The following is a 54,700-nucleotide window of genomic DNA, read 5'->3' as shown; positions in this document are numbered from 1 at the left end:
TATACCAGTATATACTGGTAAAGCATTATTGTTGGTGAGACATAATTGATATTAAATAAATTGTGCTAACCCAACAACTGTTTGATCTTGTGCATTACAGCCCCTAAGCTTCAACAGATAGGAGCAACGAATGAGATTTGCTTAATTGTTCATACATGTGTGTGTGTGTATGAACATGGGACTTGTGTAAACTTTTTACAAGAAAGTCCAATCACTCCACTTTTGACCAAAAAATGCTTGTGATTGGTCTGCTTCACCTTTGAATTCACCTCTGATTCCGGGGATTTCGCTGGAGTTCTACTTTAATGTATTTTGTATATACAACAGTTCGCTGTGGTGATGTTTTGCTCGCACAGGCAGTTTCCTGGTGGCTCATTGGTGGTTCCCATGTGGCTCCTTGGTGGCTGTACACTTGCCAAATGTTTATCAGCTGCCATCACAGTTACCTGCCTAGCATTGGTATGGATGGTTGAAAAGTGTTCATCTAATAACCCCAACTTCCCTGTGATGCCTCCTTGCAGAACAGTAAACTAATCTTACTGAATGATGATTGAATAAAAAAAATAGTTATACAGGTAGTCCCCGAGTTGAGGACATTCGACATACGAATGACTACTAGATACGAACGGGGCTTCCCTGCTCGTTCGTGTGCTGGACAGAGGCTTGATGGTGGGGAGGGGTGATTTGCATGACTTGCAGAAGAAATCCTTTGCTGTTCTGCAATCTCTTGTAACTCTTTATTGACCAAGACACACTCTGCAGTTGTTTCTTTTTGCATATCAAAGCACAGCTTGCTACAGAAATTAATAATAAATGTCTAGGCTCCATAAAGTTTTTTTTTTTTGCTTTGTGATTAACTCACAGTGAGGATTTTTAACTGACACCTCACTGTCTAATAATATATTGAAACACATCTGTCCTAATTGCATTTATTAAAATAATGTACCTGTTCCGACTTACATACAAATTCAACTTAAGAACAAAGTCCCTATTTCGTATGTAATTCAGGAACCACCTGTACATTAATTTTATACAGAATTGCAGTTACATTCAGGCCTGTGTAAAATATACTGTATCTTATAATTGTGTTTCCAGACAGGTACCAAGTTTAAAAGTGAAAATAGCTGGAAAATCCCTTCCCACCGAGAAGTTTGCCATTCGGAAATCTCGTAGGTATCAGCCGCAGAACCACAATCCTCTGCCTGTCCCACCATTGGTACGACTCTTATGTTTACTCATTGTATTCATGTCATTCAAAGGGTCAATTAGTGACTTGAATTATTCAGGCTCTAGGCCAGTGTTTATCTATCTTTTTAACATGGGGGAACCCTTTAAAGAACTTTCAGGTCTTCAGGGATCCCTTGCTATATTTAATATATCCACAGCTCACAGTACATTGGTGTGGTGGTCACTGGGATGAATGCCTCCTTCATTGCTGGTCAGTGGGATGAATGTCACTTAAATAAACTGACTTGATTCTCTAGAAATTATAAGATCCCCCTATACCAGCCATGGTAGGATTGTGAATGTGGTGGCAAATGTCATCTCATCACAGGAGTCCCTAAAAGATATATAATGACGGTGAGAATAGCTACAATCTTTTGTATATTAGGTTAAAATTATCTAGGCACCATCAACAAAGTCTAGGAACGATCAGTGAAAGTAGGTGACAACACAAAAAACCCAAATCTTCCAGGAATTGGTATTAATGAAGACAAGGTTGGGTTAAGACACAGCTGTAGGTAATGCAAAAGTTTTCCTGGTGATTTAATATCTGTATGATTGTAACCAGCCTAGATACCAGAAATGCATTTGTTCAGCTGAAGTGCTTCCCCTTACAGGAGATGATGTATATCTGGAATGGCTATGCTATCATCGGGAAGCAGAGGGATCTCACCGAGGACATGCTTGACACGTTGAACCAATCAGAGGAAGCTCTGGAAGGAGCTGCAGGTAGCAAGTCATGTAATTTAAGGCAAGCACTCATTTTTCGGGTGTTTTTGCATGTGGGGGCCAGTGGCCGAAACATTTAGATGTCTGCTGGAATCACTTGCCATGTTCTTGTATATTCAAATCTTCATTATATTGGCCAGAACACTATCTAATCTAAAGCTGGAATTGGCTTTGGACACTTCAATGACACTCAAGGGTTGGTAATGCCTGACTGCCATAGGAGAGCCAGACTCCCCAGTACAAATGACACTTGTTTTATTTATATACAGGACTCTTGTTCTTCTAATTCTCCAATATGCTGTGACCGCCTTAGAGGGAACATATGGTCAAGTTACAAAATGTCCTGAGTAGCCGTCTTGTATGAAATCAGTAGATATGGTAGTAGGGACTTATAGTAGTTAGCTTCTGCTGCATTGCATTGTCTAAGCTCATCCACAGCATCCAAAGTTGCTATATTCCATTTATAATCCAGAATGATTACCATTAAAGTGAAATCACAAAATGCAGCCAATGCACCCACACCTTTCTTAATTTTAGGAAGGATATCCCACTATAGCAGACCAATGTTAGGAATGGCAGCCGATGCCGTTTCCCCCCATTTAGGTTCTTGGAGACTGAATGCAGCTGCCGGAATGTAGCACACGCAGTAAGAACCAATGTGCAGGCTCAAAGAATGTCCAGATTGTTTATATGAGAGCAAACGTTGCCAAAAAATAGTTTAGAATATTTTAGAAGCTTGATCGTTTTATCAATATCTGATGTTTCTTAATGAGGAAAAATGTCTGTATTTTTCTATTGCTTGTTCTGAATAAATGTAATTTTATCTATGAATTTCTCTCTCTCATTCTTCATAGCACACTGCGGTTGTTTTAACACGGCATTTTGTAATTCTTTAAAGGAAACAATGAAATGTTCATTTACTTAGTAAGCAATATATAGCTTTAGCAACCTAGCTTCCTTCCAGTTTTAAATAGGTAAATGAGATCTAACACTTTTATAATGGTGTATTATTGGCATTTAAAAGATAATAATGGCAAATGTATATATATTTACTTTCTGATGAAACAAATGTACCGTATTTTTCGCCCTATAAGAGGCTCCGGAATATAAGACGCAACCAATTTTAAAGGAGGAAAATCTAGAAAAAAAAGAATTCTGAAAGATTATTCCCCTTCTGATCACTCATGTGCCATTCAAATTCCCTTTCTGATCACTCTATGCCTTTCAAATTCCCTTTCGATCACTCTGTGTCATTCAAACTCCCCTTCTGATCACTCTATGCTTTTTTCCACTGTACGGCAGTTAGGACAGGGAACAGCAGGTGGCGCTGTGCCGGCTTCTTTCGCTCTGCTTTACAGACAGGAGAAGACACGTGCTGCTGCCAGAGAGAAGAGGAGACAGACGCTGCTGCAGCCAGAGACACACGCAGGATCGGGTGAGTATATTATTTTAGTTATTTTATCACACCTTTGTCGTATAGGACGCACTAACTTTCCCCCCCAGTTTTGGGGAAGAAAAAGTGCGTCTTATACTGCAAAAAATACGGTAACTCTTCTTTAGTTCTGCAAAACGACAGAAACTAAAAGCAGGACTTTAAAGGCATTACATAAACAATTCATACATAACTAGACTTAAAAACAATTTATTTATGCAAAATACTTAAAACACTTTATGTTCTTATAGAACAAATTAAGTTATAATTATTTCCATGACTACATATAGTTTGACGCGTTTTGTGGAAATATATACAACATGATATGTGTACTATAAGTAATACATACCATGTTTTACTCTATAGATTTTTTGAATCACGTTCCTGATGAAGCGGTTTATAGTTCCGCGAAACGCGTCGAACTATATGTAGTCATGGAAATAGAACAAAATCATATGTAATCATGGAAATATTTAAAACTTGTACAAATATTCTTCCTCCTGCTTTTGTCGTTTTGCTGTATTTTATGGGATGTGGCTTTGTCTAAACAGTGGATGGGTATTTTATGTCCATCTTTAATTCACTTATGTTACCTTAAATACAGTGCTAATGCCATGTCTCCTCTCCTAAAACATTCTTCATTAACATCTTCCAATCTTTGCTATTGGTTGGAGCACATCTGCAGTGTTCACAGGCTCTTGATGTACAGGTAGCCATAGATATATACATAGCTCATTGGTGGATTGTCTTGTACTTCAGCTTGTAGTTCAGACCTTACTATTCACTATTTCAATGCAAATGATCCTCACTGGAACCCAGCAAACTCCCAAACCTCTCCCTGTATATTCTTCACTCTATCCTACTTATATCTCATCTCATCAGTCTCTTACATAGCCACGTCTCCTCTAACACCATCAGTAGTTCTCCATCACTTTCCCAAATTTCTCTCCACTGAGACCACACTATTCTAATGAAGCTTTGTAAGTACATGGATAAAAGACTATTGTATAGAGTTGATTGCTGACTACACATACACTTCAACAAGAAAGTAAAGTAAGATCATCCAAGTACGCTATTTGCAATGGTCTTCATAACATACATGTGATCAGGCTATGGTGAGAGCAGCTATCCCCTATCAATTCCCATTTACTAGGTAAAAAAAAAAAGCCTAATCACATAGGGGATTTGTGTGTGCTTTTACACAGAATACAAAACATGGCAATATGTTGGCACTATATAAATCCTGTTTAATATTATTATTAATAATGTAAAGTTTTTAAATATGATTGCCTTAATAGTATTTTTCTAAACAACCATAGAGAGAGTTGGCAGTAAATCTGAGCTGCTAGTGGTTGATTTTTAGTTTTGGGTAAAATGATCCAAGGCTTGCCAGTAATTGTAGCACTTAGTAAATTGACCCATTACAAATAGTTAATTGCAGTGGTAAGACATGATGTCACAAAGGTGTTTTGCTCATAATTAAAATGGGAAGAGATGCAATTTCCATTTGAAAATAAAAATGATTAACAGCGAGAGGAATGAATTAAAATCTGGAGATGTGATCTAAGGGTTTTGTGAGCATATAGATGTGATAGGTTTTAAAAGAATTGATAAGAAAGAATGTGCACTACTTTTGATCTTAATTTAATGTGCAGCCTTCATGGAGAGACAGATGTGCCCATTGGAAAGCATCGGTTATTGAACTTTTTATTTATTTTGACTGTATGAAACTTTTTTTAATTTTTTTTTTGCCTGCAAAGAGATGTGTATTACTTTATACACAGCAAACAGAGATATACACAGGCCTGACACATAGTCCCATCCTGTGCAGCAAGTAAGGGGACATTGTCTTTTTCCGGTGCAGTTTATCTTTCATAATCTGAATGGCCAGTGAAAGGAGGAAACCAATGAGTTCAGATCTCTGCATTCTCCAACTGTCAGAATGCTCCTTGATACTACTAAAGGGCCCCTGATTTGCTCCTTGTGCTTCTGGATCCCCCCTTGCTCTGATCTCTGCTGCACATGGATTGCAAGAGGCTCATACAAAGTCACATGAACTTTATAACACTGCTATATACTGATATAATGACTACAGAACTTAATTTGTGAATGTTAAAATTGGATTGTATAAATCAGTGGTGCCCAACCTTTTTTCATCTAGGGGCCGCTGTAGACATTGGGATAAAACTTGCGTGCCACAATGCAAACAAACATTAAAGATTTATGCTTAAAACTAGAATAGTTTTAATTAAAACTGAATTAAAAATTAAATTAAATGTTTCTAGTTACCATAACATACATGCACGTATTAAAAGGGATTACAAATCGAGAATCTCTGCACTGGATACTTCCAGAGAAATGCAATTCATGTGTCTGATAGCCAAGGGGTACATGTTCTTACTACTCCATTTTCAGGACCAGTTGCCAATATCCCTCTGTTCCAAAGACATTGAGGGTGACGGAATTAAGTGGTCAGCTATGTTTAACAGGCAGCTCACCAGCCTCAGTCCCTTGCACCACAGCATCTGCAGATTTGACTGCAGGCGGCAGTGAGCAATACTGAACATCTCTCCCATGCAGGGTTCCATGGCATGAGGTCTTTGTGAACGTTAAGGGGCCCCATAGCACACAGACAATTGGCAGTACCCTAATGTTCATAACCATGAGAGTGGACCCCAGGGGTACATGCAAACTCAATTTAGAGACCCTGGTCTTAATTTAATGTGAAAATATCACTGATGTTGTTAGGATTTTATGCTTGTGACCCTGTATCTGGCAACTTATGTTTATGGGGCTTAAATTTGGTTTAGGGGGCCCCTGAAAATGTCACATTTCTATGAAAATCAGTGAAGGAGATATGAGGATTGGGCACCCCTGGAATAAAATGAATGACAGTTTGATCAAAACATGAAGACAGACACCAAACCCAGGCATTCTCAGCTGGATCATCTCTGCAGGCCCGGTGTTTGTCGGCTGCTGTTGGAAGCAAAAAAATTTGTAATTTTCTTAATACCTGTTTTTCCAATAAACCTGCACTGAATGTCTTCCCTGCTCATTCACTCTCCCTTGAGCCTGAAAGCTTGCAAACAGCTTGTTTGGAACATAGTTGGTAGGATTTGCTTCTTTTAAGCCACAAGAGCATTAGTGAGCCTGGTACTGATGTTAGGTGATCAGACTTGGCACACAGCTGACATTCTAATTCAACCAAGGATCTTTAGTTAAATCGGAGCTCTGCGCTTGCACCCATCTCATCAAACTGCAAAAGAAAGTTCTGATTTAGCAGAAAATTTAAACTGACTTAGAAAGTCAACATAACTGCTTCACGCAGACAGAGGTACCTGTCTTCCCATTTTCTATAATTATTTTTGGGAGACTGATTGTGTGATTATTAGACCTGTGTTAATCTACAAAAGGGTTTCTTAAATGTGTACGTCTTCAAAGCACAGTATACAGACTTTGCTTACAGTTTATGATTTAAAGCTGAACTAACCCATGACACTCACCTGCCATTGTCCTGCCATCTTTTTTTCTTGTGATCTTCACCATCTTGATTGGTCAGTCTGAGATGACGTAATGACTTTGCATGTGCACGGGAGTTCATTTGGTGCTGGCAACAACAGCGGAACCCAGGAGGTAACGGGGATCCTGGCAACCAACACATGCCAAGTTCAATGATATTCACAGCTCCACAAAGTCATCAAGAATGCTTATTGCAGAAAGGACATCACCTGTCTCTGGAACCGTGCACCAAGCCAGCGCCATAGAACACATAGCTGGAAGAGTTTAGTGTGGATAGTCAAATGTCCACAAACTTGTAAATCTATATTTGTATAGTAGATCTAAATTCTTTTTTTCAAAGCACTTTATACATCTTCTAGTGATCCCCAGACCCTTTTATCCAGATTCTACACCTGGACATTTTCAGTAGTTACATGGCTGTTTTTGGGTGGTTATTTAAAAGTTGGGTCACAATACAGGGGCCACCACCCACCTATACCTCCTTCCCACCCAGCTCACCAAAACTTCTGGGGAGAGCACTGCATACCCATACCTTTAGTGTATTGGGGCTATAGGGTATTTTTCACCCCAGTTTCTATTGACTTCAATCACCTTTTTAGGACATAGTCCCCCCCCCCATTTCAGCTTTTACAAAATGAGATCTTGTGTCCATTGCCAGTTAAACCATAAGCAGGGAATCTTACCGGACTAGTATTATTGTACTGTAACAAATGTATCCGCATGAGTTGCAGATCTGGGAGCTGAAATGCTGAGAACAGGGGCTCTTCAGTCCTGGGTATTAAGCTTTTTGAAGCACAGCCAAATCAGGGGTTTAAACTTTCAGAATACACAGCTTTAATCTGATGCTGAGCTAGCAACACCACTTTCAAAGGCTGATGATGAAAATACAGTTTGAATTTAGACAAAATAAAAAACAAAAAAACAAAACATATACGGTAGTGATTACATAAACATAAATGTAACACAAATGATGTTTAATCCCTTCGGAGTCAGCAAGCAGCCACCTTTTGTGGTGAGCTCCTGAATCTCAGAGGGGGTTATTCTACACAAAACAAAGGATCTCCAATTTGTGTATCTGCTTGGAATACACAGTAAAATAAAAATATATATATATATAATCAGGTTTGGTTAATGGATCATGTTCATATGCTTTATGATTCCAAATTGTGATTACAGTCACCTGTCCCTAGGCTAAGCATGGGCAAGCTACATTTCTCCAGCTGCTGAAGTACTGCAGGGCATGCTGGGGTTTGTAGCTCCTCAGCAGATGCTGCTTTAAAACAGCGTTGTTTGGGTGAGGAGCCCATCCTGCGATTGCAAATTCATGTTACAGAGACCTAAGGCTGTGGATTTTCCATTTCCAGTGGAAAGAAATAATAATATAATATAATTAATTATAATAATAATAAAAGGTGCAAATAATTCCTCCGCTCAAGGAGGAGTCAGAAGCCTGGAACAGGCCATTCTGGGAGCCAAATGGTTAAAACTAATTGTGTGCCAGTCCTTTTAAAATCGGAATCATCCTCCGGAGTCTATCCTTCAACAGATCACTTTGAGCACCGATGTGCTCTGACCTAGATGGCCTTATGTCTGTTTAAAGAGGGAATCCCTCCTATTTCTTCTGCAATCTATTTTTCCAAGAGGTGAAGCACGGGAGGATGACAGCGGACATTACTGTATGCATATATCAGCAGAGTCCCATCCAAAAAGGTCCACACACAGAGTAACAAACACATTAGTGCCAAGTATGTCCATCCGACGCCAGGCCTTATATTCAGGACATGTCCAGAACGATGCAAGTCTTTAACTCCAAACAATGACAGACACAAACCCTCACAAATTCACTTGGAACAACATAACAGGCTACTGGAGGAGATTTGGAAGGTGCAGAATAATGACAAGGCAAGAGACAGAATCAATAGAATTAACATACATAACAGGCCTTGTATTCAATGACCGGAACACAGAAGTAAACAAAGCATTGTTTTTAAGCACGGAAGGATCCAAGAGGGGTAGGTAATCATCCATTAAACAGGAGCCGCGGCTTTAAACCCCAACTGGAGGTCTGTGATAAAAATAGTTTCCCACTGACGTGATTCGGTATATATTCAAGGATGCAGACAGGTAAATCATTCTGTTTTTGTGTGCAATCTCCTAATCTGTTTTATCGTGGCTCTTTGGGTTCAGACGATGGGAACCCTGGGCAGCCAAAGTCTTGTTGTGCAAGGTCCGGGAGAGGCTCAGTTAGTCTCGTAAGATGACAGCAGTGCTGCATCCACTGGTTCCATGCAGGAAGGGCAAGTGAAGGATCGCATTAGCCAGTCGTCTATACAGTCCATGTGATAAATGTGCATGCAGGGCAGGAATCGTATGGGGTCTCCATACACAAAGTCCATCATACAGATCACACACCTGTGGAAAGACGAGAACATTTAGTATAATGGTGACAGAGGTTACACCAGGAGGTACACCTTAAAAAAAAATAAAATAAAAACTTAGCTGCAGGATTGTACCACACATGCCAAGTGATTAACAATTCTTTCTTTACAGTGTATAGTATATATGTCCAAATGGGAATCTCATACAATGCTTCTTATGGAAGCAACCGATCTCCGGTTCCTAGGAAGCCAGCATATTCCCAGGCAGTAATCAAGAACCTAAATCATGTCTACTTCACTGCTCTGAGAGTAGTTTCCAGCTTGTGAATCTGGGAAAATTAATTCATGAGACCACCTGAAGTGACAGCAAATTGATCCTTAAACATCAGACCTTGGTTAGCCATACCCCAAGCAATGTTTTTGAACGATTAGATAACGTTGAATTGGATCTAAACAGTTTTATTTGCATTGAGCAGTGATAACACAGATACAGAAGAGTAAAGGGGTACACAAATATGCACAAAAGTGGGGACGCATCATTGGATTAGTCTGGATATTTTAGGTGAGCACAATATTTATTGGCTGCCAAAACATCGATTTTGCTACCAATACTCTAATAGTCTGTTTCATTTCTATTTATTTGTATATTGGAAGGGTGAGGAGTGGATGAAGGCAGCCTTTGAAGGGTTTTTGATTGCGGTTTGTTGAGGACTACTGATCCCCCAACTAAGGATATGGACTGTAGATGCAAGGGAACTTTCACACTGTTCATGGTAAATCACGAATAGGCTGTCAGCTCACTAAAATATCAGTTAAATGTTTGTCCTAAAACATATTCTGAATAGCAGAGCCCCATCTGGATACAAATCAGGGGTGGACAAAATACTGAAACATCCAGAAGTTTCTAGGCAAGTTTAACTAAATTAGGAGAATGGCAGTTGTCTTTTAAAAGACAAGAAAATTCAGATAAGTTTACCATGATCTGCCATTTTCCCTTATTTTATCCTACATAGGAGACATTTATAACAATTCCTTTTTCATTTCTTAGCTGCTTGACTCCTGGCCTTTGCAAAGCTCAGAAACACATAACAGTTCTACATTCTCTTTTGAAGAGTCAGTGTCCCCATGAGAACACCTGTACTGTACAGAATCCCTCTGGGTTGGAGCGGAGGATCCTGAAAAAAATACTTGTTTGTGTTCACAGCTATTCCCCTGTGAAAGTCAGAGCATCGGTGTATCGGGAACCATGGTGAAATCAGGGGTGGTCAACCCTCCTGATTTTTTTTCCACAGCCTCCACCACTGCAATCTGCTAGGGCCCAAACGTATATGTAATAGGCCTAAATTAAACTGGGAAAGTAATACAGAACGAAGGTGTGTGATCATAGACCAATTGTAATCTACCCTGCACTTTCTATAGCACGGCAGTCGCCAACCAGTGGTCCCCAAGAAAATTTTGGTGGTCCGCGGATCTGGCTGGTGCACCCCCCAGCTGTGTCCCTCTCCTGACGCACCAGCCAGAGCCGCAGACCATGTCCCCCATATGGATCGCAGGGTCAGGGCAGAGGGCAGGTTCTGGCATCATGACATCAGTTTTTTTGGGGGGGTTCCCCCTTTGAGTGACACAAGTCTCCCTGCAAATGGGCAGTTCGGAGTCCATCAGCTTAGTGGTCCTTGAGGTGCAAAAGGTTGGCGACCACTGCTATAGCACACATAAAAGCAGCAGCATTGATTTAGAAGTGTCATCCCAGGCACTTACTCTCTAATCTTCTTTTCTGATCCATCTCGTCCAGGATCATACACTCCTTTAGGAAGGTGCTGAATGAGTCCTATTCGTTGCGCTATTCTGATTTGCTCCTCTTCTGTGAGCTGTGTGGCTAATCGGGTCTGGCTTGGGGTTGGATGATACACCGGAACTGGAGCCTGCTCCTGTAAGACAAATAGATTTTTTATGAAGAAGATAAAGAGCAATAAGCCACATGTTTACTGAATAACTGATCAAAAATGTTCCAAGTACAGCAAATGTATCTATTTTCTGCAGCTTCTTGGAAGCTAAGCAGATCTTAAAGACACACAATTTAAAGTCTGCAATTAATAATAAATCATTACATTATTTAAAATAAAAAATGCATTGTAAGTTACTGGACATGACTTCCACAGCAGAAATCAGACTGGGAGAAAGATAGCACAAGCAGCCAATCGGAAGTGCTGCAGTACTCACAATGCTGATAGTGACAGGAAATGAGGTTATCAATACAAGAAATAAAAATCAGGTCTCATGTACTGTATTGTGTGGAGGAGCTGTGTAAACCTCAGAACTGGACAGACATAAATCTCATGTATTATATCTGTGTATTTAGTGTGTATGGAGTATGGCCAATTGGCAGATGTGCCAGTGGAGAACAGCGGTAGTGATGCTGAAACAAAACCGCCCACCTTCTGCCGACTGGGCAGTTGCCATACAATAGGTGACACAAATACAGCATATAGGATGTTTAATATACCAGGCAGCTCGTGCTACACTTGATATAAAAAATGTAATTTACTGAGTAGGTTTATCATTGGCTAATTTACTTTACATAATTTACTGATTAGGTTATCATTCAATATACCAAGCAAATGCAAATGGCAAAAAAAAAAAAAAAAAAGACTGTGGGAGGAAAATGATACTTTGTGTTAAGGCCACACAATAAAAAAAGTCATACTGGAGTCGCTTTCAATTTAATTATTTTGCAAAAAGAAAGCTACAAGTGCTTGTTGACTGAATTTGGATTAGAGCGTAGCGTGGAGATAAGTACGCATAAATATAGTTAGCCATAGTTTAGCTCCGAAATCTGGAATATTGTAAGCTTGAAAATAATAAAGGCAAAACTTTAACATCCTTTCTATTTTTAGGCTGCAAACACTAAGTTGCTGCTTGCCTCCATAAAGCCACAAATTCAATGAATTTCACTGCTACAATGGAGAGTAGTTTGGGTCCGACGGCCTCGGCAAAGCAAACATCCATTACACGTATGCGTCCGTGTCCTAAGAATTGCGCTATTCTGATCTGCTCCTTCTCGGTCAGATGTATGGCTAGACGGGTCTGGCTTGGGCTTGGATGGCACAATGGAACCGGTAAGTTTTACAAAAACTCAAAATAACTTCTGGACATTTTTGCACAGTCCCCAATTATTTTTTTAGGAGGAATCACAAGTGTCTTCCAGCCTGTTCTGTAGTGGGAGTACAGCGCCTGATACATACAATTATCCATGGAGTCTGGCTGACCGGTCTGAGGATGAATGAAGCAGACAGCAGTCTCTTCCATGGCCAGCTGTCTCCAGAGGCCATGCCAGTTGCTGCTGTCTTACACCATTAAACCACCAGACTGCTGACACACTTGCAATAAAAGAGGCTTCTACTCCTATATCCCCCCCAGCATTCCATGATCTGCAGCATGCAGCAGGATCGCTGGACTGGAAAACAGTTGTGTAATTGTAAAGCCTGCAGGAACTTCTCAGAACACTTGAAAGGATCTCTTTTATGACTGGTAAGTTATATGATATGTCTACAAAACATTACCATGAGCAGAAAAAGCAGATTATGAAATTTGTACATCCACAGCATTAGAAAAACTGAATTAGATCTCGATATCCCAGTCAGACATTTCCAAAATGTTCACCTTTTTACAGAATTTAAAGGAAACTTGTCCTGAGAAGGCATAGACTCCCCCAGATATCAAAATGAATGCCAAATCACTCTGTTCCCGATTTATTTCCCAATAGCAACAAACAGCCAATGTTACAGCAATTTGGTTTGGCACTCCTTCCTATATCTGTTTGTTGGAGTGTGGCCTAGGACCCTATATTGGGGTGATTATGACATGAGCTACCTCATCATTGTGGCTTCAACACAACGTTTGAGATTAAGACTCCATTTTCTGCCTTTTAGCTGACTGCCCCTGCCGGCCCGATGCAGCGACCTGCCGGCACCATGCAGCGACCTGCCGGCACCATGCAGCGACCTGCCGGCACCATGCAGCGACCTGCCGACTGTTTTTAAGGGGTTACTGAAAAATTGGGTTACTATTATACAGGGGCTACCACCTGCCTACATGTTCTTCCCATCCAACTTAAAGAAAAATCTGGAGATAAAATCTATGGTAAAGATCCAGCTTCTCCTACAATTCTGTGTTCCTGAAGGAGGTTGCCATTGTTGACAACAACTTCTGAAAATGCTGGTCCAGTGGTTCTGAGTTTTCCTTATCACTGGCTGAGAGTTACATTGGTGTAAAATGTATACCGTGCTGTAAATTTCTATTAATGTGATGTAAACTCTGATATCCTAAAAGGAATTGTGTATTTGTACTAAAAAGAGTAGAAAAGAATTTGTGTTTTTTATAACAATGGGTAGGTGATAATTACAGAAACACCACAGCAAAGAGGACAGAGTGCAAAACGTGAGATGGCTAATATGAATCAATACATTTGCAAACAACAACAAAAACATGGCAAAAAAAAAATCTTGATAGTCGAGTAAAAGTAAACTTTAGCCATTCCCAGCAGGGTTTTGAAATAAAATGCAGCTCAGGCTGCAACACTCTTCTCCTTTTCGATGCTGTACCCCACAATACCTCTTCTACTTCCTAAAAGGTAAGTATGAGCAAGTGTCCTTTGCAAACATATCCCTAAAAGTAAAAGTCAATGTCTTCCCATAAGGTCCCATGACCAGAAGCCTCGGATTCACAATCCCCGGTTTATCAAGCCAACAGAAAGGCTTTTCAACTTTTGGAAACCACAAGTGTTCCTCACTGATGCTTTACTATTATTCTGACATTATTATTTGCAAAATATAGCTTTTTTTTTAATAATTAAGAAACCAAACACTAGTAATAGTCATTTAGAAACCTTGGTAACAAGAACACAAGATTAGATAACCAAAATAAGGAACAAAAACACATAAGGAGTTGTTATAAAAACAGATACTCCTACAACCCAAAACACACTCCGATAGTTAAACCTAAATCACCATCTTTGAGAAGCCACAAAATATGTGACAGCCGCATTACGTAAACTGGGGAAAACCAGAAATACCTGGCACTGGATTTACTGTACAGCAATGTCCAACATGCTGGGCTTCATCCAGAACTACTCTGTGTAAAGACATCGCAGGGCTCAGTATAATCATAATAGGTCAATGTGAGACTGTGGGCCCCGATCCTTTCTATTCTTCGTACTGGATTTTTTAATTTAGGAGTGTTTAATTACAAAGGTGTCAATGATCTGGGTCCATTTGCTGTTCTGCATTGTCACCCTGTTCATCAAGCAGAAGTTATGTCGATGTTTATTGCACCGGTTTTCCACCAACACACATATATATATATATATCCAATCTCCAATTCCCTCTAAAAGGGGCTAACATCTATTTTACTTGTTCACCCCAGCTAGAAATGACAAAGCTTGAAGAAATTTGAAGTATGGGTCCACTTTAAATGAAGCAAAACTAAACTTAAAGGAGAGACCAATCGATAATAACCTAAACCCATTGCTGGAGCCGCCATCTTCTTCCTTCTCTTCCACATTCTGATCTTGATTGGCATGACGCAGCTCCCTCACCAGGATTATCAGGTATCCCTGGCAACAATTGCAGTTTATCGAAATTTGACAGCTGGGTGGTGATCAGGCAAAAATAGTTATTGCAGGAAGGACATGGCCTGTCCCTTTCTGCAATAAACACCTGCCTAATCGCCAATTTTCAAAGCGATCATCACCTTGGAAAATAAAAACCGAGCAGGTAGGTTCTGCTGTTGCAGAAACATGTCCCTTGTGTAATAAAATAAACTTACCTTCCTATTCACATTTAAGCGTCTCTCCTCGCTCCTTTGCCAGTGTACATTATACAGATGGTTACAATCAGCAGGTAAGTTTGAATAACTGTAGAAGAGACAGCCTGCCGATTCTGCAACAAAACACCCCGCCTGATCATAATTTTTACTTTTTTATTGGTGTTTTCATGTATAAACACAATTTTTACATTTTAAGCTTAGCTCTAGTTTAACCTGCAATGATGCACTCAAGGCAACCAATCACAAATGTCCTTTCATCCCGTTAGCCGGGGTGGTCTAATAAAAGCCGACTTTTAATACGTTGCTATGGCTGCAGGACAAATCTCACCATATTGTCAGTTAAGCCAGAAACATTCAGAGGCACCCAGGCTGTATATACAAAGAGTGGAAAAAGAGGTCAGCCAGCACAGGAGGCCAGTTATCTGTGGTAATCCCAGAGATAAAGATTAGAGGAAGATTACAAAGCTAAGCACCACTAAAAAAAAAAATAAAATCAACTAAATAAAATCTCAGAGCAGACAGCGCCAACGTTGCTTGTCAGGCTTTCTAGCAGCGTATGAGCGAGGGAAAGGGTTCTGCTGTTAAAATGATAGATTATCACCGTCTGCCTGAAAGGAAGCGGACAATGGGAAGGACACGAAGAATCCCAACCTAGACTGTAGGGAGTGCTCTGGGCCTGAAGCTGCCACCGACGTGTAGCTGGTACAATGCCCTTCAGAGCAATCATTGTGTCTGCCTCTCTAGCTAGTAAAACCTAAGGCTACGTACACACATGCAATAAATATCGTTTGAAAACGAACAATCAATGATTCTTCCCGATTATTTTGAACGATCGTATTGTGCACAATTCTGTACATGCTGTAACGATACGATTGTTCAAATATAATCCACCAATAATGTACACACACTAGATACGATCGTTCGAATGATGCAGGGAGTGATATGTACAGGAGAAAGTGTATTACAGAACAATCCACCATCACTGAACGACCGTACGCACAATAGATACCGAACAATCGTCCCCCAATCAGATCCTCCGGGGCGGTCGTTCGTGCGTTTCCAGCGAGATTCCTCGTTCATCGGCGTCATTGACAAGTTGGTGTGCACTTATTTTGTTAAATATCAAACGATCTGTCGTGGATCGTTAGTTTCCAACGACAATTATTGCACATGTGTACGCAGCCTAGGACAGACGCAAAATAATTGTCACTGGAAACAATTGTCAGTAATCTTTTCCAGTAACAAGAGGAACAAATGAGTGCTATACAGACAGCCCTCTTCTATGGAGAGGGGAGGATGAGATGGAGGAAGCCCGCTGCGTCCTCCCAACAATAAACAAGAGCAGTAGTTAGTCTTTGGTTTACAGTTCTACCGTGATCATCAGCGTAGTACTTCATGGGAAACCTGTACACAGTTAGCTGATAAATTATCATCTTAGAGGACAAAAAAAGCACTAGTATCTGTAAAATACAGACAAAAGGGACAGACCACCCACAAATGTGCCAGTATATAGAAAGAGTTCAATAGAAACGTAACCAGTGATACGCATCTGTCCCTGCTCTGTTGCAGTATGCCACAATCTTCTTGCTGACCAGTGGGAAGAATGTCAATCTTACAGATAGCCAAAAAGATCATTGGTATCTGTTAAACTGACCTGAGAGGAACAAAGGAACCCCCACCAACCGCTGGAGGAACTGCTAAAACTATAACACTGTCATTCCTCATGCTTCACAGTTGGTATAGGGGTTTTTCTCATGACATTTTCTGTTTTGCCCTGAACATATCTATAGTTGTTGTAGCCTAACTATCTTCGATTATCTTCAGTCCACAGCAATTGTTCCTGAAGGCTAAATCATTGCCTATGTTCAATGGTAAAGTGTAATTTTAGGATGCTTTTCTTTTTTAGATTTTATTCTGGCACACCTGGCATGCAAGTCAAATTGGTGACATTTCTTTTTGTATAAGCATGAATCTTTGGGTTCAAGGAGACTGTTTGCATGACAAAGACAGCTTTTGGACTAGATTTGTGAGGCAATTCTGAAATTTGTGAGGCATTTGAAATATACAACAAACTTTTGGATGATTTTCCCCACAGTGGAAACATGTTAAATCCTCTGCCTCTCCTAGGCACCCATTACCTTTTTTCCAAAGGCCTCTTCTGATCTGGTTTACAGAATACATATTTCACCTGCACTTATTATTCAAAAAAAATTGTCAACACCTTATTCTAATTTAGATTATTGTTCATATTATTAAACAGGATTTACATTGCCCCAACATATTAGGCAGCGCTGTACATTAAATAGGGGTTGCAAATGACAGACAGATACAGACAGTGATACAGGGGGAGAGGACCCTGCCCTGAAGAGCTTACAATTCAGGAAAATAAATACATCATGTCAGTGTTATGGGTCATGTGCGTATCACCGTACCCGTAGGCACTGTGCAAATAAAGATCTTTTGTTTGCTTGTTCTGAAAAAGTCAACAAACTCCATGGGATGTACTAACAATTTCACATGACTAATGACATATAAAACAGAACTCCTGATTTAAAGACCCGAGAAAAAATTAAAGAGAAATAAGGATTTTATACCACAGGCTCTATTAGAAATTAATGTATTTCCTCAGGAAAGTACACACAATGAATAATGAAGTAGTAAAAAGAGAAGTAAAAAAAAATGTATTTGGCCTGGTGAATATTAAAGACACAGACATTCACCTGTACAGTTGCATAATTGTACTCCGGTATTATTACTGCTCTGTATTTGCATAAACTGGCAGACCTATGAAGCAGGAAGAGATAACACCTGATCTTGCTGAAGGCGAGCCGGGTAATGTGAGCTGGCACAATGACATCACACGGTGACTGTGCACACACACATGTACAATCACACGCTGTCCTCTACAAGCATGATCAAACACAGCCGAAGGTCCTTTATACATGCAAGGCAATAATCCTAAGAAATGCAGGCAAGTGGGGAAATTCTGAGGTTTCATATAGAGCCTTGTGTGTAAAGTGAGTATTGTGTAAATTAAAGTGATAATCTGATACTTCGGCTGTGCATGCTTTGTGGCAAGTTAAATTACAGATAGGTAATTATCTAATTGGAAAGACAATTGCCCAGGAGTAAATAAAAAATGAAGGAATCAAGCTGCAATATGGTAACACCAATAAGTCCTGTAGGACAAATGTCTGCAATAGTGTCAAAAGTAGCCGGCACATAACATGGAGTGGTGTGTGTGTGTGTATACATACGGTAACACACACAATTTGGCTATTCAGAAATAAAAGGTAATTAAAATACACAATACTGGTAATAAGGGTGGGCCCTAAACCACAAAAGGCTATTGTTGAGAGCCAGGCTGCTTGGGTTATTATAATAAAAAAGGGGAGAACAGCAGGGGATTTCATGTGGCCCAAACTGACTTGATCTTAAAGGCTGGTATAATATACTGGCTGGACTGGATCCCAAGTCCAGAAATGTTTTGCTGGTTTCTGTATGTTTTTTTACTTTTGTTAGTATTGTCACTGGTTTCCCACTAATCCCGAGGAAGCCTAAACCGGTGAAATGCGTCGGGACTCGGGAAACATTTCCGCCAGTAAAACGTAACAACCTTTAAGATCAAGTCAGTTGTACTTTGTATAGTATAGGCCTTGTCACCCTCGAAATTATTGGGGGTTATGAACATGGTCTCTGACTAGATATAAGTAATTAATCTTTGTTTTACCACTGTATATACCTTGTACAATCACATAAAAACATTTGAGCCACATACAATCCCCTGCTGTTCTCTCCTTTCTGTTTATTAAATAAAGGGGCACTTAAAAGAGATTTGGCTTCTCCAGTATGCAAGTTGCCTGGTTGTCCAAAGTCAAGAATGCAGTTCAACGATCACTGTGAGAAGGAAAGGGTAACACCAACTTCATCTAAAGTTTGCTTTGTTGGTAAAATAAATCCATGTTTTGGAAATAAACAAAACAGTGTCAACACATAACACAAAGTACTATAAAGTACCCTAATGCAAACTAAGCAACCAAAAGCCCTAAAGAATAAATTTAAAGTACCAACTTCTATTCTAGTAGAACTTTAGCTTCCCTGACGTGGTAATGTCAATACAGAAACAAAAACATTGACATTTGATTAAAAGGTCACAAGTGCACTCTTTCCCCCTTCTTCCACTGGGATTTCTCAGTGTTTCGTAAGCACCTTAAGTCACACTACCTCTGCAGGTAACAATGCACCCAGCAAAGGATCTAAAAGAAAAATGTGACTTCACAGACCAGATCATCCCTTCTTTTGATTCATGGTCCAGTTCTGCTGCTCAGGTGCCCATCATAAGGGATTCTGACAGGGGACAAAAGTCAAGAATGAGCATTCTAACCACTATGCAACTATTTTTGAAAAAGGAACTCTTATAATGAATCAGCCTGACAGGTCAGCTTCCTCCCCTCCAAGGTATTCTGTAAACTATGGACCCCATAATCCTGTCGCCAGTTCACTAGTAGCAGAGTACTAACCATTGCATACCAAGAACACCCTGCTTATGCGTGTCCATTTTTTCTGCTTCCAACACATCACCTTCAAGAGCAGACATTCACTTACTGCTAATATGCTATCCTGTGTCAGGTGCCATTGTATTGAGATACCACGGATAGAGGATGTGAATATCATGGTTATCATTGGCTCATCAATGCATGTTAGCAACTGTTTTTGGGTTGACTTTAATATTTTTACGAAGAGTTAGTAAGTATAAAAGTGAGTCGATGGCAGATATATAGAAAAAGTAAAAGAAAAATTTTAAAAAATCATGATTACAGAAAGTGACATTCTCTAGAAAATGCAGCTTCTATAGGGTAATCAGAAGTCGTAAACTAATAGGATCAAGCATGCAAGAACATAGACATGCATGTACGTATCACAGCCATGAAAGTCAGGGGTTGACCTACGTGTGTCATCAGACCAGGCACAGAAATAACATTTAACAATGACTGTTACAGTTTTCCACCTCCATGTCCTAACACATGCCATGGCAATTTACATAGAAGGAAATGGAAGCTCAATAAAAAGAGGATATATCTTGTGAAATATATAGGTCATAGCAACTACAGATTTCAATTCAGCGTTGGCTCCAGCTGTAGGATTACTAGAAGATGCTTCGGTCTGACGTGATAGGTCTGCTTTAAATATCCTTGTTACCAGGTACTCCTAGTATGAAATAGCATGGAACTGCATGCAATGTACAGAGGAGGGTCATACTCTGGTTATATGGCCATAAACCAAGCTTTTATGTAATTGCCATTTTAGCTGGCTGTGCAGAAACTGAAGGTTATATCAAGAACACAGTTATGATCTTGGCACCATTTACTTAGCAGAAAAACATACCAGTCGTATTTATATCTTCAGCATGTCAAGATCCCATCAAGATTAACATTTAAGCTTTGTTCCAAGTCACCACCCTATGGTCAATCAATAAATGTACAAAGATTTATACATTAACCACAATGAATATGTATGTGAATTAAAAGAAAACGGGCTGGATAGCACTTTGAATGCAATAATATGCCATCTCCTTATAGTTTCCAGTATTATACAAAAATAAAAGATGATACCAGAAATGCATTTGATTGCTTTGGAGGAAGTAAAACATATATATATATATATATATATATATATATATATATATATATATATATATATATATATATATATATATATTTACTTCTGCTTCCTGATGGTGAGTTTATAGCTTTACGTTGGGATTTCAGACAACCAAGAACATTCCATATACATGATGCCTATTAGCATCATACTAAAGAGCTCCCAAGGATGAGTACACAAATAGTTGTCGACTGTTCATATCGGGCAAATGCCTGACGTGTACAGCAGTCCCATGACGTATTGATGGATGAGTGATCTGGACTGACTGTGGTGTCTTGCAATGGAGGAGATTCACCCTCTCCATAAAACAGAATGGCACTGTGTGTACACCGCTCGTTCACTCATCTGTCCTTGGAAACGATCATGAACAATACAACATGCCTACATAACCTAAGGTTTGAGACACACCTGAGATGTCCTAACGTGTTAGGATAAAGTACACAGTCATGTGACAGTATAAGCAAGTACTAAGTTCATTCCCTGCACAATCAACCCCTTTAGACAGTGGGAGAGTTTCAGGAACAGAGGCAGAGATGCCAAACCAGAAAACATTGGGCTGGACAAGGTGTGACTGGTTAAAGTGGAAATAAAGCTCGCTATTCTCACCTTTCTGTTCCACCGAAGGCAATACCACCTTCAGCCACCTCGACTAGCTGGGTCAGGTTGACGTAACTCCAGTACAGGTGCATGGGAATTCATTCCATCTTGGTGGGGGAAGCTGGGATTGCCCGGTATTCTGGCAACCAAAGTTGAGCTACGCATGCACAGTTTTTTTGGACAGTTCCACAGAGCAATCGGGAAGGTAGGAGTCGCCTTTCTGCAATAATTTTTTTTAAAATGGAACTTTAGTTTTGCTTTATAAGGCTGTAGGTTTGTGAAGGAGAAGTGACAAAGCCCTGCAAATTTTTTTTTTGCTCATTTAGTAGACAAGATAACAAAGCCTACGTTAGAGCATCAATTCAGCCCCAAATTTAAGGACGGTCCTTTTTTTTTTTTTTTTTGTCCCTTGTTCTAGGTCACATGTTCCTTCCTACCTTATGGTAGGGACATTAGATTGTGAGCTCCTTTGAGGGACAGCTAGTGACATGACTATGGACTTTGTAAAGCGCTGCATAATATGATGGTGCTGTATAAATACTGTATAATAATAATACCTGGAATTAATAGGCAATTTAATTTGCTCTAAGCAGCTAAATGGAGAATTGGGGTTGTGAAAGAAAGGTGATCATACGCTGTTTGGATTGTGAGCAATCAAAGCAAACCTGCTGTCTGGTCCTAAATGGCCTAAGCACAAATGTGCTTTAACAGCTGTTGAGAAAAGATATCAGACACAGGGAGTGCATTGTTTTCAATAGGTTTGCTGACTCAGCCCTGCATTGTGAGAAGCAGCAGTAAAGTACTGCGAAACAGAAGCCTGCGTATGCAATAAACTACATGTATACACAATCCCTTTATGTGTCATCATAGCTGAATGTAAATCAATGTGTGTTTAACCTATAAATATACAAATACATTCCAAACAGGTTAGTAACAAGACACAGCTAGACAATGGTTTGCACACAACACACTTCTCATCACAGGAAATTATTTAATAGTCCTTAGAAGACCGTGCAGGGAAAACACAAACATGCAGAAGGCTCAAGTAGCAGAAGCTTCACATTCTACAAGGGCAGACCTATTTCAGCTGTTCTTGGCAAGAGTTAAAGTCTTCCTCCCCAGGAACATTTACCAAGGCGTCTGTCAGAGAAAAGGCTGATTATTTGTTTTATACAAAAAAATTTCTGAGCCCTTTGCTGAAATAATGATAGTCGTAGGGATGCAAGTCCCACCAGATGTGTTCAATATGAGCTCACAGAGATGAAGTTCTTTTTATTTAAACAAAGATCCAAGTCAGTCTCCTGTGTGAACCACACACATGGAAGAACAAGATCAACTTGTCAAAACTGCTTTCACATTCCAAAAGGTCAAAGTACAGAAAGAAGGAACAAGACACGGAGCTCTGCTTTAGCCTGTTCACGAGGATAGAAAGGTGAGGCCAGCAATGAGATCAAGGATCCAATCCGATCAAGCATTCAAGGTCATTAAAAATTATCTAAAACCAAAATAAGTCTACGTACACACGTTTAATAATTGTCCTTAGAAAAGATCCTTCACAATACTTTCCAACGACAAAAAACTGAAGGAGTGCTGTACATACAGCGCCATTGTGCTCTATAGAGAGGGGAGAATGATGGAGCGGGACCCCGCTGCACTCTCTCTCCTTCACTACCATTATGGTCATTCATCGTTCGTGGATACGCCAAGACAGATCCATGAACAACAAACGCTATATACACGCCAGATTCTTGTCCAATATCAGCCCTGAGGTGAATATTGGACGAGAATCATCTGGTGTGTGTGTACGTAGCCCTAGGGTAGGTACACACGCTAGATTTTAATGACTAAAAGATAAATAAACGAGAGCTGTACATAGAGTGCTGTTCTGTTCTATGGAGCTGCGTTGCACGGAGGTCGTTCATGGATCCGCCAGGACGTCCTCTGTACAAGAGTCATCTGACCTAAACATAGTCCAGGTTTTGATAGAGTAAGGTTTTACACTTGTAAATATGCGGACAATTTTTAACCTAATAGGCGATCCAACTGAAAAATTTGGTCTGTAATGGATCAGTAGGAACACCCAAAACATTGCAAGCGCCTAAAAAATTTACTTCCAATTGTTTTTCTGGGGCAGAAACGGAAAAACTTGTGTACTTTTATGCAACCTCAACCAACTGGAAACAATACAAATGGTTGAAGGTATATTATCTCTAGACTAACTTAAGTTCTGGCCATTTTGACGCACTAAAAGTAAAAACTAGCATAATAGATTAAGAAACAAGTGCTATTTTGCAATTGGGGGGATTGTCCTAAAGTTTGTCCTGGAGATGAGACAGTAAGGGAGTATGAATCCATTCTATAACACTAGCAATCAGAACAAATGTCTATTGTTGGAAGACTTCGTCAGCTTCTGTTTCAGAGAAAACTATGATTTTGGAATTCCCATGAAGGTCCGTCCTTGCCACAATGGATAAGCTGGTGAACACTCTCAGTGAATCTGAACCTTCTCAGCAACAACAACAAAAATAATGCTTTAGCTCAAGATCCAGCACATAGAAGTCCTTTTTCTTCTGGTGTTTATACTAAATCTGTCATTTGCATGCATACTGGTATTCCTGTGACTGGAACTAGACAGAGCAAGTTAAAGTATATGAGGACCTTTGTGTACAGATCATGCAATAGAAGATACCAGGCACAAAGGTGAACACAGAGGAGTAGAAAGTTTGGGTGAAGCCATTATTCCCTAGGAGTATACGTCAAATACCAGCGCTATTCCTCAGCCTGAAGAATAATTTTCTTTTTATACAAACACTTTGACATTGCAACTTAACCCAGTTCATACAAGCACACTAGCAAACCTGTGCTAGTCTTGGTTTATCCTATTATCTTGCAATGCCACCTTTTCTTTACAGTCTCCAAGAAGTACAATATTGTAACGTCAACTTTTTTTTCTTTTACATCCCATCATGTTTGGGGCTGGCTGTTTATGACAAAGCCCAGCATCATTTGGGATAAATACAATCTTCTTTACTACCATAGGGGATTAGCAGAGACACAGTCACTCCAAACGAGCTAGGTGACTGCAACGTTTTGGTAAATATTAGTATAACTAGTATGAAAATGGGACAGGTGAGTGTGTGTTGCCTAATCTTGAAGAACATCAATATTGACAATCTTTCCAAACCAAATAACTCACACAAGAAAGCTGCCAAAACAAGGTTTTCACAACAGGCTCAGCACTCACATAGGAACTCATGATGGGTACAAAAACTCAGACCAGTGAAATTGGATAAAGTGGGTAGGTGTATATCTTCAAATGTAGCAACATGAAGCAATTCTGTATTAAACATATGCGGGTGTTAGTGGTATGCGTGCGTAAATATTCATTGCTTATTCTTCATAACAGTGACACAATGTGTGTTCTCCTTAATATAACACAAAAATAGCAAGCAATGTGTCCACGTACAAGATTTGAAAACAGGAAGTAATAACAATAGGAGGCTTATCAGCACATGACATACCGTTCTACAATACCCACACCTATAAACTCAAGCTATAAGGACGCCTAACACTAACGCCAGACATACTTGGCTGTCTGGAACACTATACCAAGCTGGGTTTCTGGGAACTTTAGCTACCTGGATATTTACAAAATGAAACTAAATAAAAAGATGCAAGCAGGCAGTTTGGTTATTGTAGAAGGGACAGGTAATGTCTCTTCTGTAATAAAACATACCTTCTTCCTGTTCAGTTTTCTTTTTCGAAAAGTTTTTTTTTGAGGTGGCTGTGTATAGCTCAGTTTATGATTGCTGGGTACTCCCGAATATTTTGGGCCGCTGGGAATTACCTCCCATGCATTACATCATTGCAGCCGAGCCAATCAGGCTCAATAGGTAGCTCTTGATGGGCATTTTTTAATTTTTTTCCTTACAGGGTTGTTTTGAGCAAATGGAGCAAAGAGATACAAATTATATCACAAGGGATCCAATTATTGTTTTTTTTCCTTCCATCCCTGCACATGAGCCCCTGTACAGTGGTAAGTCATTGTAACGTATCTGGCAACAGATATTTATGACCTGGCTTAATAAGATCTAACACCACCACTGTGGTGCAAACATGCATGCTTCATGTAACATTGCCCGCCTGTGTCTATATAGCAGAAAAAGGGGGAACTCTGCAGGCATTGCCAGCCTCAATGGGAAACACAACAACAATTGTTGGTTAGCAAACTGGGAGATCAACTCTGGCCTCAACCTCAAAGTCTTCTTCTACAGTCATGGATGGCCAACTGACAGACCAACATTCCTTTATGTGCAGACGGCCAGTGAACATTTTCTGAACGTCTTGGTGCAAGAGAACAATCAGTGATGTATTTCTGCTTATGGCTTAAGCTACGTACACGTCCAATGGGTCTCGCCTGATAATCAGCTCAGGGCCGATATCGGGTGAGAATCTGGTGTGTGTACAGCGCCAGTCATCCATCGTCCAAACGACCGTCCTGGCGGATCCATGGATGTCTAACGATCCTAATACAAGGGAAGGGAGTGCAGCAGGGTGCTGCTCCGTCGCTCTCCCCCTCCCCTCTGCATAGGGAAAAACAGTGATGTATGTACAGCGCTCGTTCATGCATCGTGCAGAGCTAGTGGTTGGAAAGGATCGTGAAAGATCCTTTCCAACGACTATTATCGCACATGTGTATGCGGCATTATACTTAAGTTGCCCAACTAAAATCCAGGAAGGGTGATCTATAGGCCATGACGATATGTGAAATACTGCATAGATTGGGAACACTATATTGCAATAATTAGGATTATATTAGAATTGTTTTAAGACTGCAAAATCACAATCACACAGAGTATTCCAAATGATGACCTTATACTTTTATATGCAAAAGGTTTTACCATACTGTGAGGCCTGTCTGTATTTAATTCCTGGAGTTTTCTAAACCAGACAGACAAAAAACCACAACAAGGGAAGGGGCATATAACAGCGATATGAATCAGGGTGACTAATGAAATGCTGCTACGTTCTGATCAATCAGGACAGCCCTGTTCAGAAACCATGAGATTCAATTACTTCCACTGCTGTAAAGAACATAAAAGTCATCCAGTTACTGATTTATGGATTAGTCATGGGGATGAGGTAAAAGATCGGAATTATAGTTTCCCAATTCAGAAAATTGAGAACCCGGGTCCCGTCCTGGCTTGCGGGCAAACATGTCATCAAACACCCGAAGCATCACAATCTGCTGTGTCATGGCAGAAAGTTAAGTGGTCTCTTCTCGGTGTAATGCTTAGGCATACACTACGCAAAATTCCCTCAATGTCATTTTCAAAGTTATCATCAATTGAAATCAAACCAGATTTTTATTTTGATAAACATTCTGGTTTGAGCTTCCGGCCAACAGCTACCTCTCATTAAACATAGTTTTTTGCCATAAGACTCAAAGCGGAGACCAAGGGGCTTCGGAACCAAGTGCAATGGGCTCGATTTATTAAAGCTCTCCAAGGCTGGAAAAAAAAACACTTTGAACAGTGAAGCTGGGTGATCCAGCAAACCTGAAATGGATCTGGTCCAGGACTCAAAACATTTGCTAGCAAATGGAAAATGACTTTTGAAGAAATCAATTCCAGGTTTACTGGATCACCCAGGCTTACTGATGAAAGTGTATCTTCTCCAGCCTTAAAGAGCTTTTTTAAATCAGGCTTCATGTCTTTGTGCACCTCCAGCAACAAGATCCTGCCTAGTAAAGTTCACATTCACTTTGGAGTTCCACACTTTCCCCAGCATTCATGTTCTAGTTCTTCCTGCTTCTATTATACATTACAAAAATACAAATCCTACCAGGTGTGCAACCAACTCTATAGCCATGGCTGACTGGCAAGCCTAGGAGATCTGTAGGGTTTGCATGGAAAGAGCTCTATTTCTTGTTTTGCTATTGCACTTATTACTTGATTTGTTTTGCTTTAGGACTTTACTTGTCTTTAAAAATCCCTTGTATTTGTATTACTGACCTCAATATGTAATATTTTGCACCTCAACATGGGAAAAAAACATATATAAATCATTAATGCCTTCACAGTCAAACTCAGGAATATTGCGTTTCCAGAACCTGATAATGATTTAAAAGGGATTTAAAGGGTGAAATCTGACTTGTATATGGAGGCCGGGGGAAGGGTTGCTCTACTCTATGAAGACTTGAATCTTATACGTAACTCTATATCTGTACTGGCGATGTGAATATATCACCATACAATGCAGGAACTGTGTTGGCTCTGCCAGTTCCGAAGTGAAGTTTACAAGGACGTTTAGTGATAATTCCAGCACTATCTCAGCCAAGCATAAGAACACATTTAAACTTCAGTATATAAAGAAGTGAAGGGTGAACGGCAGACAAAACAAAATGTGGTAATGATGCAAGGTAAATAGCCAATCTGTTTGGAAGTAATGATCCGCAAAGTCATGGGCTTGTCTAACGTACTGCTTCCTGCTGACAAAATGTCTCCTAAATGCAGAGTATTATATATATAAAAAAACCCTATCACCGGACTATTTCAACAATCTTCCCATATGGTTATATGGGCACTGAATGCATCATTTTGTTCATGTTTATTATCTGTAAAAGCCCCTGGTGTGTAGGCATCTAAAAGGCCTGAGACTGGGTGCAGCCATCTGGGATGAGATTTCAGCAGCCATTCTTAGCCAGGGCTCCATGGAACCCTCTGGTTTCTCCAGAGGTGGTTAGTGGTTACTTAGGATTTGGATGATTGGCTTCCCATGTGGTTTTGAACTCAAGGTTTTGTGGCAAGTGCCACATGGCAGAGTCAGCAGCTTGACACCAAAGCTTTTTAGCCATCTTTCTTCCCAAGGACCACCAATGGAAGGTGTAGAATTCCAATGAACGCCTATGGTTTTATTAGGGGACCCTCAAGATCTGAAAATTTCAAGGGCTCCTCAGGGGTACAACTATAGTACTCTATCTTCTCCCCTAAGGGCTACACAGACAGGAATGAAAGGAAAGCTATGATGCAGTTAAGTAGTTTTATTTCCTAGACACTTTTTCATTTATGTGAACAATATTAATTTATAATGTGCAGGTAAGCATTTAAAAGAATACCTTCATTTTCCAAAGCTTCACCTGCAGTTTTTTTTTCTGAAAATCTCTAACTGTCCATAATTTGAATAAAAGAAGGAACTCTCTCTTTATAAAATATAATATTTGATACATTAAACAAAGTTATGCTATAATTTGACTCGCCAGAAAAGTTTCAGTGGAGTTTGCCTTTTAAAGGTCCAATTGACCCCAATTGCTATATATTAATGGTGCAAAGTACTGGACGATTTAGCCACCTGAACTAAATATTCTTCAGTGACCACTGACAATAATTCTGCAATTACAACTTGGATTCCAGCCCCAGCAATGGCCATTATAAAATACGAAGCGTCTTATAATTTGTTGGATTTCTTTGAAATTATAAAAGGGTGTGAACAGAAGGTGCGTAGAGGGAGCTACATGACTGCACGTTGCCAGATACCCCTAACCCTGGAAGTACACAAGTCAGCATTCTTGGCAGAGACGCCAATGCTGCCATTTCTATTATTATTATTACTACTACTAGCAGGTCCCATATATTGTGAGAACATCCCAGGACACCAGATCTGACATTCTCCCACTGGCCTTGGATTACTGTGAGCTACACCTTCCATGAGCATGCTGGACTTTCTGCATGTAATTAATATAAACAATGATTTTATTAAAGGTAATATAAGTCATTGCATTAGGCGGTGCACGCTTCTGTCTATTGCTATTATTATAAATACAAGTAATGATGTATTGTACAAAATGTGGACACTTCTGGGTATGAAGGCATAGCAGACTTTCAGGGGTTAATGGGACCATTGGTAAATATAAATGTGATGACAGTAACCAGAATGACAGGTATTCTATTCCTTTGTTCAGCTTCCAGAGCTGGTCACAAAGAAAGCTCTTGGAAACATTTATCTCCTCCCACAAAATACAGACCAAGATTGTTCAGGAGAGGAACAATTCACAAAGGAAAGCTGCTGATCCAGCACTGCATTCCCATATTTACACCAACTCCCTCAGAGGTTTATTAGAAATCCGTTACATGCTATGGCGACGATGACGCCAGTGCAGCCAGAAACTATCAAGTCAAAAATAAATATCATGAAATAAAACGATAAGACCGGCACGATAAAAGAGGGTGGATAGACAAAGGCATTCCCAGACCAGGATATGCCTTTCTTCTCCCTGGAATCAGAGGTCAGCAGCTGAGCGGCTTAGGTTAAGGAAAAGTTATGTGTGTTTATAAGTGGAAACGGAGACTCAGACAGTGAGATCACCATTGTGAACATAACAAAGGAAGCGAGCTACACATGGAGCTAGGCCCCAGCCCTGTACACAAACACTGGAGACATGCTGACCTAAATGTCACCTCCCCAGCTGATAATGGTCATATCAGTCAACTATTCCTAATCAATCTATCTAGTGGGAAAAAAAAAGGACATCAATAAAAGATTTAGGGCCGTTAAGATGTTAAGCAGATCCCAGGAGCATTGCAATCTGTTGCCATGCATCCAGGAGCAGCAACTGCACCGCAGGGCGACGCATTTCCATTCACCGCCTTGTGTATGCGGTGGTAGTGCTGGCGCTTCCGGGAAACTTGTGGCAATGCACACTTGTACAAAGTTGTTCCCAAATGCTCCCATAGAGATGAATAAGAGTGGTTTGGAGATTTTACCATTGTAATTTTGATTAAGATTTGAGCAGAGTTGAAAGGGAAAGGCTGTTTTTTTTTTTTTTTCCAGCCGATTTGTTAACCATTGTATTAAAAGGATTAATTAATTAAAAACACAAAGAAAATCACTCTGTGTATGACTAGCATGGATAGATCTTCAGAAGGTTTAAAGTGCTATATCAATATATATGTTCTTTTCCCATGTGAGAAAAAGCAGCATGTTCCCTTTATTGCCGGCCTCATATATTTGTCTTCTCATCATTTTCCTGCTGCTGAAGCGGTAAGATCAGTCAGCAGCAAAGTGAAAGCTCTGGAGAAGGTCGGCTACACTGGCCTGAGATAAAATATTAAAAATGAATCATTATTATTAATATAAAACTGTAATTATATACCACCAACATATAATGCAGCGCTGTATAAGGGTTACACATGACAGAAAGATGGGACCCTATAATCAGCCAGCTGCTGAAATAGTTTCAGATCATTCTATCGGATTATAGATCAGAAAGGAAAGTTGGCCTGAGAGTAATAAAGCCCATTTATATTATATCTGTTCAGATGCATTGTTTAAAGCAGGCACAAAGCAGCTGCATTTAAATTGCTCCTAATAACCTCAGTTCCCATCAGTAAGTGCCTTACAGTAAGTGCCTCTAATCCTTTTTATGTACATAGAAACAGCAGCAAGTCACACAAGTTATTGGTCAATACTGTACACTATATTTACATTACACAACAAAACTGCAACACTGTTCAGCTATACCAGGGCTGACCTTGGAACTGGGAAATAAGTTTATACATGGTGACATTGAAATGTTATTGTCAGTGTGTGTGTGTAATGATATATATATATATATATACACACACACACATATGTACATTCACACATCTAATGTTTTGCTACCACCCTGAACTCTTAGCTGTCATTCTAACATCTGGGCCATGCCCGTGTAGCGATGTGCCATCGCAGTTCATTGAAGTCCATTTCACAGCTCCGTTTAATGGGAATGATGGTGTTCTCCCCGGCCACTCTTAGTTGAGCGCAATCCCCAGCACTTTTCATTTACCAGCCAGTTGTTTTTGTGTGGGTACAGAAATGTTGGGTCAAAATACAATACTGCATAGTTGGGGCATAATACAAAGAAGATGGTAAAATAGGACATAACGGGATGGGCATTTAAAAGATAGAACGAAGTATAGGGGAAGCAGTAGAAAGCTGACAGAATTAAAGTGGTTACTAGATTCCTACAGCAACTGGGAACATTAAAATTGTCATGTGTTGCCCAACCACTTATTGACCACCCAGCTTCCTGACACATGGCAAAAATGAAGCAGTGGTGCCCATACATATTATTTTGGAGCCCATGGAAGAAAGCGCTGCAGTCCATTTGTATTGGGGGGTGGCTAGGATGGCCATGAGAGCATGAAAACCAAGTTCTTTATGTTTTTTTAAATTTCATTTATAGAGCACAGGTTAATTTTAATTTCTTTTATACAAAACCAGTGTTGTATGTTATAGTGTTTGGCTACTACAGGAATAGTTTATTCTGGAATATTATGTGTTACTGCAAAGCGGTATTTATGTAGTGGCTGATTGATGTACCCACAACTACAATTAGTGGATGAAAATGGAAGAAACGGGTAGCAGGAAAGACAACTATCACCTCCAAAACCTAAACTACCGAGACCGAGGTCACCACTGCAATAATAACCAAACATATCCACCTAATGAAAAACAATACTTTCTCTTTACGATTCTAAATTCCCCATTAGCCTCTTTGGTGGAATTCCTGCCCCAAATTCCTGACAGATAACAGTGCTACAGATACAACATTCAGCGTATTCACCGATCAAAGTGCCGTACATTGGCACATTGATATTTTACTTGTGAATCTGCTGAGCTGGCGTATTTCACGTCATCAATAATAGTCATATGAAGAATTAGAACAATGAAAGGCGCATTCAGTTACAGAGTAAATATAGAGCAGCATAAATATATACACAACCTGGCCTAGTCAATTATTTCATTACAGACAACACTTCCATGTTATTAGGAGATTTAACAATATAATAGGTAGGGTGATGTATATTTTATATGTCACAGATATTTTATTTACACAATGGCAACTGGATAATGACATTTATTAAGCCTTCTTTATTTTGTTAGGGTTTATTTGTGCAGAATATGGACTCCTGGCACCAGCAGCCTCAAGGGACGTTCTCTCATCCGTCAAATTTTCTACGCTTCAAGATTCCCTGAAAAACTCGTACCAATAAATCTGTTGACTGGGCATACAGTGCACAATATTTCTATATATCACATAAAAAGTACCGTCATCTCAAGCCCGACGCGTTTCGATTGGCTTCCTCAGGGTATTCTTAGAGACGTAATTTTAGTATTTGATCACTTGGTCGTATGAGTTGTGGGAGGAGCAATACTTTTTGCATATAATAATCCTATCCAAACGTCAGAAGAAGATAGCAGGATTCCTGGCCATTGCTACCCTCAGAAATACCTAAAGAACAAAAATCAGTATACTTCCTTTCATCTCCTTACTACTCTCCTTGAAAAATTGTGAACCCCCAGAAATAATCGTATATGTAAAAATACTCCAATCAGTGAAACGCGTTGGGTTTGCGATGACGGTACCTTTTATGTGATCACCAAATATGAGATTTGGCTCTAACGTTCATGGCTCTATCTGTATACCAAAAACTGTTTTTAACCTAGCCCTAATGGCATATCGTTTTACAATAAAACATCAATTTATTGCATGTTATGCCTTGACATTTATTTATCATACCAATTTTATGTAATGGATTTATTTACACGCCATAAAAGGCCCCTCTATCTTTTTTTGTATACAATATTTATAGTAACGGGGCTGGCTCAAAACTAGAGGAAAGAATATAAAAGTGAAAAGCTCAACCTTCTCTAATTCCTAATATATACATTGAACAGGACTGGTCAATAGGTGAATGGTAGTATTCAGTATACCAATCTCTAAATATTCAATCAATTACCTGGTCTTGCACCAAAATATACAATAAACAGGACTGGTCGATCATTTATCTGGTTACCACCACGTACCCGTATTTATCAATGCATGACCAGGTAACTGTTTATTATTTCTCAGTTAGTGATAGTTTAACTGATTACTACCATTTACCTATTGACCAGTCCTGTTCAATGTACATATCAGTGCATGGCTAGGTAATTGATTGATATTTCCCAGATAAAGATGTACCTACCTGAGAAATATTGATCACTCTGACCATTACAATATCCTATGCTACAGAAAGTTCCCTGTAGGAAAGGATTGGTGCTGCTGGGTATTATAACAAAACATTGTGTCCCTCTGTATATCCCTGACCCCCAGCAGCTTCCGTATAACATATCCTGTACACACGTGTTACCTGGTTTAGGCTGTGTACACATGTGCAATAATTGTCATTGGAAAGGATCTTTTACGAACCTTTCCAACGATTGCACGATGCATGAACGAGTGCTGTACGTACACCACCATTCTGCTCCATAGAGAGGGGAGAATGATGGAGCGGCACCCCGCTGCGTTCTCTCTCCTTCACTTCCATTACGTTAGTCCATCGTCCGTGGATCCGCCAGGAAGGTCGTTCGGACAATGAGCGCTGTACACACACAAAATTCTCATCCGATATCAGCCCTGAGACGATTATTGGATGAGAACCATCACACACGTGTACCTAGCCTTAGCCAACCATTATGGAAATCTCTGCCAAGTGTTGGCTTTATATTTACAATACATTATATACAGGAAATGCTTCAGGATCATCCTTCATGCTCCTTGATTATTCTAAAAAGTACAAGTTTTATAAAACACTGCTGGAAAATCTATTACTTGGGGTGCCAACCAGAAGTTTAAAGTTTGTATTTTAAATAAACTATATTAATGTCACACAGGGCAAGGTACAGAGATCTCCAATAACAAATGACGCCAATGTCACAGCATGTATTATCTCATATACAGCACATAAAGGTAATGTGCAGATTACACAAGCCATAAGTAACCCTGACAGCGGATACAAATGATAAACTAGCTGAGAACAGATGTAATTTATACTGTAGGTGGATTACAAATTGTGTGCGTGTCATATGCCTAACAATAGACATATATATGCAATTTGTACAACACATCATACAAAGGTATGGGCACCCAGACAGAAATAATAACAATGAACAATAATGTGTGATATAAAGAGAACACAGCTATTGTCAGTATTATAGGGGAATAATGTGTCCTATCCCCCACCTCTTAGATTGTAAGCTCTTCTGGGCACAGTCCCCTCCCCCCCCCGTGTCACTGTCTGTCATATTTAATGTCAACCCCTATTTAATGTACAGCGCTGCGTGATATGTTGGTGCTATATAAACCCTGTGTCATAATAATAATATTAAACATTCTCCTAAAATGTAAGCTCTTTGGGGCAGGGCCCTCTCCTCCTGTATTTGTCTGTCATTTGCAACCCCAGCGCCGCATAATATGTTGGCGCTATATAAATATTAGTAATAATAACGCCATACAGAAGAGCTATAATAAATAAGATGCTCAGCAAATCTCTGGTATATAGATAACACAACACACAGGGGGTATATAGAATACATAGAATACAAGAATGTGTCACAGCCACATGACCACACACCGATGGCCGTCAGGAAGCTCAGATCAGCGGCGGAGATGAAGCATGCAGGAAATTCTGCAATAAGGCGAGAGCTAGTTTACAAGTTTGTATTAAAAACACCTACACGGGTATTTACATGCCAAGTTCTATGGGCACAGCTGGCTGTTGTATTGGCCCCTATAGGAAAACGTGCTGATAATACCCCACCTCCTAGAGTGTAAGCTCTTCTGGGCAGAGTCCTCCTCCTGTGTCACTGTCTGTATCTGTCTGTCATTAGCAATCCCCCATTTAATGTACAGTGCTGCATAATATGTTGGCGCTATATAAATCCTGTTTATTAATATTATAGTTCAGAGCCCATGCCAGGGGCCATACTTTTAATCTTAGCTGCTGCAGGATGGTCCCGATATTTCCCTGATATAAAGATGTGACAAGTTCATGCAGAGCTGAGTATAGAGGAGGGCCGGATAGCTGGGTATTACACGGATATTATTGGGGTACAGGTCCCCCTATATAAAGTATTGGTGAGGGTATTCCTAGTCTATAGGGGCCACACACACAGCCTATAGATATACAGAGAATATACATCAAGCTGGAGGGGTCATCCTCCCCGTAATCCCACAATCTATGGGCATTGATCAGACTGGGCTGTACTACAATACCTATAGGGACGGGTATTATACCCAGCGTATGGTGCCAACCATCATCACCCAGCCTGGAGGTATTATGATAAACTCTACACCATGTGATCACACACAGCCAAGGGGGAGGGGGTACAAGGGGGTACGATCACACAGTCTTTATGATAGAGGGTACAGTAACAAAGTCTATGGGGGGGGGGGGGTACGATCACACAGTCTTTATGATAGAGGGTACAGTAACAAAGTCTATGGGGGAGGGGGGGTACGATCACACAGTCTATGGGGGAGGGGTACGATATCGGTGTACGATCACACAGTCTATGGGGGAGGGGTACGATATCGGTGTACGATCACACAGTCTATGGGGGAGGGGTACGATATCAGTGTACGATCACACAGTCTATAGGGGAGGGGTACGATAGCGGTGTACGATCAGACGGTCCAGGAGTCGCCCCGGTGTCGGATGCCGCAGCCCGGTTACCTGGTATGGGGGTGGGGGCTCCTGGTCCCCGTCGGTGCCGTCCCCGTAGCTGGCCCGGTCGGACTGAGATTCGTGCAGCAGGGAGATGTCATCTGAGGTGGGAGACTTCAGGCAGTTCCCCATGTCTCCGCACACCTGGATTCCTCGTCTCACACAGAACCTCCTGGCTTCCCTCCCGCTTCACCTGGGACCCGTACAGCGGCCAATCCTGCTCCTCCCCAGCCCCGTCACCCACTCTCTCCGGTGTGATCCGCCACCGCTCCGGCCGCCATTACTGAGCCCTGCGTTTACAGACACGGCGTGACGTCAGCGCCAGCCGGCAGGCCACGCCCCTTAGTTTGTGTCTGGGAGGAGGACGGTCACGTGCTGTGGCACACCCTTTCCCCGCTGGAAACCTCTGTCCCCGAGCAGGACACTGGGATGACGTCAGCGCTGAGAACGTATCATCCAATCGTCTGCGGGGCCTTTGTACTGGGGGGCTCAAGCCCCGCCCACCTCTTATACCCTACTATAAAAGGGGTCTCGCTTCTCTTGTTGGATTCTTTTTATTCCTTTTTTATGTACAGAGACACAGAGGATAGGGGATGTGGGTTGGGATCCATGAAATATATATTCATACTTTTGGGCCTTTCATCAATGCGCAATGTGCTATATCAGTGGCACAATGGTGACAACAGTGCGCAAACCTAGCCAATACTAGACTCCAGCAAGGTTTGTGGGATACGGTGACAACGCCTGAAGGTTGTCACCTAATAGAAGCGAAAAGCCTGAACAAATAGTGTCATGGCAGGATCACCAGTTCCAAAACCCAACACTCTGTTGGTGCCCAGAATCTGCCCACCATGTACAGTATACACAACACATTTCACGCATTATGGCCAACCTACCCACCAAACCTCCTCACAGCAAAAGATGTCTGTCGCTGACATCTTCTCCTGCTCTTTGCTGTTTTTGGCCATCACCCTGCTCAGATCTGGAAGCCACAACTCCGGCACACGCCCATGGAAGGCATTGAACTGTGCCAAGACCGGGCACTGAGCTGGGTATGCCAGTCCAGCAGAGACATCAAAGAAGAAACTTTACAGTCTCACCCAGCCCGGCCATCAGCACATGTTACTAATCAGACTTTATTATTAAACTGTATTTATATAGCACCAACATATTACGCAGCGCTGTACAATAAATAAGGGTTGCAGATAACAGACAGGAGGCCCTGCCTTGAAGAGCTTACAACTTCACTTTCATTTTATAGTCCGAGCCCCAGGGAAGGTGTTTTATAGGAAAGTAAAACCAGGGAACATCAGAATCATTCACTTACCGGAGTCTGATCCTCCATGTCATATTGTGATCCCTGCAGGAGGGGATCTTCATCCATATCACCAGAAGTGCAGCACCCGGAGCAACAGGTGCCCATGGTGCCCCTCAGAAGTCCGTGGGGGCACTCGGAGACTCCTCAGTCCTTGGCGGCACTAGGAGACTCTTCAGTCCTTGGTGGCGCTCGGAGACTACTCAATCTTGGTGGCTCTCTGGGACTCCTCAGTCCTTGGCGGTACTTTGAGACTCCTCAGTCCTTGGTGGCACTCGGAGACTCCTCAGTCCTTGGTGGCACTCGGAGACTCCTCTGTCCTTGGTGGCACTAGGTGACACCTCAATCCTTGGTGGCACTCGGAGACTGCTCAGTCCATGGCGGCACTAAGTGACACCTCAGTCCTTGGCAGCAGTCGGAGACTCCTCAGTCCTTGGTGGCACTCGGAGACTCCTCAGTCCTTGGTGGGGCTCGGAGACTACTCAGTCCTTGGTCGCACTCGGAGACTCCTCAGTCCGTGGTGGCACTTGGAGACTCCTCAGTCCTTGGTGGCGCTCGGAGACTATTCAGTCCTTGGTGGCACTCGGAGACTCCTCAGTCCTTGGTGGCACTCGGAGATTCCTCAGTCCTTGGTGGCACTCGGAGATTCCTCAGTCCTTGGTGGCGCTTGGAGACTACGCAGTCCTTGGTGGCACTCAGGGACTCCTCAGTCTTTGGTGGCTCTTGGAGATGTCTCAATCTTGGTGGCTCCCTGAAACTCCTCTGTCCTTGGCGGCACTCCGAGACTCCTCAGTCCTTGGCCGCACTCGGAGACTCCTCAGTCCTTGGCGGCACTCAGAGACTCCTCAGTCCTTGACGGCACCCTGGGACTCCTCGGTGGCTTTTTTCTTGACAAGAAGCAGCACAAAACACTTCAGTATCTTCACTTCTTCTCCTCTCAATGATCTTGCACTGCAGCAAACTGTTAACAAGCAGCTGGAATGTTGCTGTTATGACCACACATTCTGTTGGAACATTTTCATGGTGCTCCACAATGAATGCTTTGCATTCTCTCTGATTTCTATAGCTGGGGAACATTTAAAGGCTTGTCCCCGGAAAAGGATTACCTTTATATTATCAGAATGGACTTTGGAAGACCAGGTGTTGTCTGTGTAGGGAAAGAAGGCATTGATTGAGCATTCTATAAATGAATAAATCCTTCAGAGTTCATCATTATCCCAAAATCTTATCTTTGCTCTCTGTTGCAATAAATGGAACTTCAGAAAAAAATATAAACTTCCCTTGCAGTGGCCCTGTATTAAATTTAATTAAATGCTTTTATTTGGGAGGGTTACTTACTGTATTTCTTTGCTCCCCCTCCCCTGTATCCGGCCCCCTGCACCCTCCTCTGTAAGTTGCTTCTGGCTGCAGTCTCAGGTGCTGATGTCACAATGCTGGTCCAGTAGTCCTGCATTGTAAAGGGAGGATGCTGGGAGCCTAACCCTACAGCCTAGAGTATTGCAACCAGGAAGAGGTGCACTGGCCACCAGGGGGTGCCTGGGATAAGCTATGCAAGTCTCCTCATTTTGCCCCCCAAGCTATAAAAAGCATTTGTTTTTTGTACTTTTGGGTTTTCAGTTTTAAAGCATGAATTCACATGTAAAGCTAAAATGTGCCAGCAAGTAGGGCAGTCCCCAACCCCTGGGCGCCTGGCAGGTGGGCCACAACTCTGGCCTATGCACCCCCCAGCGGAGTCCTTCTCTTGACCAGAGAGATGCGCCGACCAAAGCAGCGGCCCATGTTTCCCATACGCATCACAGGTTCAGACCTGCGATGGGAGAGTGGGTGGGTTCCGGCATCATGACCTCACTCTGGGGGAAGTTTCTCCCCATGAAATTAGTAGTCTTCGAACTCCAAAAGGTTGGGGACCACTGAAGTAGGGTCTTTGCTAGAAGAGATAAAGGTCCACTTGCTGGTAGTATTAGCCCATAAAGTTTGTAGCAAGCATATTCACACTTGGTACTTGTTAAGTGTTATTATCCGACTCATTTCGCACAGACATAGGCTTCCTCAGGGCTACTTTTATGCTCCCTTTATTATCTGGTGGATAGGTTAGAGGCTGTCTAGTGCCACCTAGTGGCTTGAAACATGTTATCGTTATCATCATTATTGTTTAATTTGTTGTTTATTGCAACAATATTCAGTAAATAAGAATTATCTGCATTCCAAAAAACCCTCTGTTTTCTAATTCTCTCTTACCAATTATATGTGCTCAGGTTGGCTTGACATTTTTTATATGCTACAGTATCATTGTAAAGGACTCTCAGTACCTTAGTACTAGACTATTTTGCTGAAGAAAGAAGATGCCAGAGAAGGACATGGCAGCATTAGGGATGGAGCAGATGCCAGGATTCATTCCCAGAGGTAAGTGTTTGTAATATGCCATCCTGCTGTTCATACTGATCCATTTTGGCAAATGCTGGCATCCCATGCAGCAGTTTATTTCTAGTTTAATACTGTTTTAGTAGGGTACATCTCCCAAACGTCTAGGATGGGAAAGAGAAGAAACTTTTAGCATAGAATTTCTGAGCCATGCCCTTGGCACACTTATCATGGGAACCATAATAAATTGAAGCATTTCTAAACCTTGCAACAAAAATAAAATATTTTTTAGCACATTAGTCTTTAGGTGATTTTTCTGGTGATTCTTCATATAACTGTTTCTGTCTTAGGGCTCTATATATGAAACAGGGAATCTGACATTTATTATTACTATTATTATTATTATTATTATTAATAATAATAAAGAGAATATAGCACCAACATATTACACAGCGCTGTACATTAAATAGGGGTTGCTAATGACAGATACAGACAGTGACACAGGAGGAGGAGAGGCCCTGCCCCGAAGAGCTTACAATCCAGAAGGTGGGGGAGTATCATATAATAGGAGGGGGATCTGGAATGGTGGGAAGTAGTGAGGGTTCAGGAGACAGAAGAAGACGAGTAGACAAGTTTGAAAGGATGGGTTCTGAATTCTTTTTTAAATGAGCAGAAAGTAGGAGCAAGCCGAATAGGACAAGGAAGACCAATCCAGAGAGTTAGGGCAGCTCTAGAGAAGTCTTGTATCCATGTATGTGATGAGGTTATGAGTGAGGAAGTCATTCGAAGGTCATTGCAAGAGCAGAGAGAGTGGCGGGGGAATATTTTTCTATCAGGTCAGAAATGTAAGTGGGACAAGAACTGTGGAGGGATTTGAAGGCAAAGCACAAGATTTGATTCTAAGGTGAAAAGAAATTATTCCCTGGTGGGAATGATTTATTGTCATTGAATAAGATGACCTGGAAGATTCCCAGCAGGGAATGTGTGAGTGAAAGGCTGATTCCATGCTTTATAAATTAAACCCTTAGAGTGACAACACTCACAATATTTTACCTATGGATAAATAATGTTGTCACCTTATGACATTACTACACAACAGCCCTTCATAACATGGAATAGGTGTTTTGCAGTCCACATCGATAACATTGCATTTTTCAGGTATTCATGATATTCTCTAAATAAAAGCTGCAGATTTGAAGCGATTGAAAGCAACTTTTTAAATTACATTAAAGGGTATATGAGATTTTATTATTTGGTTTTGGATCTGCTTTAATTTATCTACCAGCCTGCTCCAGCATTTCCTTCCCATTAACACAAACACTTAGTATAATGTCTGTACTTGCAGCTTCTGGGTAATTTTGCATAATGCAATCTCAGTTCTCCATCACTGTGCAAACCACATGCGGTGTCAGTATAGGTGGTATAAAAAACTCTGTTCAAAAAATGAGTACATATTTCTAATGCTGGTGAAGAAATGACACTGGTATCAACAGGAAAGACAAAATCTATATTTTATAAAATTATATGGAAATTATATCCTTAAGGTATTTTTTTATGGGAATTTTACTTTTAGTAAGTTCTTTTCTAAATTGTCTCTGACACCCCTCCTCAGGTGTAGGTGGTAATGTTAAATAATATTATTAAATATTATTATTATTATTATTATTATTATTAATAATAAACAGGATTTATATAGCGCCAACATATAACATAGCGCTGTACATTAAATAAGGGTTACAACTGAAATACAGATACAGACAGTAGTTCAATATCTAACTTTATCTCGGCTCTTCTTAATGTGATTATCTCCAGCTCTGTACAATCTCTGCATCCAAAACAGGTTAGGCCGCTCCTCTGCCTAGCACCCCATAGCCCTAATAATTCATGTGGATGGTCCATCTCACCCAGGTGTATGACCAGGGCCCCCATTGGCAAAGAAATGAATAGGATGTGTAAAATAAATGCAGGATCGAATAAACCATTCTACAATGGGAGCACTACTTTGTAAATTGTAGTGATCGATTGCAGGAGGAGGAAGCACGCCTTTACATTACTGGTTATTGGAAGGGAAGAAATGGAGGAAGCATAACCCTTGCATTGGTGAATATCAGGAGGAATAATGCTATTTACATTAATACTCAGCAGGTAGAAACATGCCCCTTACCCTGGTGGTCATTTAGAGGAATCGTACCTTTTACAACGATGGCCAAAATAAAAAAAGCTTGCTCCCTAGACAAAATATTCTGCCCCAGGTGTCAAATATGTTAGGTATACTAATGGTATATATACTTATGTAGTATTATAAAATAGTCATAAACAATTATTATTATTTAAATGTTTATAAGTCAATAAATACTGTATTGTTTTTTAGTTAAAATAGAAAAAGTAAATATTTTGCTTTTGCTTTTTAAAATGATCCTGAGAAATCATTATTCACCCTGAAATCAGCACTATTAACAGCTGTATAACAGCGCACTCTGCTGGACAAACGTGGAACTTACAGGTCATTGCAATGCATGAAAAGGTATTTGGCATTGCAATGCTTTTTTCTTACAAAAACTGCACTAAAGGATACAGAACTTCCCTTAACAACCAAGCATGAGTTTTTCTTGTGTTATCTTTCTTGTACTAATAAAACAGAAGCTGGTATGTGGTTGCTATACACAACATCCAGAGGGTTATATGGAAAAAAAATCACAAAACTGTTAACTTTCCATTGCTATCTGCATGTCCTTATGTTTATGTAGATTCCCTTTTGGATACTCCTTTGCAGCCTATAACTCTGCTGAACTGACACATCTGACTTTTCCTTGTTTCTTATTTTCTCTTATCAGAATGCTGAAATAAATCTTCCTGTTTTTATTACATTTCCTATTATAGATTCAGTTACATCATCACTAGGTATCTGTGCTTTTTTTATGCAATGCATGTAGACCATGGCTGGAGGGAGGGAGGCAGGGTGCTGTACATAGCATCCTAGAAATATCATAGCACTTTGCCAAACTCCTTCACACTTGGAGTAAGCAGTGAGTTGGGCCACAGGAGCAATAAAGCATGCCATAGGTCTTAGGTCTATAGGTCATAGAGTCTTCATGATTGAAATAACAGGCCAGGGACAGTTAGGATGAGGACTAAAAGACTAAAATGGTCAGGGATGAGGCAGGTTCTGCCTTACTTGCTGGACTTTGCACATTTTGGGAAGCTCTGATTGTACTGTAAAATAAATTTCAGTATGTAAGAGTAACTGTACAACTGTGCAAGACTAAAGGAAAGTCTGGAGGTCAGCTTTAAATTTGCCTTCCCAGTGGAACCAATGCATTTATTCAAAATGGTTAAATTTGCTGAACTGCTCCAATTTTACAAAGTAGCCATCACTCCATGCATGCAAAACCTCTCATCCCAATCCAGTTTAGCACAGACTGGGTTATACACCACACATACACATTGTGCAACAAAAAAAATTTCCCCTAGGCAGAAGGTTGATCAAAAAAATGTTCAACAATAGCATAGCAGGAATCATACCCTTGGGTAGATGGAAGACCAAGAAGCTTAGAAGTACAGAAGTGGCTGCACCTGCTTTAAAAAACAAACAAACAGGTGCACTCATACATTATACTTCAATGCAGCACAGCTCTGTGCTTTACAGGAATTCACTGCACTTCACCAGGACTCAGATAATGGTAGAGAACACCGAGCTGAGTGACAGTTCTTTAAATAATAGGAATAATAAAGCAATTCCTAGGGAGGAGAGCCAATCATGCATGGCTCCTGAATGTGACTGATTTACAAGAACTGTCCTTCTTCTACCCTCCCTTGTCCTTTTTATGAGTGCTTATACACTTCCATTAAAATTTAATATATGAAATAAAAAAAATGTTATTCCTCACTAAACCTTCACCCAGCTTTTAAAGCAATTAATTTGCTTTTCATTGTTAACGTTTTTTTGTGGATGTGGCGGTGGTATGTCATCTGCCTACATGCTTAAAGCTATAAAGTAGGGGCACCCCGTTTTATTGTAATCTCTAAAAGCTAGGTAGTAAAAGATATGTGAGCATTCAAAATCACGTGACCTGCTCTCATACTTTTTGTTCAATGGGGAACTCTGTGGCCCTTTACTGTCTACACAGTGCAGCCGCATTTTATGAAATGAATTGGTATGAGTAGTACAGCAGTGCATTATGGAGAGCAGATATCCCTCTCCAGTGGTGACAGTGGGCCCCTATGCAGAACTGACTTGAAGCCTTCCTGCCAAACTGACTTGGAACTCCTAAGGGAGCCCCTGTTGGCTGGGGAGGGTTTGGTGCCCTCATGCCATGGCAGACTTTGCACTCCCATGCCCTCCCTTTTACTCTGTCCTTTTCTATTAGAAAAGAATTACTAAGAAGAAAAGTGTGAATGGATGGAGAAACCACAAAACAAATAAAAAGTTCTGATCATTTTAACTTTGCTTAACTTTGTTTTAACGTTAACCTTTACTACCGTTGCTGATCTCCACTTGAAAATGCTAATTGCTATGCTCGGGATATGGTGATCCTGTCTGAGACACTAACCTGTAATAAAAATGCACATTAGGAAAAGCATAATCAAGCCTGAGGTCCTTTTTAGGACAACAAGGCTCCCAACTGCCCCTCATTTAGAAGGAGTGTTCCTTTTTTGGAACAGAGATCCTCTTTTATCCTCATTTGTTCCTTTTTTAGTCTGATGTATATGTAAAGATAAAAGTATTATCAATGGCCCACAGCTCAGGGCTGCCCCAGTGCTCACACGTATAATTAACCTCTATGGTTAGGAGAGACTAATCCATGTTCCAAGGTATTTACCATGAGACCCAAATGTATAGAACTGACTGTGGTTTACCAATATGGATGCCAATCCCTGTAAAACATCAAAGTCAATCAAATGTGTTGATAGCTCACATTGGGATTTTAATATTCATTAGCTATCAGCACTTTGTATCTGTAATGTATACTAATAATTCATTCATTCCTCTAGATTTATTATCGTGTTTAATTAATTTCTTATTTCCCTGTTTAAATAATAAAGTATGATTTATTGTTTCACAGATAACATGTGCGCGAAACGCATTGAGACTAACCTCTCCTACTACTTTGCTGCATTGTGGATCACTTTTGCCCTACTACAGCATTGTTAATGGGATGCAATAAGTACATGTTTTACCTTTTATGTATAATTTTGTATTTTTGTTTTTATTATTGATGTAATATTTTATATCTTTATAAGCAATATTTTGAGATGCCTATAAAATTCCTAATGGGAGCTATGAACACATTTAATGATTGTGAGACACAAAATTGTCACTTTTATTTATAAACATCAGTTTAGGAATGATTGCTTGTTAAGTCCCAATCGCCACATTTATTAATAAGGGATCAGACCCCACTGCCCCTTCATAAGGGCTGGAAGATTGGCACTTTGATAGCGATGATCCCCATAGAAATAAAAGACATCAGAGGTAGTATTTTTCAAACACCTTTTTCGCTATAGCCAATTTTATATACCCGATAACTATGAAAGCGAATGTGCTGGATGTTCTACTTCCTGGTGATCCATTATTAGAGTTTCTGATAACTACTATTATGATAATTGTGTTCTCTGCTTTCAGAAGCCTAATTGTTAGAAAAAAATGTGTTCCTGCTTTTATAAATATTGCATTATAAAAGTAATCAGGTTTCAAAAAGTGGAGAAGAAAAACATAGAGAACACTATGTTTTCATTTTTATAGAAAAGGTGCGCTAGTATTTTAGTTGCCTTAACGGTGTCCACAATAGGAAAATTGATGTCATCAAAGTGCACACTTCACATAAGCAGCACATTTAAAAAAAAAAAAAAATTACCTTTCTTATAAAACAAATTAAACAGAGATCCTACTGTCCCAGGACCTAGACTATGGTCATATGGTCTGAGTATACCATGAGTATTGTGGGTGTTTCATGTCATTAGAGAGTACAAAAGGCCTATTGTTTCAGACTTTCTCTGGCAGACTTGTTGTGAGATAAAAGAATAGGGAAAGCAATGCTGTAACACAGGCCTTGTAAATAAAAAGCTAATATATCTACCTCCTACATTGTAAATAAAATCAAAGCACTGAGACACATGTTTAGTGCATGGACACTCACTTGTCAGAATAATTATATTAGTATATGTAGGTATATAAACCAATTTTTTAAAAAAGTTTTTTTCATAGAGTAGTGAAGGGCTTGGGCTTTTCCTTGTGTGTGCAAGATTTCTCTTTGTAGGAGAATGCAGGAAGTAAGAGGAGATCTCTCCTCTTGTTTGCTTAGGTAAATGTCAACTCATTTCCTTTTTTCTTGACAACTCAAACATTTTGGATCTCCCATCACTTTCTTTCATAGTTATAATGATCCCCAGGTCAAATATAGGAGATATAAGACATCCCCAGCAGGAACAGAGACATCTATAAAAAATATGAATTCACATTTTTCTGTATTAGATAAGAAAGTAAACCGAAATTCCACACTTCAATTATGCTGGTGTCCAAACCCCAAGGTTATCAGTAAATATTTTAAGAATGCAAGAAAGAGACGTTTTTTTTGGCAATTAGAAGGTAATTTTACTGATGAAATATTTGTAAAATGAGTTGGTCATCAATATTATGACCAATACTAGATATAGTTTACCTGGTCTATATATACGTGCAGAATCACAATTATCAATGAATATGATTTGCAAAAGTTAGAGTGTAGAACATTGCATTTGTCTCTGACCCGATGCGTTTCGCCATTACAGCTTTATCAGGGGAAAGTGGAGATTCATATTTAATGCCTTCTATTGTGAGTGTTATGCTCAGTATTGTTGTTAGAGATACAAGTGCCTAATGATGTCCAACAAAGGTGAGATTATGAGATTAGAGTCATAGAGGCAATTAAGGGATTTCTAGGTGATGTAATAGGGGAGTGCAAGCATTCCCTTATTTTGATATTCAGATAAAAGGAATTGGGGATGTTCCTAAGGAGAAGCTCAGTATAGAGTACATGGAGGCTGTGAATAAAATTAGGTACACACTTGCAATTATTTTGGTTAGAAAACGAACGACTAACAATTATGCACGAATATTTTGAACGATCGTATTGTGCACAATTCTGTACATACTGTAACAATATGATCCTTCAAATATAATCCACCAATAATGTACACACGCTAGATACGATCGTTTGAACGATGCAGGAAGTGACATGTAAAGGAGAAAGTGTATTGCAGAACCATCCACGATCACTGAACGACCGTACACACAATAGATAGTGAACGATCGTCACTCTATCAGATCCGTTCATTTCCAGTGACAATCCTCGTTTGTCAGCGTCGTTGTTCACTTTTTTTGTTAAAGATTATCGGACAATCAATCGTTAGTGTTGGCTGCGCATCATTGCTCTGGACTGGCTTCCTTAGTCCCATTTTATATTTATGGTGTAAAACCGCATGGTTGGCCAGGAACCTGCTACTGTCTACCTTGGAGCGCCAAACCACACTGCAGGTAACACATTTGCACACAGTTGCGGCTTCAGCTGCACCACAATGCTGTTCTTCCTTAAGCAAATGTGCAGCCACAAGCCAATTGTTGCTTTCTGGAACTGCAGAAGCTGCATGAAAAGAATGGTTTCCATTCGCTCCTATTCACTTGAATGCCTTAAGTGACCAGTTCAGGTCTAATATGATCCTTATATTGACAATTGTCCACCTTGTACCAGAAAGCAGAGGAAAGGCATAGTGCATTGTGGGAGGGAAAACAATCATACACATGTCGCCCATACCTGCATACCTTTCTCAAGGCTGTGCTGGTAGATCTGATATGTTGGTGTCACTTAAAAGAGGAAGGAAATGGAATCTGTTGATCTATGCAATAGGGTGCGGAGCTGCTTGCAGGGACCCACAAGGTTTACATCTGACGAGTTAAAAGTGATTGATATCGTGTAACTTTGATATTGATTGATATTGCGTTTTATACACAATACATCCGAAAGTGTGGACACCACACCATCACCTTTTCCATGTATAGTGAAAAGTATGTGGACATTCCACCAGAGGTTCTTCCAGCAAAGGCAACTGGTAATATCACACAATATATAGACAATTGTGCCCTTCCATTTTTTTGGTAACATTTTGGAAATAGTTAGATAATTTGGTGTTAAGGAACTTTGGCGTCCAGCACAAAGCCCTGAGCACAACCCTTCTGATCATTATCGGCATGAATTAGGATGCTCATTATGGGCCAGGTCTTCTCGGTCAGGGTGGACATAGGGAGGTGCAAAGTGTGCGGCTGTACAAGGTCTTTGGACCTCCTCAACGTACAGGAGCCTCCAATTATTTCTGCATAGGAGCTCACTGATGGCTACGTCTGCCACTGTTCTTGGTCAACATCACTATCTAACCTTAGAAATGCTCCTGCGGCTGAATGGTCACATATGTGTGTAAATTCCCCCACCTACTAGATTGTAAGCTCTTCGGGGCAGGGTCCTCTCCTCCTGTATCACTGTCTGTATTAGTCTGTCATTTGCAACCCCTATTTAATGTACAGCGCTGCGTAATATGTTGGTGCTATATAAATCCTGTTTATTATTATTAATAATAATAATAATAATAATAATAACAATAATATTATGTGTATGGCACATCTTCTAGGAATTGTCCAATGTCTCATAGAGGTCCAATAAATTCACACATTTCCATGCAGCTCCACAAAATGAGACTCTAACTTTTTTTCCTGTGTGAGTGAAATGTCCTCTTTTAAAGGACCCTGATAGAAGCTTCAGAGATAATAAACAGGAACAGCAGGAAGTTATATAAAAGAAGTGCGGCATCCAGAAGGATATGGAAGTCAGTGAACCGCACAGTGATTTATGGGTATGTGCAAGAGCTTTTAGATCTTGACATATGTACTGTTATTACAGGTTTAATAAACCACAGGAAATGGTTGGTTGGTCGTCTGGTAAAATCTCTACTCTTCTGTTATAATATTGAGTTCAGTTAGCTGCTAATGAGCCGTAGCAATGGATAATTTCTATATTTATAAGGAAGGTGTAATAAAACATATGAGCACCAGCAGGTGTTTGAAAGGACCAACACAGCTTTAAAGGGACACTATGATCTATTTATAGTTATTATGCATTATTATTTTTATTATTATTATTATAATATTTAACCTAAATTTGTTTTTGATGTGACTATCGGATTTTTGTTTGATAAATCCAATTGTTAACAGATTTGTAACTGCCCTGCCTTGGGATCAAACTATCATTCACTCACACTGCAGCACTGGTTCTTAAAGGGACATCATCTGCAGATTTGGCAGCAGGTGGCAATAAACAGTATTCATCCGCGGCCCCCATTTATTCTCTATAGGGACGCTATTGGTAGAAGCTACATGCAGCATCTCTCTCCAGGCAGCAGTTCTCCAGCATGAGGAAGTGGCAACTGTCATGCTTGGAAAGACAGAACCTCTAGGGGGCGCTGTTTCTTCCACAATAGTGGCATGAGCCCTGAATAGGGCCAAGGTGCAGAATCTAAGCAGCAGCCAGGTCTTCTCCAGAGCCTCTAGTGGTGAGGATGTTGCACTGCTGGTTGCTGCCAGGTTGCAGTCCTTGAGCACACCAAGGTGGGTTGGAAAATGCGCCAATGCGTTCTGGTGGAAACTAAATATAAATACCAATATTCACCAGGACAAACAGAATGAAACTTCCAGGTGCAGCTATAGAAAGCGATAACTAATAGCTTACCCCTGCTTCGGAAAACATTCTAAATATAAATCCACTAAAACAGCTAAACGTTAGGCAGATATAAAATAAACAAATAAGTGCAACCTTAATCATTGATAGATTGTTTCATTTGAATTTGGCCTGGTATAAGCCTATTGCAGTTTCTTAACAGCAGGACTGGAGTTTAAAAGGAAGGAGCAGTGCAAGCAGCCAATCAGTTCATGAGCAAACAGAAGCATGTTGATAGGAAAAGAAATGATTTGTTGAGAGAGGAGCTTTTCACTGTGCTTCTTCATCTTTTCCAGATCAATAGGCGGGTGAAATGGAATCAGAACTACTTGGAGGAAATTGGTTGTATAGGGACATCTAGTGCCATGCAAAAGTACTGCAGGGGAAATCTCTGGCTTGCAGGTGAACATTGCAGCAAAGACTGTCTTTTTTATTTTTTTATGATGTTCATTTGTATCTTGTTACTTTGAAAGCCTGAGGATCAGCATATTTATTAAGCAGTAAAGTCTAAGCCTGTGCTGTGATACAGTAGCACATTTTTTTCCTGTAGCAAACTCTGAACTAGTTAATTCAAACTCTAGTATGTCTGTAACCGTGCCTTGCCAGCCAAAACCGTTCTGCAACAACCAGTCAAAGGCCGTCCAAGTATCACGTTTAAAAGTCTGTGCAACAGAACCTTGCCAAAAAAACAATCTTGTCTGGTTCGCGCCATTTTAAAACTGCCGTCGTCTTTGGATGAGCTCCCAACTTCCCGTCCTCCCCCCGCTCTTTATTTATGCATGGGATGGTTCTAAAGTCCAAAGGGGATACACTATACAAATTCACAGATCAGCCAATGGCGGAGTGTCATTTGCGGTAGGACATCATAAATGACATTACAGCCTTTCAGTGTCTGAGCTTCAAAAGAGAGGATAAAATGGTCTTTTTATTGAAAGAGTCTGAGCAACTGCGGCTGAGTGCTTGGCTTTGATGTGGCCAGGGAGAGCGCTGCTGTTGGTTCTAATGTAAGGCTCTCATTGTATTGCAATAACACAGCTGTCCCGCACCCCTGCACACCTGCAGTACTTGCGCTTGTTGTAAAGCTGCTTGCTGGATGTACATGACCTGGTATACATCAGGGGATGGGATGCTAAAATACAAACCAGACCCACAGTCCTGGAGACATTTTACAGCCTTGTAACACATAACTGACATTAATATCTTTGTAAACCTCTAGAATTTATATTCTTAGAGTGCATATTAGACAGTAATATTGCCCATAAATGTCTGGACACATACGAACATAAAACACGAGTGACCTAAATATATAAAAAATATCCTGAAAAATATTTATCTACCGTAAATGCTAATAATATTGATTTATCTAAAGAATGGTGATATCCCACCTGTATAAATATACATTTTATTTTTGCTGAATGTATGTACAGTAGAGTGAATATTTATTTGTAAGGGCCTTTTCATAGCCGCAGTGGGAAACTGCAAGGTTAGCAGCTCCTGGGAACACAGAACACAACTTCTGTGCACCTGGAAGTGGCAGAGTGCAACACAGGTAACCAGACATCCACTGCAACAACTACATGCAAAGACAAGGTTCCCAAACCACTTAACTCACTTGAATGGGAGAGGTTGGGACTACAGTTGAGCCTACAGTAGAATGCTGCAGCATTCCGAGGGCCTCAAATGGCCCTAAATAGGGTATATACTTTATACAGGGCCCATCACTTTTGGGTCCCAAAATGACAATCATATGCCAGGATAAACTCTTTTCTTTTTTAATTAATTGGTTCTAACCTGAATTAGAATATTGTAGCAAAAATAAGTAAGCCTCTACTGTGGAAGTTCATTAAGGGTGTTCCCCTCTCTTCACTAATAACCTTAAATGTTGAGCCACCTCATTAAGCAATCATATATAATGTATAAAAGAAGAAAAAGAATGAGGTTCACGGCTCAGGGATTGTATGAAATAATATATACATGTATTTGTTGCATAGTATTAAAGAAAAACATTTACATAATGCAATCAGGTATTTTACCTTGGTCCTGCTAACACTTCACAGGACCTAGGTATTATTTACTAGACACAGTACTTCTATGTCATTAAACAAATGTGTGAAGAACCGAAAAAGTATAGAGTTTGTGCAAAAATCCGACGCGTTTCGCCACCATTAGGCTTCATCAGGGATATCTTTTGTACTTAATTTACGGTCAAAGGGAGCTCATAAAAGACACAAACATGCGTGATAATAAATGTGGCAAGGTAATGGTTGAAAACCTTGTTCAAGTTAGTGCTCCTTAAGCCTTAAAGAGGATTTCGGTATATTTCTATATTGATGTACCTGTTTGGCTGTGCTCTCAGTGCTCATCCCCCTGCAATACTCCTTTGTGACCCTATCCATTTCAGCTTACAAGACCTGTTTCTAAAATTGCAATGGAAGCCTGTGCCTCTCCAATACATCCTTACAATCTTGATGGATGAATGAAACACCAATCCTCAATGAGTACCAAAGCTTTTACGAATAATTTTTGTACATCAATATAGAAATATACCAAAATCCAAATGCATATTTGAAAAATCTAGATACTATTGCTGCACAAATAATGATATCGCGAGAATTTATAACTATCAGTGAAGTTAAAGCGTAAGGTCACTTTGTTATTGTTAGAAAACTCATCACAATTTGGATAATGCAATAACATGAACCTACAGGGCTTCAGATATCACTATCCGCTCTTTGCCATATACTATTAGATGAATGCACACTGCAGCAGGGCACTAAGCACAAATGCAAAGGACATTGCTGTCCTCTATAAATGTAATACTTTTGTTTTTAAAGAAAATCTCCAGACTTTCCTTTAGTCTTGCACAGCTGTAAAGGGTGATTCTCTGTACTGAAAATGTCTAATCACATTTCATTACACATGATAAGCTCATGGTGGGCATTAGAAGCTGCAAAAAGTCAGATAAAGCCTTAGATTGGTATACCAAGAGCTGAAAAATATTGTCCTGCCAGAGAACAAAATTGCAGCCTGATCTTCAGCCCGGGCCTATAGAGAAGCTATAGACTCTGTGTACAGAGCCACATTGAATATTTGGAGGGGATTGCTGGAGTCTAGACATGGGTGTTACAGGACAGCTGATAACTGCAGATTTTGTAGTAAGAGTCCAGGGCTAGGAGGGGGCTGGGGGGACCAAAAGACCGGACCATCTAACTCAGCTTCCTGCAGTATGTCACTTTGTAGGTGCTTTGTATGATGAACAGAAACTGCTATTTCTGAATCCTTCACCTGTGACCACATAAGTAAAATTTTATTTTTTCCATTCATGTTAATTGTGTGTGTGTTATCTTAATGGTACAATATCAAGATATATCACTTTATTTGGGTCTGATTTATTAAAGCTCCCCAAGACTGGAGAAGATAGTCTGTCATGGAAGAACATGGGTGATCCAGAAAACCTAAAATGGATCTGGTCCAGGACTGAAAACTTTTGCTAATAACAAATGATTTTTAGGAAATCCATACCAGGTTTGATGAATCATGCAAGTTCTCCTAGTCTATATTCTCAAGTCTTGGAGAGATGTATTATTATTATTATTAATATTAATAATAATAATAATAATAATAATAATAATATTAATCATGTCCATTTACTGTTTCTCAGGGCCATTTCACACTTGGAGCTACTGCAGGCTCAACTGTGCAGTCAACCACTGCCATTTAACTGAATGTGCAGTTCCTGAAGGTGAAAAGTAGATTCTGGCTGCTTGGTTGCTTGTACCCAGCTGGAAAAAGAACTGAACCTCAACCTCAACCCCAAGTAATAAAGAGGCTTGAGGTCCTTTTCAGATTTGGAGTGTCAAACAACTGCTGTTAGCTGCCTCTCTTTTTTGTCAACTACAGTTTACCACAGTGCACTTCACCTCTGCCATGTAGATCAGGGATCCCCAACCCCCTCACTAGAGGTCCGTGGCTGTCTGACAGCTGGACCGTGAGAGCACGGTGACCAGCGTGGTCCGTGGCCTTGGCTGCTGCATCCCCCAGCAGGGTCAGAAGAAGGACCCCACTTGGGGGAGCGCACTGGCCAGAGTTGCCAACCATGTCTCTGGACACAACCCACCCACCTTCCCATCACAGGCTCAGACCTGTGATGGAAGAGTGATGGGTTCTGGCATCATGACATCACTCTGGGGGAAGTTTCTTACCCTTTGAGTGACACCCGGCTACCCACGCATGTGCGGTCTGGAGTCTGTAGATTTTGTGGTCCGCAAGCTCCAAAAGGTTGGGGACCACTGATGTAGATGGTTTGTTGTTTCCATGAACGACTGATTGTGAACAACCACTGTACAAGTCAATAAAGAAGGGCACAGTGGGGTGCCATACTTCATCCCCCCCCCATAGAACAGAATCATCCCTGGATCACGAAAGATTGCTTCCAACGACAAAAATTGACTGTGTATATGTTGCCTAACTCAGGGCATGATCAGTCAAGAAAAAGAGACAGACCTTTATCCAGAGTATGAGCAGAGTATGAGCAGACAGAGAAAGTTGATGATTAGGTATAGATTGAATGCCCAGCAGGCTAAAGAGAACCTTTGCCTGGAGAAGCCTTTTTTAACCTTAACTTACAGGAATCTTTTAAATAACCTTTAGGTCTAATAGAACCACTGTTATAATAACTATATCCACAGCTCACAGTATATTGTTGTGGTGGTCAGTGGAAAAATGTTACTTACATTGCTGGACAGTGGGAAAATGGCCACCTTATGAAAAGCTACAAGGAAGATTGGTATCATTGGTAATGTACCTTAGAGCTGCGACCGTCTGACAGGTAGGCAGTGCCTCAGGCCGGTGCACCCCCCAGCGGGATCAAGAGCAGGACCCCGCTTAGGGGGGTGCGCTGGCCAAAGCCGCGGACCATGACGCCTGTACGCCTCACAGGCTCAGGCTGGTGGGCCGGTTGTGTCTCTGGGCTCAGACTTGTGATGGAAGAGTGGGCTGGTTCTGACATAATGACGTCACTCTGGGGGATGTGTCTTCCCCTTTGAGTGACACCTGTGAGTCTGTAGATTTTGTGGTCCACAAGCTCCAAAAGGTTGGGGACCACTGGTGTGGATGGTTTGTTGTTTTCAGGTAGTTGAGGTATAAAAGGATGCAACTGCAACCTCTATCCCACCATTTTGAGCTGTGGTTGGAGATGGTTGCATTTAAGTCAAAGGAAGCAGCTAGAAGCAATATATCATGTTCAGCAACCGCAATCCAACGCAACCACATCAAAGTGGTTCCCAAGCGCTCCTATTTGTTTGATAGGGAGCACTTGTGAGTGCAGTTGTGCCAATACAGTCAACAACAGGTCTGAAATTATCTTTGCAAAAGATGAACATTTTTGGAACCCT

The 54,700-nt window shown here is 40.5% G+C and overlaps 2 protein-coding genes across 3 annotated transcripts in view; one reads left to right on the top strand and one right to left on the bottom strand.

The window, feature by feature from the left end:
* Positions 1 to 2,039, top strand: part of TTC39A (tetratricopeptide repeat domain 39A) — a 41,529-nt gene extending 39,490 nt beyond the window's left edge. The window contains exons 12-13 of the mRNA XM_072420753.1: positions 1,096 to 1,216; positions 1,842 to 2,039. Coding sequence (XP_072276854.1) covers positions 1,096 to 1,216; positions 1,842 to 2,033 — 313 coding nt within the window. The 3' untranslated portion in view covers positions 2,034 to 2,039. The remainder of the gene's footprint in view (positions 1 to 1,095; positions 1,217 to 1,841) is intronic.
* A 5,675-nt stretch (positions 2,040 to 7,714) lies between these two features.
* On the bottom strand, positions 7,715 to 38,217 carry RNF11 (ring finger protein 11). Of its 2 annotated transcripts, none has more exons than XM_072419625.1 (3): positions 37,219 to 38,217; positions 11,041 to 11,210; positions 7,715 to 9,316 (listed from the first exon to the last, which is right to left on the bottom strand). In XM_072419625.1, exons 1-3 carry the CDS (start codon positions 37,312 to 37,314, stop codon positions 9,145 to 9,147), a joined length of 438 nt encoding a protein of 145 aa, XP_072275726.1. In that variant the 5' UTR covers positions 37,315 to 38,217; the 3' UTR covers positions 7,715 to 9,144. The 2 variants fall into 2 exon arrangements, with proteins under 2 accessions (XP_072275726.1, XP_072275725.1); XM_072419624.1 differs by lacking the exon at positions 37,219 to 38,217 and adding an exon at positions 35,901 to 36,222.
* Between the last annotated feature and the right edge of the window lie 16,483 nt (positions 38,218 to 54,700).

Source organism: Pyxicephalus adspersus, chromosome 8 (assembly GCF_032062135.1).
Source record: "Pyxicephalus adspersus chromosome 8, UCB_Pads_2.0, whole genome shotgun sequence".
NCBI classification, from domain to species: domain Eukaryota; kingdom Metazoa; phylum Chordata; class Amphibia; order Anura; family Pyxicephalidae; genus Pyxicephalus; species Pyxicephalus adspersus.
Note: the sequence above shows the minus strand (reverse complement) of the source record. Positions and strands in the feature narration are given on the sequence as shown.

Bases quoted from the DNA above. Each gene is read 5' to 3' on its own strand.
- RNF11 (XM_072419624.1), bottom strand. From the start codon at position 36,023: ATGGGGAACTGCCTGAAGTCTCCCACCTCAGATGACATCTCCCTGCTG. The intron at 11,211-35,900 runs GTAACCGGGCTG...TTTGTCTTACAG, and splicing joins AGCCCCCACCCCCATACCAG to GAGCAGGCTCCAGTTCCGGT. The intron at 9,317-11,040 runs GTAAGTGCCTGG...GTCTTTCCACAG, and splicing joins TCAGAAAAGAAGATTAGAGA to GTGTGTGATCTGTATGATGG.